This window comes from Natrix helvetica, assembly GCF_964273705.1.
Source record: "Natrix helvetica genome assembly, chromosome: 1".
Classification (NCBI taxonomy): Eukaryota; Metazoa; Chordata; class Lepidosauria; order Squamata; family Natricidae; genus Natrix; species Natrix helvetica.
The window spans coordinates 31,354,465-31,426,553 of NC_138548.1; the positions used below are offsets into that span (position 1 = coordinate 31,354,465).

The 72,089-nt window shown below is 43.9% G+C and overlaps 1 protein-coding gene across 1 annotated transcript; it reads left to right on the forward strand.

Annotated features, from left to right (window-relative positions):
- The first annotated feature begins 25,191 nt into the window (after positions 1-25,191).
- Positions 25,192-50,354, forward strand: DACT1 (dishevelled binding antagonist of beta catenin 1). Its single transcript, XM_081935852.1, has 4 exons — positions 25,192-25,761; positions 41,416-41,548; positions 42,276-42,431; positions 43,649-50,354. The coding sequence occupies exons 1-4, from the start codon at positions 25,381-25,383 to the stop codon at positions 45,484-45,486; spliced, it is 2,508 nt and encodes an 835-aa protein (XP_081791978.1). The 5' UTR covers positions 25,192-25,380; the 3' UTR covers positions 45,487-50,354.
- Positions 50,355-72,089: the final 21,735 nt, after the last annotated feature.

The window sequence follows — 72,089 nt, forward strand, 5'->3', positions numbered from 1 at the left end:
ACTTAGCAACTTTAAGATATTTCTGAATTCTCCTGGTAGTTGAAGTCCTCGCCAAGGTTGAGAAACAGGATCTAAGTCAATGATGGCAAACTTGTGGGCTCAACACGTCAAAAATTTGGAAAATGCCTACCTTGATTCTGCTGGAATCTCGCCCCCCTCAACAAAAAAGAAACAAGTCTCTGCCACCACTACATCTAGGCCAATCTGAGAAGCAGCACTTGGCAGCACTGAGACTGGGCCTAAAATAGAGGCCCGGTCCTTGACTTCAGTCCTAGTGCCAGCATTGCCACTCAAAAAGACTGCTTTGAGCTGTTGTTCCCCAGGATCTGCCCTGTGCCACATACCTTCAGGCATGGTGCTTTTCAGGTCTCATGAGACCTTTGTTCTTCAAATGGCTTCAGAGAATTCTCTGCAAACCATGCAAAAGCACGCCAAATTATTGCATAATTTTGGAGGCTCCAGACACTATGCGGGCACAATGTGCGATTTCTCTCTTGTGCAATTTGCAGAGGGTCTGGGGACTGCATGACAACACCCCTCACCTTTCTTGCATGGCTTTCGTAGTCTCCAAACATTACCTGACCACAGGGCATGCTTTTGAGAATAATTATCAGGTGTTGGTGAGCACTGGTGTGTCATTTTTGGCACATGTATCATAGGTTTGCCTAGCTAAGCCCTCCTCTATATGTTTTTCTTATACAGGTAGCCCTTGTAACTTACAACAGCTCATTTAGTGATTGTTCGAAGTTACAAAGTTACAAAGGCACTGAAAAGAGTGATTAATGAATGTTTTTCACATTTACGACCATTGCAGCATCCCCGCGGTCCAGAGTTAGGTTCCTACTGGTTCGGACCGGTTCAGTAGAACTGGTAGTAAAAACCGGGGCTGGCTCTCTGAACCGGTAGTACCAGCAGGCTGGCCATGCCCCCCCCAAACTGATCCCCTGGTTGCTGCTCACGTCCATAAGATGGCAAGCTGACTGGAGCTGGGAAGCAGCTGGCTGGCAAAGAAGCCTCTCAGCCACTTCTTTAAGTGCCAGAGGATCGGACGCTTCTTTTCCACCCAGCCACTGGTCGCAGAGCGCCAAAAGGTCCTCCATCCAGTGAGAAGAAAGCTGCACATGCACGAAGATTGCGCCAGGGGCTGGGTGGAAAAGAAGCCTCTTCCAAGTTCAGCAGCATGCTTGGTCCCTTCACAGGATTGCTTTTCTTCGTGCCCAAGAAAAATCAAAAGGCATGGAGCAGCAGCCTTTAAGGACAAAGCCGGTGTAGATGCCTACAGGTAAGAAAATGAACCACTGAGGGAAGGAGCCCCCGAAGCTGCCAGTGTTGCAGCCGCCCCCCCCTCCCCGCAGCTTGGAGCTCCAAGCGGAAGAGGTCCTCAGCTGTTGTGAAGAAGTGGCAGCTCTGGGTGCTTCATTGTCTCTGAGAGCCACTTTGCAAACAAAGGGGGGAAAACCCTGGCCCAGAGGGGGGGGACCCCAAAAGGCTTGAGAGAGGCAGTACGTCCCTGGCAGTATGTTCCCGGTTCTCCGGAGTGCAGTTGGAAAGAGTCCCAGAGAGATCCCAGAGATGGGCCGTTTTTTGCAAAAACAAAGGCATTTTTGCCTTCCCCTGGGCCCCAGAAGCACTCTGCAGGCTTCAGCAAGGCTGGGAGAAGGCAAAAATGCCCCCATTTTTGTGAAAAACAGCCCATTTTCCACCCATTTTTCTCAAAAATGGCATTTTTTGCCTTCCTCCAGCCTTGCTGAAGGCACCAGAGTGTTCCTTGGGGCCGGGGAGGACAAAAACATTTTTTGTTGCTGGGTAGTTTGCAGGCGTTCCCTTAGCTCTGGCGAGGCTGGAGGCCCTCCCCACTGCCAAAACGTTTTGCCACCATTTCAGTGGGCATGGCTTGGTGAGGGGGTCATGTGACTGAGTGTGCGTGAGTGATGTCAAGTTGTCCACGCCCACTCAGTCACGTGCCCCCCCATCTAGCCACCCCCACCAAACCGGTAGTAAAAAATTTTGAAACCCACCCCTGCCATGGTCACGTGACCAAAGTTCAGATACTTGCAACTGACTCCTATTTCTGTTGCAGTCATGTGATCGCCCTTTGCAACCTTTTGACAAACAAAGTCAACGGGGAAGCCAGATTCACTTAACATCCACGTTATTAACTTAACAAATGCAGTGATTCATTTAGCAACTGGGCAAAATAAGTTCATAAAACGGGGCAAAATTCACATCAACGGTCTCACTTAGCAACAGAAATTTTGGGTTCAATTGTGGCCGTACGTTGAGGACTACCTGTATGCGTTCAGCATACCCCATACGGATCTCAAGGCTGATTAAAGAATGCCTTCAACTAAATCCACGACTTAAAAAACTTGAATAAGAAGAAAGCAGCCTTTCAGAAAGAAAGCATTTTTTCCTCAGCTACAGTATCAAGACATGGGAAGCACTTGTGAGAAGCAGAACTGACAGCTGTGAAATGTACGGCAAAAGACAGTTTTCCTGTGGGCTGCTGCAATTTAGGCCTTTGCTATGCTGACACATCGCAACTGCTTTTTGTCTTCTCAAGCTTGGCAATGCCAGATGAAGTTCTCTGCACTTCACCTCACAGGGTTTTTTATCAGAAAGGGCTTATCCATGGAGACTATGGGCAATGAACACCTCCTCTAAGTCTGTTGACTTGCTGTTGGAAAGTGAGGTGGGTTTTCCCATGGCATGTTGCTAACAAGTATAATTTAACAGAGAGCACGTGAAGGACTCCATACAGCCACAACACTTGATTTAAAAAATACACCCGGGAAACAAGACAAGGCAGAGATCACTTCCTACAGGAATATGATGCTGGTGTTGAAAAGAACACCATTCACAGTTCTTGGAAAGGCATCGTAATAGTTTTAAGAATATCAGAAGCTTAGCTTTTCATAAGCATTTTGGTTTTGTGGTTTTTTTTTAAACATTAGAAGTGTTTAGATTACCACAAATTCATATTAACTTTCTCTAATTCAGGAGTGCAAAACTATTTTCCAACAGAGATACAATGTTAGGATTAAGTCTAGGGGAGCTGCTTAAAAATGGAAAGCAGCAAAATAGATATTCCAAAAGGCAAAAAGTAGGAAGAATCAGGAGAGATTAGGTCTGTTTTCTGTTTAAACATGATTAAAATTAACAGAACAGGTAAGCTATGAAGTAAATGATGAATAATAAATCTAACCGTAAGTTGATTCTTTCACATTTAGTTTATAATATTCCTGTTATGGGACGCGGTGGCTCAGTGGCTAACACGCTGAGCTTGTCGATCAGAAAGCTTAGCAGTTCAGTGGTTCAAACTCCTAGCACAGTGTAATGGAGTGAGCTCCTGTTACTTGTCCTAGCTTCTGCCAACCTAGCAGTTTGAAAGCATGTAAAAATGCAAGTAGAAAAATAGGGACCACCTTTGGTGGGAAAGTAACAGCGTTCCGTGCACCTTCGGCATTTAGTCATGCCGGCCATATGACCATAGAGACGTCTTCGGACAGTGCTGGCTCTTCAGTTTTGAAACGGAGATGAGCACCGCCCCCTAGAGTTGGGAAGGACTAGCACATATGTGCGAAGGGAACCTTTACCTTTATTCCTGTTATGTCACATTAAACTTACATTTAATGGCAAATTTTGAAAGGATTCCAGAGGCTATACTGAAAACTTTTAGGACTGAGTGTGATGAAGAGACTTAGGTCAATTTAGGTCTCTAAATTGAAGAGACTGGTAGAAGACTTGTTGGCCACAAACCATGCTTTAGTTTATTCACCCAGAGCAATGAGCCAATGATTCAAAAAGAGTTGAATTCAAAGGCTTCATTTTTGTGCAGGCACAAAGTGGACACCTTAAACTGATAACGTCAGTAAATTCCAGCTCAAAAGGAGATGAGGGTGCCCTGACGCAGGTATGCATTAAAGTTTTTATACTTCCTTACAAGATTTCAATTTTACTCATTGCTTATCTACTACAGGTAGTGCTCAACCTATGACCACAATTGAGCCTAACTTTTCCATTTCTAAGCAAGAGAATTGTTAAGTGAGTTTTGCCCCATTTTATTCCCTATCTTGCCTCATTTGGTAAGTGAATCACTGCAGAGAATAGAATAGAATAGTATAGAATAGGATGGCATGGGATGGGTTGGAATAGAATGGAATGGAATGGAATAGAATAGAATAGGATGGGATGGGATGAGATGGGATGGGATGGGTTGGAATGGAATGGAATAGATTGGAATGGAATAGATTAGAATGGAATGGAATGGAATAGAATAGGATAGGATGGGATGGGATGGAATGGGTTGGAATGGAATGGAATGGAATAGATTGGAATGGAATAGATTAGAATGGAATGGAAAAGAATAGAATGGAATGGGATGGGTTGGAATGGAATGGAATAGATTAGAATGGAATGGAATAGAATAGAATAGAATAGAATAGAATAGAAAAGCTTTATTGTCAGTTTGAATGTACATTAATTGGCATACATTTAAAATGAAATTTCATTGCATACAGCTCTCAAAGGGTCACCACCTTCAAAATATACACTACATAGACAAAATAAATAAATATAAAATTATGCATATAGCCACATATATTATATGACACAGAGAAACAACACAGTCTAGTTTGGTTAAGTTTGTAGTACTGTTGTTAAGTGAATCTGGCTTCCCCATTGACTTATCAAAAAGTTACAAAAGTCAATCATATAACCCCAGGACACAGCAACCGTCCATAAGCTAAATCATCCTGTAAGCTAAATGTCATGTTGCTTTTTATCAATACGTACACATGAACTTTTCTTAGAACTGTTTTCAAACAACCTCTTTCCATATGCCCCCACCCCCACCCCAATCTGTGACTTCTGTAGTTTCTAGCATACTCCAAAGCTAATTTTATCTGTGGCTCAGCATCTGCCCAGCAAGTTCCCATTTACCACACCTTAACTAGGTCATTGCCTCACTGTTTGCAAATAGCTTTTGTTTTACTTAAATCTTTATGAAGCATCTCAAAGCTTTTTTCTACTTAGAACCTCTTCTATGAGCTAATATTATATATTTGGTCTTTTCTGATCCAGGCTTGCCTGTACCAGGATAGAATACCAGGACTTCAGACTTACCTTGGCATGCACGAAATTCCAGAGTCAACCTATACATCTTTAAGTAGACCTTTGATATTCTGCCAGACATGGTCAATAAGACTGGACTTGGCGAATCAAGGAGCAAGTACACTAAAAGTCCTGTTGATGCCAGCCTCAAACTCAATAACAATAGGACAAGACCAACCCATATGGGCTAATGTTGACTTACATGTCTTCCCAGTTACCGTATATACTTGAGTATAAGCCGAATTTTTCAGCCCACTTTTTGGGCTGAAAAATCCACTTCGGCTTATACTCCAGTGAACAAAAAGAAAAAAAAGAACACCGAGGCTTCGGTGCTTCCGGGATCGCTCCCACCCCCTCCGCCACCTTCCTACTGGCTCCCACGGCCTCATGGCTCCTCAAAATCACGGCGAAGAAGGAGGGGGCAGGGGTAACACACCCTTCCCTCCACGCTGCTGGCGCCCTTGCTTTATTTGAGTGCATCGCTGCTGCTTTCCTTTCTCGCCCCCACTTATGCCATTCTGAGTCCTCGCTTTCCTTGCCCTGTGCGCGTTTTGTACTTTACGCCGGCCGCTGCAACGCCACCGCGTCTTCCCGCTCCGCCTGGAGCGCCCCAGGAAGCCGGCGGCACTGCGCTCCGTCTGCCCGCCGCTGCAACGCCACCGCGTCCTCCGGCTCCGCCTGGAGCGCCCCGGGAAGCCGGCGGCGCTGCGCTCCGTCTGCCCACCGCTGCAACGCCACCACGTCCTCCCGCTCCTCCCTGGCTTCCCGGGGTGCTCCAGGCGGAGCGGGAGGATGCGGTGGCGTTGCAGCGGTGGGCAGACGGAGCGCAGCGCCGCCGGCTTCCCGGGGCGCTCCAGGCGGAGCGGGAGGACACGGTGGCGTTGCAGCGGCCGGCGTAAAGTACAAAGCGATGCACTCAAATAAAGCAAGGGCACCAGCAGTGTGGAGGGAAGGGTGGGGGACACAATTGCCCGGTCTTATCGGTGCTCCTGGGGAAGAAGGAAAGATGGGGCAGGTGAAGAGGGATCTACCATGCCATGGTTTCCCAACAGCGCCCTTCAATACCTCCCGTCTATCTGCTAGCGGCCGTTATCCACGGCACTTTCCCGGCCCGAATTGGGCCGGGCGGCGGCCAATCCAAAAGCAAGCTCCTAGGCAAAGCGTTCTGGGAAATGTAGTCTCCCTCTCGTTATCCCTCAACACGCCGCCTTTCTCCCTTCAAGAGAGAAGAGCTTTTTATTTGATGATCTGTATTACGAGAGGATGCATGAATAGCACCCCCCACAGCCAGCACTGCCGTGAGAGAGAGTGAGTGAGCCTCTTTTCCACATGCCTCAATTAAAGCAATTTTATTGTTATCTACCTGTATTTTTATTTTTGAAATTTACCGTGAGCTGCTGCATTTCCCAGCCTCGGCTTATAGTCGAGTCAATAACTTTTTCCAGTTTTTTGGGGTAAAATTAGGGGTCTCGGCTTATACTCAAGTCGGCTTATACTCAAGTATATACGGTAGTTCTTTGTAACTTACTCAACTTTTTCTGAAGTGTTAGGAATGCACAAATATTTTAACTGAATATAGCAAAATTGAGGAGTAGTGAATATAAAATATATTTCTGTATCCACTTAAAGAAATATTTAATCAACAGCCAAAATAAGCTAAAGAAAATTCAGAGCCAACATTGTTGTAGCAGATTTGTGTCTCTTAGTACTAAATGTGTAGAAGTGATGTTCAACATTTAATAAAAAGAAAAAAAACACTTTAAAAATAACTTGGTGGGCAAAAAGTCCCAAATCCACAGTTGGGAATTCATTTGTTAAATTCACTCCAAAATTGTATAGAAGAGTATGCAAGATTTTGAGTTTCTGAACTCTTCATCAGGCAAAGTTACAAAAATCAAGAGAAGGAAAAAGCACAAATCAAAAAATATAAGGGACTTGTATCACCTTGGCTGTTTTCTCTTGGACATGTCCCAATATGTTAGTGTCTTTTCTGAAATGTAGTCCAGAACCTGGACACAATACATGCAATCTGACCAGTACAAAACAGAAAGAAACTATGATGTATAAGTCTAAAACATTAGGTCAAATATTTGATTTATGAGTTTTATAGCACAGTCTGAGACAGTGGAATCTAGGACAGGGAGAGAAAGGCAGGTATGATAAAAATAGCATTGTGCTGTCATGATGGAAGCCCGGCCTCTTTTGTACATATGTTATGATGTCACAGGCATGTATGAAAGGAGCGGAGTCAGCAGTACAGTGGTGTGCTGCTGTTTATATTGCTTTAATGAAGCTCTGCAGATGTCCATGATCTCAGAAATAGGTTTGCAATCAGGATACATTTGTAGATGCACATAAGCCATCTCTGAAACAGAGAAGTCATATCCCCCCAATATTATTCCGGAAAGTTTTAAAAACATCTATGAAGAAGGTAGTGGTGAACCATTTCTCTAACATGCCAAGAAAATTGCATGGAAATATCTAGTTTAAATCACTGTCATAACTGAATTCAAACTGATGGCAAATTCACTTTTAATTAAAAAAAGTTCCTGAGCTGAGGATTTTGGACATTTCCCCCCTGATTAGTTTGGTTTGGTTTGGTTAATTTGGATTTATATGCCGCCCTTCTCCAAAAGGACTCAGGGCGGCGTACAACATTAAAAAACACACATCCCAAAAGTTAAAAAAGATTAAATCCATATCCAAAAAAAACAAACCGAATTTTAAAAAAACAATACATTTAAAATAAGTTAAAATTAAAATTAACAGGCCAGGCCGGCTTGATGTATGAAGAAAAGTATGGTTCCTTTTTTTGTGAACAAAAAATAGTGGATAAGAATGTAGAAATAGTGGATAAGGAAAAGCAAAGACTTTTGCCATTTTTTCCTGATAGATGGTTATTGTGACATGACTGCAACTACCAACTTTTCTTGAGTAGATATTTCAAAATTAAGATATTTTATTTATATAAATAGACTACATTTGGATGATATGAATTCAGACTTGAGCACAGCTCTCAGGAAGAACCGCAAGCATATTTCAAAGAAAACCAAAGTCCCAGCAATAAGAATGGTCAAGGTTTCTTTTTGGAAACAACACAACATTGGACTTCTCTCAATAGGAAGATTTTGTTGTGAGCCGCTGTTTTCGTATCCATCTGGTATAGATCTACATTATGGAGGTTATGGGACATGCCTTGAGGGTCTCTTTTTGTTTGTTTGTTTTTAATGTATTTTACTGGCTTTTTCCTGCCGCAGGTCTTCCAAGTACTTCTTATCTTAGGTCATCACTGACTTTTCGCTTCTGGAAACAATTATCTCTTTCTGAATATTGCAGCTACATAAGTGTGTGCTCTGCTCCAAGCTATGCAGAGGTAGCATATGTGGCATTGTGGGGATGATCTCCAGGAATGGCATCTTTTGTGCCACCCAAGGGATGGTTTAAATCTCAGTTAAAATATGCAGAAACTATAAATTCCACCCAATTCTTTGAAAATGCGTGCATGTGTCCTTGGATCATGCATTTGGGACGTCTGGGAGCTGGTATACAAACAAATAATCAGGATGCTCCAATCGAAGGGCTCCTTTAAAGACTCCCCAAGTTTGCATTGTAGGACATTTGTTGGGAAGTTGAGATGGTCTTTTCCTCTTCCTATTTTTTTTAAAAAATGAAACAGGATATAACAGCTTTTGGGTCTCTGAAAGGGATGGAAATGAGCTTTTACTATCCTGCTTTTATGCCAGAATGGGATTCAAATCGCCATCTGTTTTTAACAGCTCAACTTCTAGAAAGACAGTCTGTCCAATTTAGCTAATCCCAATTGGGTTTATCTCTCTTTTGCTGGTATCTGAAATATGCACAAGGTTAGGCCAACTCACAGCAGGGGATAGCATGTTTGCATATGCATGAGGAAATTGAAATGGCCAACCCACAAACTAGCTTTTTTCATAGAGATTCATAGGAGTATAAGAGACAGCCTTATATGGAATCAGTCAGTCCCCCCCCCCCTCTTTTTTTATAGCTTCAGCATAGTGCCTTACAGGATCCTTTTCCAAGTTGGTGTTCTCCAGGTTAGATTATGCCATCTGGGTTGAAAATAAACATCTGTGATTTTTGAATGTGAATGCTTACGTAAGATATTTTTTCCTCACATACCATGCAAATGAATATATAATATCTGGCAGCAATTCATAAGATTTTTTAAATATATGTCATCTTTGTTTCATTTGTCTTTTATCTTTTTCATAAATCGTTCCAAAGTTATACTGTAGAAAAATGTATGAATAAAATGACAGTGTGTGTGTGTGTGTGTGTGTGTGTGTTGCATTAAAAAGCTTTTGCTAATTTCTGCATTGGGATGTTCTGATGTCACTCATAGATGGGCTCTTGCAATTATCTCTATATGAGGATGGCCTTGAACACCACCCAGAAACTACAGCTGGCCCAGAATGTGATGACAAAAGCTGTGATGGGCATTCTTTGGCACACCTATGTAACACCTCTGCTGTGTGAACTGCACTGGTTTCCATTAAGTTTCCAGGAACGACTCAAGCAGCTAGTTGTTATTTATAAAGTCTTACATGACAATGACTCTAGGTATTTGTGGAATCATCTGCCTTGAATGATGCATATCTGTTCAGTAAGATCTGGTAGAACTGATATGTTCTGAGTCCCTTCCATTAAATAGTGTCATCTTGTGGGATCCAGGAGGCCAATCAGAATAGAGCTGGAAGGGATCTTGGAACCCATCATCTCACTTTGTCAAATTGTTTTTACTGTAAAAGACTTTGCCTACATTGGCAAAACTGGTGATTGATTGATTCGTTATATGCCATCCAGTTATTTTTGATTCCTAACGATTACATAGCTAGCCAGCATTGCTTTGTGAAGAAACTGGGAGAACGAGAAGACTTGGATTAGAAGAAAATAGAATAGCAGAGTTGGAAGGGACCTTGGAGGTCTTCTAGTCCAACCCCCTGCCTAGGCAGGAAACCCTATACCGTTCCAGACAAATGGCTATCCAACGTCTTCTTAAAGACTTCCAGTGTTGGGGCATTCACAACTTCTGGAGGCAAGCTGTTCCACGGATTAATTGTTCTAACTGTCAGGAAATTTCTCCTCAGTTCTAAGTTGCTTCTCTCCTTGATTAGTTTCCACCCATTGCTTCTTGTTCTACCCTCAGGTGCTTTGGAGAATAGCTTGAACTCCCTCTTCTTTGTGGCAACCCCTGAGATATTGGAACACTGCTATCATGTCTCCCCTAGTCCTTCTTTCTCTTAAGCTAAACATACCCAGTTCCTGCAACTGTTCTTCATATGTTTTAGTCTCCAGTCCCTTAATCATTTTTGTTGCTCTTCTCTGCACTCTTTCTAGAGTCTCCACATCTTTTCTACATTGTGGAGACCAAAATTGGATGCAGTATTACAAGTGTGGATCGTCATTCTCAGGACTCATTTAGAAGTGGAAGTAGAAAATACCACACAGTCTCTTTCTAAGAGCACATGTTTCAGCATCTTTGCTGAAGAAACAGCAGTCTAGTTAATACCTAGAAGGATTTTTAAAATTTATTTATATTTATTTATTTTTATTAATAACTGAAGGCAACGAACATATCCAACAAACCCTCCTCTTCTTATTTTCCTCGCAATAAGTCACCCCCTGGCTTTCATGGCTAAGGTGGGAAGTCATGTTCACCTGCTTTTTAGACTGGTGCTCACCTATAAGTAAGGAGGAGAGGGATACAATGCTTGGATGTTAAGTTCAGAATAGCAGCTGTCATATCTGTGTGAAATTTTGAACCCACTCTGAGACATACATTTTAAAGACTTCACTGGAATTCAGCATTTTCATTAAGGATAGGCAAATGCATTTTTCAGATTCCCCTATGATATATTAACAAGGAGTTGAAAATTCCCAAACTTTCAGCATAATTTCTATAAAATAGTTGGTTGAGTTGATTTTTAAAAAGGGGTTTCCCCACTTATTTCCAAAAGTTACAGCTGTTTGCTCTTTGTGTTATTTCCTCAGTTTTGAATTTTCTGAATTTAGTTATCATGCAGCATAAATGAATGACTTTTTCTGGAGAGCAATGGGTATAAATATGTCATAATTGAGGTTGTCAGCTGTGGTTGGATTTATAAAGTTTTAAATCAGTCATACCAGTTTTCTTAAAATATATTAAAAGTATATTAAATTCAATTTAATTTAACCATAGAATTGCCTTCTGGTTTGGTACCATCAGATATGTTAAATGATAACTTTCATCATCCCAGCCAACCATCAGAGATGCTGTCATTAAAAATAAATATAGCTACTACACCTAGAACAGTTGAATAATTTTAATGAATTAAAATAGTTGTCTTATTGTAAGCAGAACAATTCGTTGTAGTGAATATTGAGGGTTTTTAAATTGCATTGGATGTTGGGCTCAATCCTGCTAGTGCATTTGATGAGCGATTGTATTTCTAATAAGGGTTGCTTATTTTTTCCCCATTAGTATTTGATGGTTGTGTATGCATCTTGGGTCCCCTCCCCTTGGCAGATGGCAGAATATGAATTTCTAGATTTATAATGCCAACCCTGGCCCAAGTTTTTCTTATAAGCTTCTGCCACTCTATTGCCTCCATTGGAGATGGGTCAGGGAGAGAAAAGAGTGTTTTCCAGTCTCACGGAATTGTTGGTTGAGTGTTTGTTTGGGATAATAAGCGAAAACTATCTTAGGAATGTCTTTTATGCATTTATTCCTTTTTTTAAAAAAATCTGCTCTAATCCATAGATACATGCTTTTTGCTGCCTTCCTTGACTTCAAATACTAAAGATGGCTGGATTCCATACAACTGGGATCATCAGAAGAGAGTTTTGGAAGACTCTGACCCCTTTGTTCCAAATAATTTGCCTCTGGCTCCTGCCACATAGTCTGTTTAATTCATTCTCTCAAGGCTTTCCACAAAAGCAAGACAATTACCAGTACACAGGCACCTTTGTAGCTGTGCCTTGGTGAAAGCCCAATTAATTGCGCTGCATTTTAAAGTAATGTATGCATTAGGAATGGCAGCTGACTGTGTAGCACATTGTTTTATACTTACTTGTTTAGAAAAGCTTGCCTCTGTCTTTTAATTAGAAGGAAGATTTTGCTTTGGGATTCTTTTTGGAGGAAAAGTTCCTTCAGAAAGCCAGCTCTGGTGCTCCACTGGTTGAAACCCTCATGGGTGCCCTACAGTGTCACTGGCACTGAGGGTGGTGGTGGGGGGAGGAGAAAAGCCATTGCACGTGATAATTAGCCTCCTCCCAAATTTATATTTCTAGTGCTAATTGCTGGGCTAAGTGAAGCTCTAGTTTAGCCACAGATGAATCAGCTAAACAAACACAGAGGCAACCGAAACACACAGATGTGCTTCTGTCTCCAAATCTGCATGCTAATTATTGTTTGCAGTCTTCAAAATCCCCCCCCTGCTCCCTTTCTCACTCCTTGATTACTTCAGTACAAAGAGATAGCAGCAATCAACACTTCACAGTGTTCAGAAACAGGTTGGTCAACAGCAAGGACAATACATAAACACCACCGATGAATGTTCTTTCTCAAGTTCCTCTCTTCTATATAACACGGAAGAATCTTCCTTTCTGGAGAAAATATCTTCCAGTTATTTCAACATGACTTGTGCATGGCAACGATTAGCCGCAGCTTCTATTGCCATGACCCCATCTTGCAATATGGCTTTAAGAAATGTTCCTTACTGTATTTATTCAAAATAAGGCAAAAAGGCAAGAGCATAATTAGATATGGACTGGGAGTAAGAGTTGGAAGAGTGATATTTCCCTGATGGCCACTGAAGGTTTTGCATTACTGAATTGTCAGGAAGCGTGTAAACAGTTACTGAACCACCACATATGACAAGGGAGGCATTTTGGGGAAACCAAATCCCAGCTTGAGGTAGGAGAGACCCTGGCTTTTTAGCAAGAACAGCCAAATAAATGAATGCATCTCGGAACAAGGTTCAAAGGCAGGTATTTATAATTATAGAACCCAAAATAAAGGCATGCATCATTAGAACTCAGGGCAGGAGCCTGAAGGGAACAACAGCTTCCATCATCAGACCATAGGGATATAACAAGAAATCTTTTGGAGGAAAAGTTTTATGTTAACCAAATTCTGCCCAATCACACATAACAGATGTGAAAAGGGGAAGGCTTGGCTATCACCTCAATTCTTTTTATCCAACTCATGGGCACTTGTGCCTGATGAATTCCAAATGGATGAAACTGACTTCATGATGTCTCCTGTTAGACATTGGGTCTTAGGATCAGCAACTAGCGGTATTTCAACAGGCTGGAACTAAATAATCAATACATTCTAGTCTTCCACAGATGCTATAATTCCCAGCCAGCTATAGCCCAGGAGGACGGAGGCATAAAGCCCAGAGGCACTGCTTTAGTAAATGTTACTTATTGTTTTGTTGTATGTTGTGAGTCACCAAGAGTCTGGTGGATGTAAATGTTATAGAAATAGATCAACAGAGTTGGAAGGGACCTTGGAGATCTTCTACTCCAACCCCCTCTTAGGCAGGAAACCCTACACCACATCAGACAAATGGTTATACAACATCTTCTTAAAAATTTCCAGTGTTGGAGCATTCACAACTTCTGGAGGCAAGCTGTTCCACTGATTAATTGTTCTAACTGTCAGGAAATCTCTCCTCAGTTCTAAGTTGCTTCTCTCCTTGATAAATTTCCACCCATTGCTTCTGGTCCTGCCCTCAGGTGCTTTGGAGAATAGTTTGACTCCCTCTTCTTTGTGGCAACCCCCGAGATATTGGAACACTGCTATCATGTCTCCCCTAGTCCTTCTTTTCATTAAACTAGACATACCCAGTTGCTGCAACCGTTCTTTATATGTTTTAGCCTCCAGTCCCTTAATCATCTTTGTTGCTCTTCTCTCCACTCTTTCTAGAGTCTCAACATATTTATGTGTTAAATAAATAAATAAATAAATAAATAAATAAATAAATAAATAAATGTGTGTGTCTGTGTATGTTGGTGTTTACGTAGGAATAACTAATGACTAATCTACCCTGCGATTTAGATGTTTCTGTGTAAGTTTCAAGACAATTTTTGCCTCTGTAAGAGATAAATTGTAAATCATTTGAGGATGTTTATGCAGAGATTTACTGGAATCAGAGCTGCCAGGATAAATCCTCACAGCACATTCACAGTACTTTAGGAAGACACTTCAGATTTTGTAGGCAGAGGAAGGAGCTGGGAGTTTGGCGGGAGGTCTATGAAGGAAGTCAAAAGAGGTCTATGAAGGAAGTCAAAAGACAGCCAGACCTTGCAATAAAATTTCACCCCAATGGTTTGACTCCATTCAATTCCATTCATCCAGCAGGGGTGGGCAATTAATTTTAATTTGGGAAGCTGGGAATGTTGTGGAGGGCCAAACTAATAGACTGAACTTAATTCTCTCAATCTTAATTATATTGCTTTATAAAAAGCAGTAAATTATATGGTTTGGATTACTGTGAAGGTGTGTAGGCACTCACACATGTACATATATACACTAAAAAATAACAATTGCTTTCAAAATAAAAGCAATGCAATTGTATGGTGTGCATGGCGTACATTTATTTACATTTGAGTTTTTAATTTCTGATTGACTTCTATGGACTGGACAGGGACAGCCAAAAAACTGGATGTGGTCTGAGGAGGACGGTGTGAAATGCACAGGTCTGTTTTTACACAGTAACCCATCATTATATTTCATGCACTATGAACTTTAACTCTCATTGAATCATGACAGTGCCTTCCTGAATTATGCCTAATCTGTTCCCCACATCTCCTGATTGTTTAAAAGGGCTCCTCCTGGAAAGAAACACCTGGAAAGTGTTATTTTGATTTTTTTCATGCCCCAGGTGGTAACCCCAACTCAAGATCATTGTGGAAAAATGTAAACAAAAGCTTCTAATATCTCCATTTATTACTATTGCCAAGGAATTTAAAAGAATCCTAGAAAGGATGGAGTCACCTAAGGACATTTTATCTTACCTTACAGAACGAAAGTTGGCCCTGAATTTATCTGCCATGAATTTGGTTAATCCTTTCAACATATCATATATATTGAAAGAATTTGATAATGTTTGAGAACTGCCCTTACAAAGTCTCTACAGGGGCTGTGAAAACTTAAGAGCCACTGTGATGTTGCAGGTAGAAGATTAGGATACGGTAGCAGCAAAGTGTCTTAGATTCAGCTCCTTAGCGATGAAAATTGCAGGCTCTGTCACTTACATTCACACTTTCCTTTCTTATAGAAAGTTTATCTAACATGTTCTCCTTCCTGAAATAGAGGGCAAAAAGGCCATGGATCAGTGGTGGGTTGCAGGTGGTATGCCCCGGTACTGGGGTACCGCAGCCTGCCCAGAGCACTGGATACCATTCCGGTACGGTGCTCCAGAGGGCCCACCCGCCCACCCACCCTCCCGTGCTCCTTACCTGTCTTTAAACTCTTCTGTGCTTCCGTGCACATGTACAGCGCGTACAGCCCCTGAGCAATGCTCTGCCGAGCAGCTGGAGCATTGTGGAGGCTCGTGGAGGCATCACTGGGTGGTAAGACCCCCATCTATTCTCTGCCTCCCGAGTCCTAGCTGATCGGGAGGGAATGGGGATTTTACAGTAACCTTCCCTTGCCATGACCACCAAGCCATGCCCACAGAACCAGTAGTAAAAAATTCTGAATCCCACCACTGATCCAGGACATCTAATGTTAGCATGCAAAGTGAGATAGCATTTGGAAATCATGTAGTATATACAATTCTGCCAGCATCACAGCTCTCTCATCTCCAGGATCTATTTTCCAAGGAGTCTTCCCCACTATGTTTAATAGCCAGACCAGCTTCGCTTCTCCAAACTGCTTAAAAGAATGGGAGAATAAAAACAGAAGGTAAAGCTATCCTGAATGGCTCGAGGTTGACTCAGCCTTCCATCCTTCTGAAGTTGGTAAAATGAGGACCAGGATTGTCAGGGGCAATAGGCTGACTTTGTAAACCACTCAAAGAGTGCTGGAAAGCACTGTGAAGTGGTATATAAGTCTAAGTGCTGTTGCTATGTAACCGAACCCAAGTACCGATGTAAAGATATGCATAAGCCATATACAGGGCACCCAAACACATAGGGCCCTTTTCTGTAGTTGGCGGTACAAGACGGTCTACAATGATTAGCTACGCAAGGTCTCCGGGCTATTCTTGAATTCTGAAATGAAATATATTTCATGCTATGTAACCATTGGAGCTTGGAAGGGGGTGGGGTGGGGGAAAGCAGAGATTGGTTTATGTGGAGAATTTCCCCTTTTTTCCACATCTGGTCCTCATAAAACAGCAACCAGCAAAATGCTTGAGATCCAATTTCTTCATCAGCTGCTTGGAGATGAGATTCGACCGGTGTGGGGTGGGGGAAAAATTGTTCTCTTGGAAAAAAGAGAGACACGGCCTCCACATTAAAATATTCTGATTCTTACTTTCTTCTTGAAAATCCTTGCTTCTTTTCTCTTCTTTGTCTGCTTTGCTGGTCTTATCTGCCAAATGTGGTCTAAGTTCTCCAGAAAAGAAATATTTTCCTGTGGCAATGGGTTGTCTTGTTAATAAAATGTCCTCATGCTACCGTCATCCTGGCCTAGTCAGCCCAATATTTGTGGTTTCTTGTCTGGTTATTTTTTTTAGAACCCTTAGACATCTGGCTTAGTAGTCATGGCATTCCTGCAGCTGTTCTAAAAAGATAAATTTCCATATATATTTGGGGCCTTTTGAGAGGATTTTGTCCATGGCTGCCTTTTCTCACACACACCCCCATTTCACTTCTGCAAAATTTTTGTCAAGCAAACAGCAATTAGATGCACAACCCATTGAAACTGTGTTTGGAAGTTGCAGAGCCAACAATGGTGGCTTCTGGGAGTTGTAGTTTAACCACATCTGAAAGATCACTGCAAGAAGGGCACGAGTATAATGCAAATATTTATATCTACATCTAGCTGACCATGTGGAGCAGAAACGTTAGGATGGTTACCACTCAGATTAACCCACTACTGCACAATTTGGAGTCCCACTCCCGCAGGGTTTCATAAAGATCTACCCCAGGACATGTAACGTTTAATCATGAGATCTATATTCTAACAATATGTGATGTGCCCAGGTCACATTGTCAATAGATTTGAGAAGCAGAACTATTTAATCTTAGGAGAATTTTCAAAGTGACAATGAGAAACAAAACAGAAAATCTGATAGGTATAAAAACAAAGGACTGATGGATACGGGACGAGACCATCTGGGAGAAGGGGTCAAATAAGGTGGGGGAGAAAACCCAAACATAAGAGATTTGGTTTTTTTTTGCGAGTTTGCTTAAGTGGTTGCTTCCTGCCGGAGAAGGAAGCCTGACAAAACCCAGAGACTTTGTGGAATATTTCATGCTCACTTGATAGCGTCCATTTGGTTGCAACAAAGAAGATGGTAACATTTTTGTCTGGATTTGCTTGACCTTTGAAGTCTAAAAGTTTGGCCCAATAATCCTGTGTCCATACCCATACCCATCTCCTCCAATGCTTTGACCCTGATATTATCCAAACCCAGAGAAACCAATCAAGAGAAACTGGACTTTGTAGCCTATGTTAAATTAGAAACATGCAAGCTTGTTATCTGGCTAAGTATGTCATGTGACCAAAACTTTCATCTGTCTGCTCAAAGAACAGCCCCATAGGAGGTCTTCATATTCAGATGTCTTGGATTCATAATCAGAATGGCTCTATATAGCCATGATGGTGAACCTATGGCATGCTTGCCAGAGGTGGCACACAGAGCCCTCTCTGTGGGCACATGCGCCATTGCCAGCTGGTTTTCTGTTTTTTGATGTGCACATGCATGCCAGACAGCTGATCTTCGTGCATGCTGGAGCACCAGAAATCCAAAGACTAAGTGGCCGGTGCGCATGCAAGTGCCAGAAACCAGAGGACCAGATGGCTGGCACACGCGTGTGCACTGGCTACCTGGTCTTTGGGTTTCTGGCACTCTGGCATGCACACGCATGCACACACACGTTAGGGTTTGGGCATTCGGTGCCGAAAGGGTTTGCCAGCTTCCTCTGTTCCTTTCCTTTCCCCTTTTCCACCACTTTCCCACCCTCTTTTTCTCTACTGAGTCCTGTTGGGATTCTTCAGATAATGACCATCTTGTGTCTCCCCCCTTTAATTATTAAATTTATATGCTGCCCATCTCACTATCCAAACAGATTCTGAGCAGTTTTTAATTGGATGCTTTCAACTGAAGTTTGTGCTTAAAAATGACTGGAATATTTTTTAAAAGACAGGCTTAAAAACTGCATTTTTGAGTCTGGGAATCCTGGTGGTTGATAGAAACAGCATCAGTATGGGATACAACCGGTACGCCCTAGTATGGGTATACTGGTGCCTGCTGGGAGCACCAGGTACCGTTCTGGTACGGTGCTTCGAAGGGCCCATCCACCCGCCCGCTCTCCTTACCTGTATTTGAGCTGTTCAGGGCCTCCGTGCACACGCACGGAGCATACGCTGCCTGCGTGATGCTCCGCCGAGCAGCTGGAGCATCACAGAGGCGTCACGGAGCATCACAGGCGGTAAGTACGCAGGTGTGCGCTGTGCGCATTCATGTGGTGGACGCCTGGCCCCGTTGCACCATACCAGTTGCAACAGGATCTGGAATCCACTCCTGTACAGCGTAGATATTCTGGCACCCTTGATCAAAAGGCAAAGTTCACGAAATCCATCTCAAGTTCTTGCAGAACCTTACACCCAGTCTTGAATATCCGAAGAAGTCACAGAGGAGAAAGATCCTTGAGTATCTGAAGGTCAGTGATGGGACCAACAGCTCCAAACTCTCTCCTTCCCCCACCCCCCCAATTGTTTTCTGCATACAAATGTAATGATAGGCATTAGTTGGTTTTGAAAAATCCCTATGCTGATCATAGCAAAGAAAAGGGATGGAGGAGAATTGGCATTTTCTCCTCCTCCAGGCCCCTCGCCATGTGGGGTTAACAGACAAAAAGCTAGCAGACTAGAAAGGACTGTGATGAGGGACACAAGTGCATATTTGAGTCTGCACTTAATGGTTTGAACCATTGTTTTTTTAAAAACCGGTGTGTGTTTAAAACAGAGCCCACAGTGATAACTTCAGATATTTAACCAAAGGGCAGAGATTTGTTATTAAACTATACATCAACTATCTATCCACTTGCAAAGTCTCAGCCAGGGTTGAATAATGGTTATAATCTATTCGGTATTTGCTATAGTTGCAAATAGACAAATGAAAGGATTCAGTTAAAAGAAGACTGCAAATATTTTCAGAAATATAAGAGTCTTCGCCAGCAAGGCCGGCATTTTTGGCAAAACATTTTCTTAAGAGGAGAAGAAGGACTGACTATGTTCACATAACATACGCACTGTACCAAACTATAAAAGAAGGATGTGGGTTGACTTTGCATCACACGTTAGCCTACAACTGGCATAGCTAGCTTAAAAGTACAGGCAGTCTTCAACTTACGACCACAGTTGGGTCCATTTGTTAAGCGAATCAGTGCCGTTGTTAAATTAGTAACAGAGTTGTTAAGAGAATCTGGTTTCCCCATTGACTTTGCTTGTCAGAAGGTTGCAGATCCTGGGACACTGCAACCGTCATAAATGTGAATCAGTTGTCAAGCATCTGAATATAAATCTCATGACCACGGGGATCCTGTGACAGTCATAAGCGTCAAATATGGTCCTAAGTCACTTTTTTCAGTGCCGTTGTAACTTCAAACGGTCATTAGGTGAACTGTTGTAAGTTGAGGACTACCTGTATTTGTGTGATCTCAGGCAGCATTGAGAAGATGACTACAATTTCCAAAACTCATCAAACATCAAGTTAGGAAAGAAAATCTGTGCTTCCTTGGTGATCTTCCCTATTCAATCTAGCATCATGAATGATCTTGGGATTCTATGTTTCTTTGACCCATTCCTGGGGAGCGACATAGACAAAGAGGGATGAAATTATGGACCATGTTCTTCTCACTTCCCATGTCTGTGGAAGTGTCTTCCTCTCCCATCATAGGTAAAGGTAAAGGTTCTCCTTGCAGATATGTGCTAGTCGTTCCCAACTCAAGGGGTCGGTGCTCATCTCTGTTTGAAAACCGAAGAGCCAGCGCTGTCCGAAGATGTCTCCATGGCCATGTGGCTGGCATGACTAAATGCCGAAGGTGCACGGAACGCTGTTATCTTCCCACCAAAGGTGGTTCCTATTTTTCTACTTACATTTTTTACATGCTTTCGAACTGCTAGGTTGGCAGAAGCTGGACCAAGTAACGGGAGCTCACTCTGTTATGTGGCGCTAGGGATTCGAACCCCTGAACTGCTGATCTTTCTGATTAACAAGCTCGGCATCTTAGCCATCATACATTGTCCCAAATTCAAAACCAAACATGATCATCTTAGTTTCCAATATTCCCTTATATCCCCTCCATCTGCTATTCCTTCTTTGTGGGGAGGGGAGGATAAAAATCAGTTGTTGAAAAAAAAAGAAAAAGAAAAGCCACAGGCTCTAATTAGTGTACAAAGCGTGTAACATTTGTTTCATTGCAATAACCTTGCCAGATTGATTTGGGTTGTTTTTAAAACAGCTGCCACATTGCGGCTTTGATCACAATCCTTTGCAATTTGGGACAGCCCTGTGTTCAAAGGACTCTTCTTTCTTCGCTCTCCTTCATCTCTTCAGCCCACTTGTCCCTTCTCCCCTGGGAAGCCACTTTCCCCAGCATTGCATCGGCAACTGGCTATAAAAACGGCATAGCCTTCCTGTCAGAGTGTGGAGCCCCAGAGCCACAAACATTACTGGAGGAGGCCTCTGGCATCCCTCAGCCTCCTTTCAAGGGCTACTGGGAATGGGAGAATAGGTTCCTGTTATACAGTTCTGCCTTAAGATATACTGTAACTAATTACCTAATCACTAAGACAAACTGCATTTTGCAACTTATATGTTTGATTAAAATAAGCATATATTGCATTTCTTTCCTCCCTCCCTCCCTCTCTCCCTCTTTCTTTCCTTTTCTTTTTTTAACTTCCTTCTCCCTCCCTCCTTCCCTTCCTCCCTCTTCCTTCCTTTCTCCTTCCCTCTTCTTTCCTGCCTTCTCCCTCCCTCCTTCCCTCTTTCTCCCTTCCTCCCTCCCACTTCTTTCCTGCCTTCTCTATCCCTCCTTTCCTCCCTCCCTCCCTCTTTTCTCCCTCCCTCCTCTGCTTCCTCCCTTCTGTTTTCTTTCCTGCCTTCTCCTTCCCTTCCTCCCTCCCTCCCTTTCCTGCCTTCTCCCTCCCTCCTCTCTCCCTCCCTTTTCTTTCCTGCCTTTCCCCCTCCTTCCCTTCCTCCCTTCCTCCCTCTTGTTTTCTGCCTTCTCCCTCCCTCCTCTTCTCCCTCCCTCCCTTTTCTTTCTTGCCTTCTTCCCTTCCTCCCTCCTTCCCTCTTGTTTTCTGCCTTCTCCCTCCCTCCTCTCCTCCCTCCCTCCCTTTTCTTTCCTGCCTTTCCCTTCCTCCTTTCCTTCTTCACTCTTCCTCCCTTCCTCCTTCCCTCTTGTTTTCTGCCTTCTCCCTCCCTCCTCTGCTTCCTCCCTCCCTTTTCCCTCCTACCTTCTCCTTTCTCCTCTTCTCCCTCCCTCCCTCATAAATGCATTAAGTATCTATGCTTGTCTTCTGCGACATTAATGCTATTTCAATCTAATGACTCTAAGCAGAGCAAGCATTTGGTGGTGACATCCCCTGTTTGGAAGTGCTTTGTCTGACATTGATTTTAATGTCCTTTTTGTCAGCAGGTTCATTCAATTCCCCAGAACCATAGAATTCCCCCCAATTTTACATGCATTTTCTGCCACAGCTAATTGGTCTGATTTACCTGCTCTTCAATTCAATTCAATCTTTATTGTGGTCATGGACCAGCACATTTACTTGCTCTTTAAAGGGTACCGTACTGGTTTACTGTTGTTATTATATTTTAATCATCATCCTGCATTTTGTTATTTCCTGTACATTCATACTTGCTGGGAAAAATACAGCCTGGGATCTTAGATCACATTATCAGACTAAACATATCAGTTCCACTGTTCACTGGCAAGAGTGAAGAAGCTACATATTACTTCGTAGGTGACATTTAATTGTAGCCATAATTCTGTTTCATATAAATGTATGCATGTGGGTGGCCATATAAAAGTGACTGATCAATAAATAAAAATCATGTCAGATTCATGACAATGAAATTGGAGGTTCTGATAGGGAGGGGGGAGTTATGAATTCCAGTTGTTACTGAATAGCATCTTACTAATAAGGGAGAATAGCAAAGTAATAATAAGAGGGAATCTATCTGAACTCTTCTGGTGAGTTTCCATAAAGCATCTGCTTCTTCCATTGTGGAACACCAGAAGCTGGATTAGGGGTCTACAATCTGAGAGTTGGAAAGAGATGTTAGGTTATAGACTAGTGATAGGGCTAACCTTTTTGTCATCGTGTGCCAAAAGCGTACACATGCGCCTAATAGTGTGCACTTGCACCAGTGGTGGGTTGCAGGCGGTATGCCCCGGTACGGGCATACCGCAGCCTGCCTGGAGCACCGGGTACCGTTCCGGTACAGTGCTCTGGAGGGCCCACCCACCCGCCTGAGCTTTTTACCATGTTTTAAAGCTTTTGGCGCTTCCGTGCACGCGCATGGCGCATACAGCACCTGCACGATGCCCCGCCGAGCAGCTGGAGCGTTGCAGAGGCTTGCGGAAGCGTTGTTTGCAGCTACAATGCATGTCCATACCAGTTGGAACGGGATCCGGAACCCACCACTGACTTGCACCCATAATACATTGCATGTACGACATTCCCTGCGCCTCTCCCCACTGCACATGCACACACAAACCCCCGTGCGCCCAGCACATGCGCTTGCGACCCCTGGTGCCCCATTTTGGGCCTAGTAGGACTCCCTGCAGCCTCCTGGGACAAAAAACTGGCCATGGGGGGTGCGGCAACCCCGTGTGCTCACCCCCCCCATGCATGCGTGCATGTCTCACGCATCCACCCAAGCTCTCAGCACATGCACTGCAGAGACCCAAAAAAGAGCTGGCCAGTGGGAGGCGCATGCGCGTGCACAGTGGAGCTGAGCTGGGGCGATGGCTGACATGCCCGCAGAGAGGGCTCTGCCTGACACCTGTGGCACACATGCCATAGGTTCGCCATCACAGTTATAGACTATAAATCCTCATCTTTGTTTAACATTGAAATCCAAATTAAAACACCCTTGAAAGATGGCTGTTTAACCTCCATGTGAACTCCGTGCTATCAATGAAGGAGACCCGCCACGTTCTGAATGCTCGGTTCGTCTGTCAAAGTCTTCTGTAGTAACAATAACAACAACAAAATCAGGTTGTCTTGATGTCATTCCTTGTGACTTTGATGGATCGAGACATGTAGATAAGGAAATGCTGTGTCATTGTTTCTCCCTTCCCCACTCCTGGCTGATCTCCCATCACAATACTAACCCTAGTTGACCTTGCTTAGCTTTTTACCACTTACTAATAGTTCAAAATTCAGTTCTGGTTGCCACGATGTAAAAAAGATGTGGAGACTCTAGAAGGAGTGGAGAGAAGAGCAACAAAGATGATTAGGGGACTGGAGACTAAAACATATGAAGAACGGTTGCAGGAACTGGGTATGTCTAGCTTAAGAGAAAGAAGGACTAGGGGAGACATGATAGCTGTGTTCCAATATCTCAGGGGTTGCCACAAAGAAGAGGGAGTCAAGCTATTCTCCAAGGCACCTGAGGGTAGAACAAGAAGTAATGGGTGGAAACTAATCAAGGAGAGAAGCAACTTAGAACTAAGGAGAAATTTCCTGACAGTTAGAACAATTAATCAGTGGAACAGCTTGCCTCCAGAAGTTGTGAATGCCCCAACACTGGAAGTCTTTAAGAAGATGTTGGATAACCATTTGTCTGATGTGGTATAGGGTTTCCTGCCTAGGCAGGGGGTTGGACTAGAAGACCTCCAAGGTCCCTTCCAACTCTACTATTGTATTGTATTGTAAAAGCTGCTACTGCCTTCTTTTCCATTTGTGGCTCCCAGTGTGCTCCCTATCAAATGACCAAACTGATCCAAAAGATATTAGATGCTTGGACTTCCATAAAATCAGAGATGATAAAGACTCTTGACAATCAGGTTTCCTTCTCTCCTGGCCTTCTATTCCCCCCCCCCTTATCAGATAACAAGGGAGTGTTCTCTATTGTGTTGAACATTGTGGCATTGATCTGAATTAATCATCACACTCCTCAACTGCATAATGGCATATACAATCCAGCAAAGTCAATGTTTAAAAAACCCTAAAAAGGATATTTTAAAAATCCCTCGAGTGAGTGAGAAATAAAAAGAAACATACAGATAGAAGACATTCGGAATAAATAAGGCAATGCATGTGGGGAAAATGTATAAAAGATGAATTAAATGCAGAAAGGCAGAAAAGCAGGCAGAAAGAAAGAAAGAAGGAAGGAAGGAAGGAAGGAAATAAGGAAAGAAACAAAGAAAAAGAAAGAAAGAAAGAAAGAAAGAAAGAAAGAAAGAAAGAAAGAAAGAAAGAAAGAAAGAAAAAGAAAGCTTGCTTTCATACAGAAACAGATGAGACTAACTAGGAATTGGGATTCTGATTATCACTAACCCTTTTTTGAAAGGACGAATTTGTGTTTCTGAAATATCTGAGGTGCAATCCCACCATCTAAAGGGAAAATCCATCGAGGACAGAAACGCGAGGCGGCCAAACGGTCATTTGAAGCCGGCGAATAGATGCGCGCGATCCTAAGGAGAGCCGCTCCTCGGGCCGCCTCTGGGCCGGCTGGTCTGAGAGGCGGAGAAGACGGAGGGGGCGAGGAAATGCAGAACAGCCAAGAGAGAGAGAGAGAGAGAGAGAGAAGAGAGAGAGAGAGACAGAGAGAGAAAGAGGGGAGGAGCCGGGGAGGGGATAGGGGGATTGGAAGAAGGGCGCCGAGGGATAGAGAGCCAGGCGGCGACGGCGGTGGCGGAGGGGAAGCGGGAGCAGCAGGGACAGAGACGTCGCGGGCGGGGCAGCGGGGATGCTGCGGCCAGTAGGCTGCAAACGCCGCACGGTTCCAGAGCGGCTGGGCTTGCCGTCCGCGGCGCGCAACTGAGGATCGGCGGTTCGGTGCCCCTGCAGTGCCCTCCGTGCAGGATTCGGCCTGCGCTGAGCGGGACTCGGGCATGAAGGCGAGTCCGGAGCCAGGGAAGCAGCAGCCGGAGCAGCAGCAGCAGCAGCAGGGCCAGGTGGCTGCGGCTGCGGCGGGTAAAGAGCCCGATCCGCGCTGGGCAAGGGACGGCGCCAGGAGCGAGGCGACGGAGGCAGAACGGCTGCGCACCCGGGAGCGGCTGGAGGCCACACTCGCCGGGCTGGCCGAATTGGAATTCCTGCGCCAGCGCCAGGAGCTGCGCGTCAAGCGGTTACTGGTCGCCGCGCCCTCGGCTTCTCTGGCCGGGATCTGCTCCGGGGAAACGACCAGAGCCCCCGCAGGAGCCGGGATCCCGCCGCGTAGCTTAGAAGAGAAGTTCCTGGAGGAGAACATCCTGCTTCTGCGGAGGCAGCTGGTGAGCCGGACCAGCCAGCCAGCCAAGGCGGTGGGCGCGATGCAGGGGCGCAGCCAGACCAAACGGGGGAGGCGGGGAGGCTGTGGCGGCTCCTGGACCTCATCAGCTGCGGAAGGACGGTGGTGGTGGTGGTGGTGGTGATGGTGGTGGGAGGGCGGGAACCCGGCTCTGGGTTTTATTTTATTTTTTAACCCAATTCCATACTGCTTGGAACACGTGTCTCTGAGCGTGTACAAAGTGCCTATGTAGGATGCATTCAGGAGGGAATCAATTACACCGTCTGCATGGAAATTCGGCTTCTTCTTCTTCAAGGAATTTCCCATTTCTCTCAGGGGGAAAAGGTTTCTTTTTTAGTTGCGCCAGGTGGTTTTACCGTGCAGATGAGCAACATGGCAGGGTCGGTAGGAAGAAGAGGCTTTGAAAAATGAGGGTCACTCCCATTGCGTGGGTGGAGGCGGAGGCTTTAAGATCTGCCAGGACCCTCCTAAGGTAAAGATACTCCGACAGTGGATCTTCCTCCCTGCCCCTTCATACCGCACAGTTTTGAGTTTGGGGGCTTGGCGAAGCAAGAGGGCTGCTGGGGGAAGAGCCCTCCTATGATGATGAGCCCTGGAAGCACGGCTTTCTCATTCCCCCTTTCCTTGAAGAAGGACCTGTGCAGAAATGAGGATGCCGGGGTGTCAGATGGGAGGAATGGTGAGGCAGAGGCCAACCTTCTGCATGAGGTGCTGAAGGTACCTCCAGGGTCCCCTTAAGACTCAAAGTCTGTGGCAGGCAGGCTGTGTGGGGAGGGAGGGTCTCCAATGCTCCAATGGAGCATTAAGAGGTCAGAGAGGGACCCCTGAAGCCTCCACCCTTGGAAATATGGGAGCCGCCTCTTGTATATTTCGATGGGAGCCCAGAAGGGAAAAGCTGGGAACTTTTAAGCAGTATATTGAAGGGTTATTTCTCTGTGTTCCTAAAACATCACAGTTCCAGGGCTGGGTGTACGTAGTATTAAGGAGAACTAGATTCTGTCTTTCATTACTCTTAACGATGGTCTCTTTGGAGCAGGACAGCTGGCCTCCGCCTTCCAGTCTTCTGCATCAGTGCCTGCCCTTGGCCCATCCTTCTTTTGGCTAACAATAGCTGCCATACCTGTAGTACATGGTGATTAATTACTGCAGCTCCAAATGAGGGGCTTTTTGTCATCCCACTGCACGGAATGGGACCGGCGGGAATAACCTCCTTGCCCTTCCCATAAATCCAGCACGCTTAGGCTTTGGTGCTGCAGCTAGCTCCGTTTTCCCATTCGGCTTACAGATGCGGGCGTGTGCATGTGTAAAGGTTTAGGAGGAGCCTTGCAGGAGCCTGGTTGGGCATCAAGTTGCATATTAGATTGGCTGCTGAAGGGAATCAATTCACCTCCTGCAGATGCTGTTAATGTTGTTGATGTTGGCAGTCGACAAAAGCTGGGGCTGGACTGGGAAGAAAGCATTTATCTTATTGAGTTCCTGTCAGTGCTGCGGGAGCATATGTGGGATGCTTGCATTAATACTGTAGTGCAGCGGGAGGAAAGGACTTAAATGAATCCAGCCATCAGCTGAGTTTCATTGCTACTCTGCAAAAGGGGTGCAAATGTGCTTGAATTTAGTCACTGGAGATAATGGAGGCTGCCCCCCCCCTGAAACACTATTGCTGCAAAAATCCTATAGGAATGAATAGGTGAGGTGCCAAAAGTCAATAGAGAGTGCTCTCTGCAGCATATTTAACACAGAGATTGCAAAGAGCTTGGGGGGGGGGGAGGGATTATAACTGAGTGCTGCTTTGCTCAACTGGAATCTCATCCCATTTCCCAGTCCCTAGAATGGACCTGTAGGAAAAGAACAGGCTGAGCTGGAAGGCGGGGTTAAACATGTCATCAGTTGGAGCCGTTGTGGTGCCACAAGAGACCCAAGTCCAGCTCCCTATGAGTTCCATTGATCCTTATCTTGCACTGTTAGTTGACTAGTTTCTTGTACAGAAGTAGCAATAATAAACTCTTCTGTGCTTTGAACTTCACGAATGCGCATGGTTATTTGTGCTGACCGGAAGATGTGAATGCAGTTTTCTAGAGAGGAAGTGAACCTTTTGGAGCATGAAGATCCCTGCTGGATGACCACCAGCAGTGAATCTGGAGATGTTGCTCTCCATCATTTTAATAGAGGTTTGGACTTTGTCGCTTTTCAGGAAGGCTGTTAATTTAGTCAAAATCAAAAGGAAGGATTGTTAGAACGACAGTCTTGGGGCTGCTGCTTAAGCAGCCAATAAAAAGTGGTTGTGCTTGTGATTTGTGTGCCAGCAAAATTCTTGTCTGCAGAGTCAGTGAGTGAAGCAAAAACCAGAAAATAGAGGACATGTTGCAGACGATACAAAGCTGACTTTGAACCTGATATTAAGGGTTGAGAGAATATGCAAAATGTAACACTTCCAAGAAACTTCAGTGAAAAGGAGAAAAGACAGAACGTGGAAGCTTGACACAAGCCCCAAAGTGTATGATTTATGAAATTCAGACTTCAATATTCACCCTTGTCTTTTTTTTGGTCCTCATATCTCTCCCAGTGGCAATTCCCTTGAGTCTTCTTATCAAGGAGACCCTGGATGTGTCCATGGTGTCACCATAGAAATCAAGCTCAATGTGAAAGAAATTTTATCCCCTCAAGCACAATTACCAATTTGCAATCCTACAGACATCATCATTTGCATACCAGTCCTTTTTAGAGATAAGAAGAGCCTAATTTTACGCTTTAGGATTTTGGTGGATTTGGTGCCAGTTAACTCCATAGCTTTTCCCTTCCCATACAAAAGTCGCAGATCTGTTCTTGGGGCATTGGGGACTTCAGAAATATTCCATCTTTTCTTACAACCGTTACCAGTTGGTATCCAAGGAATGGAATTAGAATTCAGAAACCAGATGAGGCTTGATTTGTGTGTCAAAGAGAGCAGGCATGAATGTGATTCAACTTATGTTTTACTGTCTGAGCCAGGAGGGGGAATACAAAAAGATCATTTGCATGTTAATCGTTCCAGCCATTCTCACCTATTAATATCCTCAGGAAAGAGATCAAAACAGGGAAGTAATTTGTTATAGTAAGAGGGTATTGGCTTGGAAATAGGAAGATAATTCTTCCCCCCTCTTCTTGCTTTGAGACCAATAGCTGTGGGATTTGCATATAAAGCTGGACCATAGCTGATTCAATATTGCAAGTCAGAGACTATGATTTGTAAATGACAGTATCAGTGGCAAACATGTTGCTTAATTAAAAACTGAAGTGAATCCAGCTATAATGCAAGTTGTTTCTTTGTTTTAAGGAATGCAAAAGCTCTTTTTCATTCCATGGTCCATATTTAGTCTCTAGATAGCATGTTGAAGACCTACTCCAGGAACTGAATGTGGGATTTGATTTAATAGCAATGTAATTAATATTAAATAATGAAAAAAGTGATTACAGTTAATGAAAGCACATGGTTACTATCAATTCTCATCTGCAATATTATAAACTCTTATGGAGCCTCTACTTCAAGGACAGTGTAGCAAACTGGAAAATGTCCAGAAGAAGTCACCAAAGGTGAGGGGTACCTAGGAGAAGGGCTTTTTTTCAGGAGCTGAGTATATTAAGCCAGGAAATCTGATTATTTGGAAATCTGTTAGTATACGAATGAAACAAAACTACTGCACAGAAGATAGGAAACCAATTAGTGCTTCCAAGCAAAATTACAAAAACATAATAGTTGTAGTTGTTCAGCAGAGGAACAGATTTGCTCAGAAAAATAGCAAATTCCCTTTTCACAAATTTTCATTCAAAGTTTGAGTAGTCATCTATCAAAAAGGCAGCCATAACAAAAGACTTTAGGAAAATCTCTACTATGCAATCTAGTTTGCTGCCAAGCCCTGTCTTACTTTAATAATTGTTTACTGAATTAACTGTAACTGAGTTCTGGCCAGATACAATTCAGTTGCTAGTTTTGACCCAGAAGTTCCTACACAGTTTGGCCCCTAAGTATCTTAAATAACATTTATTTCAACCAATGCTGAGGCCTGATTGAGAACATGCCTGGAGACTGAAACCAGATTTTATTACTTAACTAATTAGTTTGTTGGTATTGTGTATTATTTAGCTTAGTTTTATTTTGATCTTTCTGATTTTGTATTGGTTGTATTGGGTTTATCGTGTGAAAGCTTTGTAACTCAATAGCAATTCAATAGTACGGTAAAGGTAAAGGTTCCCCTCGCACATACGTCCTAGTCGTTCCCGACTTTAGGGGACGGTGCTCATCTCCATTTCAAAGCTGAAGAGTCAGTGTTGTTTGAAGATGTCTCCGTGGTCATGTGGCTGGCATGACTAAACGCCGAAGGCGCACGGAACCCTGTAAAATAGCTTTAGACTTTAGTTCTTAATGAGACTGCATCAGTATAACAAAATAATAGAGTTGGGAGGGACCTTGGAGGTCTTCTAATTCAAGCGGGAGTCCCTATATCATTCCAAACAAATGGTTGTCCAGTTTCTCCTTGAAAACCTCCAGAGATGGAGCACCCACATATTCTGAAGGGAAGCCATTCCACTGATTAATTGTTCTAACTGTCAGGAAAGTTCTCCTTATTTCTAGGTTAGTTCTCTCCTTGATTAGTTTCCCTCCATTACTTCTTGTTCTGCCTTAAGGGGCTTTGGAGAATAGGTTGGCCCCTTCTTCTTTGTGGCAGTCCCTCAGCTTTTGGAACATTGCTATCATGTCGCTCTAGTCCTTCTTTTAATTAAACTAGATGTACGCCAATTCCTGCAAGCGTTCTTCATATGTTTTAACCTCCAATTTCTAATCATCTTTGTTGCCCTTCTCTGCACTCTTTCTAAAGTTTCAATCTGTGTAATATAAAGATCAGTCGTTATCATCAAGGCTGACATTCCAAATCAGAAATACAGGAGTTCTTGGCTTCATCTTTCCCCCAACAACGACAATTGCACTTTGTCCCATCTTAACGTGTATTTTTTAACCTCATTCCAAGTCTCAACTGCCATCCCTGCCTCTTCAGAGACATCTAGGTTGCCATGAAGTTTGCTATGTATCTTCATTGGAAGATCTTTTCCAGGCAATAATGTGTGTGTGCGTGGGGGGGTTGCTTTATTGCAGAGGTGTCACATGCATTTTCATTGAGGGCCACATCAGGGTTGTGTTTGACCTTGGGCTGGGTGGGCGTGGCCAGAGTGGGTGTGGCCAGGTCAATGTCACTTGTGTTGGGGGTGCTTGTGGTGGCCCGAGCACTCACGCAGCCCTCCCAAGCTCCGTTTTTTCTGGCAGAGGCACTGCAAGGCGGTCACTGTTTCGCCCGGCCCCATGGACCAGATCTAACTCCCCCGTAAGCCTGGAATTTGACACCCCTGCTTTATTGTTTTGTTACCATTGGGTGCTAAGCCATCCAGAGTCTCTAAAATCAACAAATAAATGAATAAAATAAGCGGCAACTACTCCCAGCGTTCCCAATTTGTTAAGGCAATTTGTTGTCATTCTTCAAGATTTGATCCTAGCCCTGAATTCAATTTGAAACAGTGCAGAAGAAAAGAAAGAAAAAGAGTTGTGTGTCAAGATACTTGCACAGATATCGAGGCCAACAGATTCACAGATGGCATCACTTGAAACTACTTTCTTTTCAGACTCCTAAATTCTCAAGAGCTATCAGATTGCAACTCCCACAGTTTCCAGTCAGCTAGGTTATGGGAGTTATATTCCAACATATTTGAGGACATTAGATGGGGGAAGCTAATGTGATTTTGTTTAATTAGCATATTTCTACTCTGATTTTCCTCCATCAGGGAACTGGAAACATCGTATATGGTGTTTCTAGATTATTTCCAGTCCCAGGACTGATCAAAGCTGACATGACTTAGCTTCAGTAAAACATCTGCTTCAAGCAATGTTTTGAAATGAAAACATTGTTGTAAAGTTCTACTTTAAGTAAATCAATTCTGCCCAAATAAATTTACAGACCAGTTTCTTGAAACAAATAGTGAATATTGGAATGGAAATGAGGGACAGTTGAGCATAAGTGGAATTAACTATCCTTGCCACTAAAGGAGAAATCATGGTAAAGGTAAAGGGTCCCCTCGCATATATGTGCTAGTCGTTCCCGACTCTAGGGGGCGGTGCTCATCTCCATTTCAAAGCCGAAGAATCAGCACTGTCTAAAGATGTCTCCATGGTCATGTGCCTGGCATGACTGGGCACCGAAGGCACACGGAATGCTGTTACCTTCCCACCAAGAGTAGTTCTTATTTTTCTACTTGCATTTTACATGCTTTCAAATAGCTAGGTTGGCAAAAGCTGGGACAAGTAATGGGAGTTCACTCCGTTATGCGGCACTAGGGATTCGAACCGCCGAACTGCTGACCTTTCTGATTGACAAGCTCAGCGTCTTAGCCACTGAGCTACCGCATCCCATATAAATCATGAGGTTTATCTTATTTGCCAAAAATAGTATTGAGGTGCTTTAACACTAATAGTGAAATATGTCAGTTGAGGAATTTTAGATGGCATGAAGTAGTTTACAGTCATCCCAGGTGCAGACATTAAATCTGAAACAGACTTTGGGAAATATATGGGAAAGGCCTTGGTTGAAGAGGTAGGGTAAGGAGATGCTCTCTGGGAAATAGATAAGAGACAGCATAATACGCAGCTGAACGTCGAGCAGGGCAAGAGGCTCAGAAAGGACTCTCACCTAGTTTCTTGGGCTGTTAAAAACATGGTGGAAGAAGTGTATTTTCAGGCTTCTAAGATTCTATTAATATAGCTTCTTAACAAAGTAGAATGGGCTTATATGGCTTTTTCCTTTTGGTCCAGCTGCTGATACCCACATCCTCCTAAACCAGGGTACTTTCTACTTCTAATTCCACTGATGGAAAATAGTTATGTGGCAATAGACAAGGATTGCATTCTTGAAGGCTTGAAGGCTTTAAATTCCAGTAACACCATGTAAGATCACCATCTATCAACTTGCTGCATATTTGGGAATATAAATTTCAAAGACTGTGCCACAAGAATTTTTGGATATACATCGAAGCTGTTTTAAGTATACCCCGAAATAGATGTGAAATGTAGATTGCGCAGTTATATTGATGCCAGGCTTGGCTTCAGTTGTCACTGAGTGCAGATTCCAGCAAGATTTAATTTGTCTCCAAAGTGTGTGGGCTGGGATGCCAGCCATTCTGCTGCCATTAATTATATAAAGCAATTATATTTTCCAGAACGGAGAGAAACTTGTGAACAACCAGTAACCCTCATGTTCCTCTTCATGGTTGCTCCTTATAAGTCTCTGCCGCTGTTGCTGCAAAAATTCAGTGGTTCAGTTTGTTGTCCAAATGTATTTATTTATTCAACAATGTTATATACTGCTTCACTCATTCACTTTGGCAGTTTACAATACTAAGCAAAAAGCAAAAATAGGCAAACCCATCCATATTAAAAAAACAAAACAAAAATATAGCAGTCATTTATCAAATGCCCAATTACAAATATGATCTAAATTGCCTTGTGGCGTATCATCAGGGAGGGTGCAAGACATAACTGTAGAGGCAGAGAATTATTATGGAGAAGGATTGTCTTTACTCCCACATTCCCTGAGCTGATGTAGGGATGGGATCTTATGTATCTCTATGCACACATGTGTAAGCCAGGTGGATTCCCACTGGAGGAGATGGCCCATGTCTTGGAGCCAACCTATAAAGAGCTTTATAAGTTAAAAACAACAACAACAGCATCTTGAATTGGACTGTGAGATCTATTGGTAGCCAATGAAGCAATCAGGCAATCAGAAAATAACTGTTATATCAAAGTTGTCCTAGTGGGCAACCATTTAACTATGAGCCAGCAGTGTGCAGCAGCTGCCGATAAAGCCCACACAGTTCTACGCTGCATAAACAGAGGGATAGAATCAAGATCACGTGAAGTGTTAATATAACTTTATAATGCCTTGGTGTAAGGCCACACTTGGAATACTGCATCCAGTTTTGGTCGCCACAATGTGAAAAAGATGTAGAGAATCTAGAAAGAATGCAGAGAAGAGCAACAAAGATAGGGGAGACATGGTAGCAGTGTCTGTAGAAATTTCCTGACAGTTAGAACAATTCATCAGTGGAGCAACTTGCCTCCAGAAGTTTTTGAATGCTACAACACTGGAAGTTTTTAAGAAGATGTTGGATAACCATTTGTCTCAAGTGATGTAGGGTTTCCTGCCTAGGCAGGGGGATAGACTAGAAGACCTCCAACGTCCCTTCAAACTCTGTTTTTCTATCCTAAAATAATGGTTTGCTCCTACTAGCTTCCTACTCACTGTGCTTTGTAACAATTGTTCTTGGATTGATATGAAAGATAGCTCTATCTACAGCATGTTACAATAAGCTAATTGCATGGTGGGTTAGGCATGGCCAAGGCTTCATGGGCCATATAGGACTGCAATAGCCACAACTGGCTGAAGATCCCCAGTTGCAGCTTCTGCCTACTTTCCCAGCAGGAATCAAGGACCCAAGAATTCCCAATTATGAAACTGCTCCTTCTATGGGAGAGCAACTCTGTTTGCAACAACTGCTGGGGTTATATCTGCACCTGGTGTTCCTGAATGAACAGTCATTCCGTAGAATTAAGTGTGGTGGTTGTCCTTTACAGCTGGGCTGAGATATGGCTTCTTCAAAAGAGGTCAGACCCCCGATTCCTTCAAGGCTGATAGCAGGTTGCCATCCTTCCAAAAGATTCACCACTTCATGAACCCAGCTTGGTATCCCCTCCCTCCATTCCTGTTGCCTGAAGAAATGGGGAGGAGGGAGGATTCAATCTATTGTTGGATGGGCAAATCCTAATCACTTAATTGGTTTTCAAGCATCGGATGAATTCCAGATAACATTGCAAGATAGCAATGTTAACAAAGATGCAACACTTTCAGGTTTGCAGTGCTAAAAAAACCCCTCCTTTTCAGCTGTTTGCATTTGCTTAATTTTGTTTTATAGAATTCATATTTTGTTCCCCCCAACTCATCACATAACAGAGTGCAGCCTTCAGCTCATGGGAAAATGAAGAATAACCAAGGGCTGCTTTGAATTTGTTGAGGTATTTGCTGATTTTAAAGACGTGTGAGCAACTTTTTGTTGCTGTTGCCATTCCATTGTTACTTGCAGCATCAGGTGAGGCAAAGTTCGATGGATGCATGGGACAGCCTTAGTATGCATATGGCTGGGGTGGGGGGGAAAACAGCTTGTTTCTAGACAATTTTTGCATTCCAGGCCTTGAGTCCAAAGAGGTGGAAATGAAAATGTGCAACCTGTCAAACTAAGATTTGGGAATTCAAGAGACGTTTGCAGCAGAGCAAAGAAGGCAAGGATGCCTTAGTCCAATCCAGGTTTAATATAGCAGGGATAAACAATCTTGTCTCCTTCTATGATCGGGGCCTGATGAGGTAAAGGATGTTTTGTGGGTAAATAAAACCGTTAGCTATTTCATTGGATGTGTATATACCAGTGGTGGGTTCTGGACCCCGGCGCAGCCGGTACGCTGGGCACATGGCCGGACATTCCAGATGGGCACACGCGCATGCACACACCACCGCCCTGCGACATCCAGCTGCCCGCTGGACGTCGTGTGGGCATCACACGCTGTGCGCGCATGCGCAATGGGCCGGTTGTGGTATTAAACACGCATAGAATGCAGGCAGGCGGGTGGGCCAAACGGGCCACCGTACCGGTATGGTGGCCGCATCTCCCTGCTACTCCCGGTACGGTACTGGTATATACACCCAGAAGGGTCTCCCAAGGCAAACAGGCCATGAAGATGATGAAATATCCGTAAATCTAGTGAAGCAGCCATAGAGCAGAGTCAAGCAGAGTTCAGAAGACCATGTGAGCAAACTGAGGAAGAGTCCTGCCAAGAAAGATTGAACAAAAGACTGTACAAAGAGTTGAGGCTGGATTTCCGTTTTCCCAAGGGTTTTATATACAGCATTTCAAGCTGAACTCTGTTCCTGAACCCTTAAAAGAAGAATCATCTCTTGCATAAAATCCTGAGCCCATCCTTCCATGGAGCGCTTTTCAAAGCCTCATATTCTCCAACATCCTGTTCATTGTCCCATCATTCAGCTCAGGGCTGCTTTGGAGCACGTGAGAGTTGTGTGTTTTCAGCACCAGTAGCTTGTGTTGCAAGTTGCAAATGAGAGAAATTGGTTGTATCCCTTGGCTGGCTGTGAGACAAAGAAGGCTCCCCTCATCCCCATGCTCCTCTTCTGATACGGATCTCTGTCTACCTTTAGAAGTTTAGAAGAAGGAGCCTTTCAGTCTCAGCCAGCAACTATTGATGGGTTGGGAGAATCACATTGGACCTAGGATGAGATTGCCTGGGGACAGGAAATAGTGTCTCTTCTAGCGATCCCAGATTAGTCTTTTCCCTGTGTAATTCCGGATTGCAATAGAAGAGATTAAAACTCAGATGCGGTAGAAGCTACCCTCCCCCAGCTCTGCAATTTCCCATGTTGTGCTCATTAAACAATAGGTATCCATTTTAATTTAAAATTGCTGCAGTGTAACATTTAACATTTAAAAAAAGATGGATTGCATAATGATGAGCAAATCTTGCTCAAGATACACGGAAGCAGCCCCATTTTGGGATGCTTCTAAAAGAATGAATAAAGTGAGGTAAAGGTTTTATTAGCAGTTATCATTTTGTACTGAGGGGGATGTTGGTTAATCTCAGAAAGGTGAGCTGAGATACACATGGTTAGTCCTTGAACAGAGGCCTCAAATCCTTGCTAGAACTATAGAATAAACCAGAAAATCAGGGACAGTGAACACCCCAGAAAAAGACAGTGCCAATCCATTTCCACACAGCCTCTGAGAAAACAACATGCAAACCAGTGGTGGGATTCAATTTTTTTTACTACCGGTTTTGGCTTGGTGGGTGTGCCTTAGTGGGCGTGGTAGGGGAAGGACACTGTAAAATCTTCACTCCCACCCCACTCCAAGGAAAGGTTACCGCAAAATCCCCATTTCATCCCTATCAACTGGGACTCGGGAGGCAGAGAATAGATGGGGATGGGTCCAGTCAGAGGTGGTATTTACCGGTTCTATGAACTACTCAAAACTTCCACTACTGGATCTCCTGAACTGGTCAGAACCTGCTGAATACCACCTCTGATCAGTGGTGGATTTCTAATTTTTTTAGAACCTCTTCTGTTGAGTGGCTTGCAGGCCATATGACCGGGTGGGAGTGGCTTGGCAGCCATGTGACTGGGTGGGAGTGGCTTGGCAGCCATGTGACCGGGTGGGAGTGGCTTGGCAGTCATGTGATTGGGTGGGCGTGGTCAACTTGTAAAATGTGGTGAAACTCACTTAACAACGCTCTTGCTTAGCAACCAAAATGTTGGCTCAGAAAATCTGGCATTTGAAGCACGCAAGTCTTAAAACTGTCAAGTTACAAGACCCTTGCACCCCTAATCCTTTAGAAAAAATACCCTAGGGGTGTTCAAACTTGATAGCTTTAAGACTTGTGGACTTCAACTCCCAGAATTCCTCTTCTCGCTCTTCGTCTTGATGATATGCGGACGGGCGGGGGGAGGCAGCTGGAACCGGTTCTAAACGGCACTGTAGATTTGTGGAACCTCTTCTATAGAAGAGGTTAGAACTGGCAGGAACCCACTCCTGCCTCTGATGCAAATTTAGTTGAACTTGACTAGAAGAAGGCTTTACTTGTTCTTTACTCTGCTTTTGTGATCAGAAATGTTGAGTATTTCGACATACAGATTTAGAACTGGACTGGCACTGACAAGGCCAAGCTTATGACACATGTGTCCTCTATCCATGTCAGTTTGTCAGAATGGGATCTAGAGCTGTTGGGGGTTATAGAGGCTCATAGTATTTGTGGCTTTCTGTTGTTGCTTTTAAGGATGTTAAGATATGCTATGCATACACAGTGCTTTTTATCTTCTTACTGAATTTACTCATTTTCTGGATTCTCAAAATACACCAAATCATAAATTAATCAAATGGGTTCAGTTTGCATAACTCCCTAAGCTACGAAAAAACGAACCCATGGTCATGCATCATAGCATGTTGTATGAATGAACTTGCAATTTAATTGTCTTGGTGTACAGTTTGGTGATAAAGGTTGGTTAAAAGGTCAAGAGGGTAGTGCTTTGGGTTAAAATTTGAATGCATGGTCCTTGCCATCATCTGAAGTTTTGTCACCCACACCCACAGCCACACCCTCCTTGCAGATACTCTGGGGGCATTCAACTAATCAGGGAAAAAGTAGACTGGAAAATAGATTTGAATTGACATGGGGAATTTAATGGCGGTGTGCACTGCTAGAGTTGCCCTTTATTTGTGACTAGCCACATATTTTGTATGCATATGTATATATACTGCTATAACATGGTTACCCTTAAAGGTGTAAATAATCACCAAATATACTTGCTTTGTAACTCTCCTTATCCTGCCAAAAGGGTGAGAGGAGAGAGAGATAACAGAAACCTTTGTGAATGGGGTTTGGGTAACACAGGGAAATATTTTCTCTCTTCTTCAGGCAAATGGAGAAAAAAATTACACTCCACTGAATGGAGGAAGAAGTCCTATGGCCAATAAGGACTTCTTTCAATAGGAAAAGTTTTTTACTTTACTCATTTGTTAGATTTTTATCCTGCCTTTATTATTTTGTACGTAATTCAAGTGGTGAATATACCTATTAATCCAGGGGTGTCCAAACTTGAGAACTTTAAGACTTGTGGACTTCAACTCCCAGAATTCCCCAGCCAGGCTGGATTAATCCTTCCTCCTCCTATTTTCCAAACAACAACGTTCTTAAGCGGATGGCCTGAGAAAGAGTGACAGTGGCTCAGTCACCTAGCCAGCTTTTCTGCCTTAGGTGGGACTTGAACTCACGGTGTCCTGGTTTCTAGGCCAGCACCTTAACCACTACACCAAATTGGTTCGCTTCTCCTTTTGCATTGCACGGCAATGGATGAACGTGTTCCATTGGATTATGTACCAAAGATCCTATTCTCTGCTTCCAAGCTTTTTCATAGTGGCTTTGGAGAAAAAAATGAAAAATGGGTGGATTTTCTCCCCCCCCAGCTGGTCAAAAATTGTTCCATAAACCTGTATGTTGTAACAGGACAATCAGAGCCTGCAAAAACCTTGAGCATCTGCCCCTTAAGTGGGACTTCAAAAAGGGCTTCCACATTCACAAATGACCTTGGACCATTAAGTGATTCGTGTTGCACAAAGCTGTCCTTGAATGACAGCCTGCCAAGAACCAGAAGGGTTGACACATTTAGCCTGCCAGATGGACCCCTACAAGGTAGTGAATCCCCCATTTTTCTTTTTCTGAAAACCATCCTTTTTCAGAGAAATGAAATGCTAGAAGGTGCAGAGTATATACCGTACGTAAAATAAGAGCGTTGTGCAACAGTGTTATTGAGGGAAAGGCATAATTATAAGATTCAGCATGAAAACTGATTGCTCTGACCTGAAGTTAATGAGCTTATTTTAAACTCATTTTCTAACACCATGCATGAAGAATATCTTTTACTTAAATGCTCTTATGGCTTCAAGCAACCAATCCTTTCCTCTAACTGAGGATGAAGAAGGGGATTACCACTTGGGCTTCAGCCTTATAGATCTCGTTCTAATCATGACGACATCACTTAACAAGGATATACAATCTTAATTTGCCATTCAAGGAGTAATATCTAGCCTCAACTATTCAGCCAAGATACCTGTCTTGGGTTGTTTATTTTGCAGAAGAGCAAGAGCTGGGAATTCTGCCAGTTGTAACCCAGCACATCTGGAGGGCGCCAGACTCGGGAAAGCTGTATTATAACAGTAAGCCTGTAATTCTATGCAAGTTCAGGAAAAGGTCAACAAGGGTTCAGGGTTTAGCTACCTTGAATGAAACTCAGTTTCTTGCCTCATTTTTAAAGGTTATCATTTCCATTGCAAAAATACACCCTTCCGTCAATTTATAATAAACATTTGCAATTATAACCTTTCTTAAGTCTAAAACTTAACCCATAGGCTAAAGATAAAGCATCATTGCATAAATATTGTGTGCATTAACCTTCCCCCCCATAATTAAAATGGTTTCCATTAATCAAGAGCTTGGTTGACCAAGACAGAGTTAATTTGGCCACCTACATGACTCCAGTGCCACAACTGGGGGAATTGTTCTAGTTTCCAAAGCTGGAGTGCCACTCAGGGGTGGGTTGCTCCCAGCTCTACTGCTGGCTCAGTGCGCACAAAAATTTTGCACTCGCACGCTCACTTCACTCATGCGCATGCATTTCCCAAAAAAAATAGGTCTGTGCATGCGCAAAACGTTAAAAAAGAAAAAAAATTACATTTGTGCAATTACGATTGTTCTGCGCATGCGCAGAACCAGAAATCAAGATGGCCCTGTAGGAGAACCAGTTCGGGGGCTTGGCAGGCTAAACCGGTCCGAACCAGTAGGAACCCACCTCTGGTGCCACTGTGCAAAGACTTTCATCTCAGAGTTCAGTCACAGTGTTTCTGATGGCAGGAAGAGTCTAGAAAAGAGCTCCAGAAAATGACCCAATCCCTGGCTGGGTTCACACATAGCGTGCTTGAAACTCATGTTGTTTCTTTGCCTGTTTGCTTCTTTGTTTGCTTATTCATTGATTGGGGGTCTTAAAGAAAGGATAAATGACTGAACACAAATATAGGGAATTTGTGAGCTTCAGAAAGAAGCAGAACCAAGCCATTTTAGAGTGGGGCTGCTTGAAGGCAGAATGTTAATTTTGGGAGTGTGGGTCGATGAGAATTCAGCCATTTGATAAGATGATACAAGAGAATGAAATAGTCATAGATGCCTAAACATAAGTGTTACTGGTTCTCAGAAATAAAGTTCTGGTAACAATTGGAGAAGATGCTTCAATATTACTTAAAAGGTAAAGGTTTCCCTCGCAGATATGTGCTAGTTGTTCCCGACTCTAGGGGGCCGTGCTCATCTCCGTTTCAAAGCCAAAGAGCGCTGTCCGAAGACGTCTCTGTGGTCGTGTGGCTGGCATGACTAAACACCGAAGGTGCATGGAACACTGTTACCTTCCCACCAAAGGTGGTCCCTATTTTTCTACTTGCATTTTTACACGCTTTCGAACTGCTAGGTTGGCAGAAGCTGGGACAAGTAATGGGAGCTCACTCCCTTGCTTGGGATTCGAACTGCCAAACTGCCAACCTTTCTGATCGACAAGCTGAGCGTCTTAGCCACTGAGCCACCGCATCCCATTCAATATTACTTACTCTAAGACTAATCTCCCTTTCTTAATAACAGAAAGAGTCTTAGGTCTATGTATGGAAACCAAAAGTATCTCTTACATAATAGACCTATGGATCCGGTTTTGTGTCTGGCAGCGTTCCAGACTTAAGTCTTTTCTTCTTTGTTGTTTCTGCGTGCAATAGCAAAGTGGAATAGAGGGGAAAAACTTTGCCTTTGGGACAGGAAGTAAAAAAAAAAAGCCATACTAAAAACCAGTAGAAATAATATTTGTTCAACAGCATCTGGGAACAATGGACTGGTTTATGTTGTTGCGATATATGCGTTCTTCCTTAACCTATCATACACTGAAATCGGTTTTCACTCCGGCTATTATTTCAGAACTGCTTAAGAAGAAGAGATGCTGGCTTGTTAAACCAATTGCAAGAACTGGACAAGCAGATCAGTGATTTGAGGCTGGATGTTGAAAAGACAACAGATGAACACCTTGACACGGATAGCCGTCCCAGTTCAGGTAAGCATTTTATATTGCTAAGCTACGATGATCAGCAGACTTTAGGTCTTGTAAAAGGGGGCTTAGCAACCCAGCATTCTGTGGGGGCCCAGGCATCAAGACATCCCTAGGTACGGCCCAGTACAGAACTCCAGTATTAAATAAAAATGTCAAATGCCTTCCATCTTGCATGAAAAAGGCAAGGAATTATATGCCACAGGGAACAGTTATGCTATAAGGAACAGGCTGAGAAGCTTCAGCCAAAATTCTGCTTGCTCAGATGACATGAATTATAGCTACAGCTTCTTAATTTAGGTTCGGTTATAGTTGGAGGTTCAGCTATTTATATGGAAACTGTAAGATGTCTATGCTGTATCAGATGAAGCCTCCTCTTACTTTTACTGGTCTTTATATCTGACAGCAATTGCATCTCCAGTCCTATATTTCAGTAGGTCTGCCAAAGAAAAAGCCACCGATAGCCACTCTTCAGATGTTGCGGTTGACATTTATTTACCAAAAGAAACAGGAGATTACTAGGTGTATTGTTTCATTAAGAGGTAGATGTGGGATCGAGACTCAGATCTATCAAGTTGCTACATTCCCTCTATTCCACCTCATTTTCTTAAACAAACTCTCCTTTTATATGGAATGGGGTTTTAGGCTCAGGAGGAATATGCTAGATCCCTATTCCTTCCTCGCGCTACTAACGGCAAGCAGCTTTAATGGATTCTTTTGTTTTTTTAAATAGGGTTTTATGAGCTGAGTGATGGGGCTTCTGGATCTCTCTCCAATTCGTCCAACTCTGTTTTCAGTGAATGTTTATCCAGTTGTCACTCCAGTACTTGCTTCTGCAGCTCTTTGGATGCATCCTTGAGTGGCTCTGATGGACGGCCCAAGTCTGCAGGTATAGCAAGAATTTCTAATACCCAGGCATGTTTGAGGTTATTTTCCTTTGCAGCATACACCAGGGTAAGTAAGTTAGCCATTGGGGCTATTCTGGGTCCCGATCAGCCTTGTCCCTATTTGTTCCTGGTCAATAGATACTGGGATAGACAGCAAAGATAGAAAACAATAGCATTTACTACATGAGCTTCTACTGAGATGATGGCTGTTGGATAAAAGCACTGGATCTAATGATCCAATTGATCAGTTGCTACAGTATATTTGTATACTAAACCAGAGGTGTCAAATTCAAGATGCTTACATCTAGCCCATGGGGCCACCCTGGAAACAGTGAAGAATTGGTCTGCAGCACCACTGCCAATCAAAACGGAGCTTGGGAGGGCTGCGGGTGGCCCTCCCGAGCTCTGTTTTCACTCGCAGAGGGTTGCAGGAGGCTGTCACAGCCAAAAATGGAGCTTGGGAGCCCATTTTCACTGGCAGAGTGCTCAGACCACCACAGACAACCCCGACACGAGTGACATCGAGCTGGCCATCCCCACCCGAGCCACACCCACCTCAGCACACCCACCCTGGCCTCCCAAGGTCAAACACAACCCTGGTGCAGCCCTCAATAAGATTGAGTTTGACACCCCTGCACTAAACTAAACAACATTTTGAACTATTGTATGAAACCAGACACACTATAGCTTGTGAATAATATTTTCTGCGGGCCAATCATAGTTTACTTGATGATTAAACAAAATATGACTCAGCCCTGATTCCATATTCTCTTTCCCCCATCCCCCCAAGTGTAGCTGATAGGGGATAAAGAAATAGTCTGTAGCCACAGGTTGGTAGCTGAGGCTAGAGAGAACTGGGACATGTCTGTAGCCCCACTTTTATATCCTTCCTTTTTTAATCGAAATAAAGAAATCCGGTAGGACCTGAATATTATAAGAATAATATGCAAGTAAAGCTGTGCATTTGTACTGTATTTTTATTTGCAACCTGTCTCCAATCTGTGGGCTAAGGGGCTCATCCTCAGTATGGAACTCTTCATAAATATGTTGATATAGGAATTGCTAATCTGAATTTTATAGAAAGCTGTATCCCGAACTACTGCACACATGTACTATGATTAATCCAAATGACGATAATTGCAATGGGAAGTTACCAGTTCCACATTCATCTCCAAATGTTATTCCTTACTTATTTCATCTCCACTTTGTTGAATTTCAGATTTCATAAGCTGGCTGGAGCAAAACAAAGGTGTGCAGCAAAATGAGCAAGCAGGGATGGCCTCTCCATCAATGCCACAGGCAGATTCTTTGGACATCGTTGCAGATGTACATCCAAAATACCAGTGTGATCTGGTGTCTAAAACCGGAAATGATGTGTACCGTTATCCCAGCCCTTTACATGCTGTTGCAGTGCAGAGCCCCATGTTTCTTCTACCGGTGACCAGTTCCCCCCCACGAGAAGAAGGCGAGAGAACCAGTGACAGTGCTGTTGATGTTGGACCAGAACTCAACTCCGAAAAAACGGTGGATTCTTGCCTTTCACACGCTTCTCGTTCTCCATCCTGTCCTTTGCCCAGCAGAAAGATGGATGGATATATTTTAAGCCTTGTGCAAAAAAAGGCTCCTTCGGTGAGGACTAATAAACCAAGAACGAATCTGAATGCAGACCTGGCCAAGGGGATTTTGAGACATGGAAGCTTGTGTCTTCGGCAGATGGCTACTGCCACGTCTAGCAATACCACTAACACTAAGAATCTCATCCAGCCACTTTCACATTCCAGTGGAACCATTCTCACCCTAGAAAACAGTGCCTTTTCTCCCATGAAGCCGAATTCAAAGGAAGTAGAGCATACGGAGCTAAAAAAGATACCCTCACCTCCTGTTTTCCCACCGAATGCTGATAATGATCAAAGCAAGCCCTCAGCGAAGAATGTCAAAACTCAAGAAGTGATGCGATCCCCTGTGACTAAGAGTGATGCTCCCAAGGAAAGTGGCCAATTCTATTTGATCTGTCCTAAAGAAAGCCCAGAACAGCACATAACACCCTTGAAAGAAAAGAAAGCCGTCCAGCTTCCCAAAAAGCTATCGTTTAAAAGTAGTAGTGGGATGCAGTCGGCTTGCTCTGTTTTATCAGGCCAGGAGAGCAGACCACTGGTGGAACTTAAGAGTGAGGGGTCATCATCCCAGAGTCTGGAGGAGGGATTCCTCGTGAATGCCCAGTTCATTCCTGCTCAGCCACAAACAGTCAGACTTCACAAAGGCACCAGGAGTGTCAAAATTCTCAAAGGTTCTATGGTGAAGCACAGATCTCATCTTGTCACAGTGCTGGAAAATGGGCCTCAGGTTGGACGGGAGAAGGCCAAACCCATGGGCAAAAAGTGTCACTTCCTGGATGAATTGGATCCAAACAAGAAGCCAAGAAAGACCACTTTGAGAGGGAAGAAAACTCTCCACATTCAGCCAGATGCCAACCATCCGAGTCGGCAGCCAGGCGTACTCAAGTCTGTGCTGAGGCCCCATGGACATAGCAGAGAACCAGTAGTTGCCAAGCCCAAGCACAAGCGAGCGGATTACCGGCGCTGGAAACTCTCTACAGAGGTATCTTATGAAGATGCCCTTAGGCGGGCCAGGAGGAACAGGAGAGAAGCTATAGGAGTCTATTCTGAGATTCCACACCCTTATATTAGCCCCTATGCCTACGTTGCTAGTGACTCAGAATATTCGGCTGAATGTGAATCCCTCTTCCACTCCACTGTAGTGGACACCAGCGAGGATGAAAGGAGCAACTATACCACCAACTGCTTTGGGGACAGCGAGTCCAGCTTAAGTGGGGTGGAGTTTGTTGGTGAAAGCACAACCACCAGTGACTCAGAGGAAAGCGGGGGCCTCCTTTGGTCCCAGTTTGTTCAGACACTTCCCATCCAGGCAGTGGCTGCTGCTTCGGAGCTCCATGAAAATGCAGCCAAGGCCTTTGTTAAGATTAAAGCATCCCATAACCTTAAGAAGAAAATCCTTCGCTTTCGGTCCGGCTCTCTCAAACTGATGACTACTGTCTAAACGCATAGGAAAAGCAAATGATAGCAGCAATGATAATATCCCTGCCTCTTGGCGAGATCTATACAGTATGTGTAAGGGAAGTGAGTGTCAGGATTCTGACGGGTCTTGGGGACAATTTTTCAGGACTTGGGAGCTGGGCAGCTACGCTGGTTCCAAAAGGGCCCTTCACCGGCTGTCATTAGAACTGCCTGCCTTAACACCTCGAAGAGCAGAGCAAGCAACTTTTCGGTGATGGAGTGCACATGTTTGTGTATGTCTACTTTTGGGGCTGAGGACTATAGGAGGGATCGAGCAAGTAAGGCAGGGCACCTCCTGCAAGGTGATAATGTTGTGCCATTTCAAGGTTTCCTAATCTTTTCCAGCTTCCGAGGTTGGGTAACCACTCTAAGGTTATGTAAGGTGAAGGAATGGGAAAATTTGGGGGACAGGGCCAAACATGGGAAGCTTGGTTTTTTGGGGTGTATGTGTGGAATTCAAGATTTTGGGGGGAATTTTAAGAGGCAAAATTAGGTGGAGATTAGCTGACTTTAAAAATCCTCCAAACAATAACATAGAATGAAATTGTCTGTTTAGTTCATTCGGGGGGGGGGGGATCTCGGGGACAACATAAAATGTGTTGGGGGACTCCGTTTGAGCCCGGGTGTCTACCTCTGACAAACTTTGAAATAATCCCTTATAATAACATAACGTTGGGCAAATTTAATCTCCTCCTTCTGATGCACCATTTTTAGCGTGACAAGGGCTTGCTTTGGAGAAGAAAAGACTCACCTCTTTTAAGTTTGCAGCCTTCCCATTCTCACTTGCCTTGAGCAATCAGGCAAGTGGCTGATTACAAGACTGGTATAAGCAGAGAACAGAAAGAAGAATCTATGGCAACCTTTACTAACCGGATACCTTTAGTGTGGGGACTGCAATTCCCAGAACTCACAGCCACCAGGAAAGGCAGCAATTCAGTCCATCAGGGAAGGCTGCCTTAAGTAGACCTTTTGGGGATCTCTGGTGCTGCTGCTCTTGGTAATCTGCCAAAAAGGTCTTATGAAGATGTGACCATCACACATCTTCCTGTGTAAACAAAACAAGGTGCTTCTTGTAAATAATTTTTCTAGTATGCTTTTTGTAGGGCAGATATTTAAGTCTTAATGGACTGCTTAGTTAATGTCACTTGAACCTCCATATTTTTGAGTCAACACTAGTGCCTTTTAAGTGGTAAGAACAAAAGCCACCGTGCTAGTTTTTAAACAAAGAATTAAGACACCAGTTTACTGTTGAGCTGATTGAGATGCAGACATAGAGACCAAATGTTGATTTAAAAACAGTGTTAGAAACATCAGTGTGAAGATGGTTAAATGAAATGCAGGATCCACATTTTTTAAATAAGCAAACTCGGTAAGCATTGTGTTGATTTATGCGGCATCACTGATTAACACAGAAACTCTCTGCTTCAGATTATCTCTCTCATCCACAGGCATTTTATATTTAGCAAAAAAAGAGAGACTATTTTCAAGATTTCGCTTGACGCCTCCTTTTACGCAGATTAGATTAGTTGTTCGTGTTGTTCAGCATTGTCTGTTCTGAATTAAAACTACACCTTCAGAGTCTTGAGCAAAGGTTTTCCCCATTATTTTCTCCTGGATGATTTTTAAATGTAAAAGCAGGGATTGAACTGCCTTCAAAAGGAGAAACCTCAGTACTGAGCCATAGCCACCTAAAGCTGCCTTGAATTTAGATAAATGATCCATCCAGCCCACTGCTCTATGGCAAATTTTTCCCATGTTACTTTCTGAGATCCTTTAGAAGTTGGGAATTTGGAGCAGTTGCTCTACCTCTTGAATTACTGCATTCATCTCTTACCAACGTGCACAGGTTTTAGTAGTATTGAATACTACATTGGATTAGGAGGCAGCAACACAAATAGTGAGATGAGGGAAACAAATGACATAAATTTACAAAATCCTTTAGGTTTTAGATGTGTTGGGGAGATCTGCCTTCTGCCATTTAAGCCTGCTTTGTTAATCTTGTATAAGGTCAAGCACTTTGAAAAAGCATCTTTAAGGAGGGACCTTGAAATACATTGTGTACAGGTAGTCATTGACTTTTGACCACAATTGAGCCCAAAATTATGACCATCAGTGAGACATTTGTTAAGGGAGCTTGGTCCCGTTTTATGATTTTTCTTGCCTCAGTTGTTAAGTGAATCACTGAAGTTGCCAAATTAGCAACAGTCGTTAAGTGAATCTGGCTTCCCCATTGATTTTGTCAGAAGGTCGCACAAGTTGATGACACAACCCTGGGAAATTTCAGCCGTTGTAAATACAAGCCAATTGTCAAGCATCCGAATTTTGATCATGTGACCATGGGGACACTGCAAAGGTCATAAAGTGTGAAAAACAGTCACAAGTCACTTTTTTTCAGTGCCATTGTAACTTCCAACAGTCACTAAATGAACTGTTGTGTACACCTTATTTTGCATTCTTGATGGGAAAGAGAGTGACAGGCAGATTGCAGTCTTCCATTCCCAATTGAATCTGCTGGTTGCTTTGAAATTACTTGGTGATCATAAGAACATTTCCTATACATTTTTAATTTTAAGAATAAGTTCTAGCGTTCACAACCAAGATTTAAATCTGAAAAAAGTGTTCAAAATGAAACGCCAACTCTGAAGGACCACTGAATCAGAATATTGGTAACTACTTGGAAGTTTAGCAACATTTCTGAATTTTGAGTTCATTGATTCCAGTTGCAGCCATGCTCAAGTGCTTGAACTTCTAAAATTGAGACTTTTTTTTAGAGGAAATGCAAATCTTGCCAAATATCTCAGATGCTATTTGTATGTCAAGCTTTCCTACTCCCATCGCTGGATATATTAAAATGTCAAAGAAATGTGTTCAGTATTTTGTATTGTTTTGTAGTTCTGTACATAAGTGAGGATTTTAAAACAATACTTCAAATAAGAGTAAGTATTGCAAGTGGAGAGGTGATTGAAATGGTAATGATGATTTAATAGCTGACCAGCTGCTGTAAGGGTGTAAACTAAGATAATGCAAGTTTATCATCTGTTTGAAAGACAAAACCTCTGTGTACTGTATTTTGCTCTGGGGTTGTCTCAAAATGGTAGTCACACTGCGTACACTTTGACATAGTTTAGGGCTACTTTTCCATAGTTTGCTTTGTCCTAAACCAAACTACCTGACAGCTGAGACAAAAGTGCTTTTAGGACTGAGATTTCTGCAGAAGATATGAACCTTGAACCTTTAGATGCTTGGTGCCCTGATGAATTATTATAATTAAACTGTGGGAATGATAGTGAATAGCAATATATAGCCCAATAATTTCACTGTTGAAAATCTTGTAGATCTTGCTAATTCTTTTTCCTCCTTTAAGAATCTTTGTTTAAGAATAAAGAGTTAAAGTAAATAAAGACAATGCTAGAGGTCGATGTTTAGTTTTGCAAGATTTCAGTTTCTGGTTTATTTTTAATTTGAAAAAAAAAATCTTAAAACAAGCTGGGACAAAGAGGTTGGATGATAAAACTATAACATCTTCTTCTCTTGAATATATGCATTGAGGTCAAGATGGGGAATTTGCCTGCATATCCTACTCAGTTCCATTCCATTTCCTTTCTAATGTTATATAAGAATGTTGCTGGTCGGAACTAAAGGGTTAACTTTTCTAGGATCCTGGTTTCCCACAGAAACCCACCTGATAATTCTGGAAAGCTTACTAGAATAGCAATTGTCAGCATTCCAAATAGCATCCAAAAGTAAATCAGAATCCAAGGCAAAGTATTGCTCAAAGTTCCAATTTATTAAGAGAACCACATTGGCACATCTGGGAAAACCCGAATCTGAAAGCTTCCCAGTTTTCCCCACCTAGTTGAAAGGTCAAGATCTTGCCCCTACACCCACAAGTCTATCACATGGTCCAATATCCCACTGCGATGCTGACAGTTCTACCCATCCAATTCCGGTCAGGTACAGAGGTACAGAGACAAAGGATGACCTTGGTTTTCTAGAAAGAATTTTGTTATGGCTACATAATATGTAACTCCTTACAATCCCCCCTCCCATTTTCCCACAATAGAAAATGCATAGTAGAATAATAGAAAATGTGGCAGGCCAAAGATCCAAAAGAAAAGATGGCTGCAGGCCTGGCAGCAGTAGGATTCTCCCATGTTTGCCAGCAATGGAATTAAAAGGCCAGTTTACTCTGACTTGGAGGTGATAGATAGACATCATGACTGATAGCTTTGTCCATGAGAGATTTACCCAGCACTTTTGTAAAACCAATCCCATTTTATCTGGTTAAATCCCATTTCATCTGGTTAAACTAATCCCATTTCATCTGGTTTCCCCCCCTGAATCTCCCACTTTTCAGTTTCTCGGGAAGATCCTACATTCCAGCAGTTTAATTTTAGATGTCTCTCTTTTCTCATACGAGTTTCCGAAGCTACAGATCCCAACTATTAAACCTTTTCTTTGTATGGGAGCACTTCCTACCCCTGGATCATTTTGGTGGCCTTTTCTGCATCATTTCCAGCTCACTAATACCATTTTTGAGGTGCAATAACCAGAATTCAGTATTCTAAATGAACAATACAATGGCAATTGTCTGACACGTCTTTCTTTGGACTTTGGGGAAAATCCAAAAAGTCTCTTTGAAAGTACATTGTATATTTTTTCCCTTACAGTTTACACAAATATGCATGTTAAAAGCATGAGTGTCCGTTGTGTCAGTTTTTCTGTCTTGTGTCCAATAATTATACATCATTAAGCAACGGTATTTTATATCTCTATAATGAATCCTATTGCTTTATAAATTAATATAATGCATTGATATGCTGTAATAAACATTTCCTTTTTTTAATCCCTTGTCATGTGTGGTGCATTGATTGTAGCTAAGATGGACAACATTTGTGGCCCCTTTTAAAAAATTAGACTTTTAAGGGCCGAAGTACATTTTGCTATTTTTTGTCGTTATATTGAGAAATATTACTTCCTTTGAAAAACAAAATAACATACATTCTTCTGGGAATTGCATGATTGGTGACTAAAAAAAAAATCACCCACATTTGTCCACTTCCAATTTTTGTAGTCAAAGCTTGGCACTCACTTTGAGATGTTCTTGTCCACATCACAGAGAAACAGGAGCCATCTGCCAATCGCCAAAAAAAAAAAAAAAAAAAAAAAGGAAAACCCCAGCTGTTGCAACATTCTTCCAAGCACTTTTGTGAGATGTCTGGATCTTCACTGTTCTTTAATTGTATTGGATACTTTTCAATTTAGAGAAGGAATGCTCTCTAAAGAGCCAGAATGAAGAGCACTAGAGAAAAGGCCAAGGAGAAGTTGCTTTGTTTGCAAGCAGATGGCAAAGATGAGGTCCATAGAAAGACTGTGTTCTTGAAATGATGGCTAAATGTTTTCACAGCTTCTGGGGTTTGAAAGCCTTGCCCATCAACAAAACACACATTATTCAAAAAGGAAATAATAATAGGAGAGCACAACAAGATCGATTAAAGTGCACGTAATATATTATTTCCCTACTTGTAAAAGAACTCATGCATAAATTGCCAGATAACCCAACATGGGTATAATCTGAATTAAGTCTTTTACTGAATGGAATTTACACCCAGTTTGTTACAACTAGCAATGTAAGAACTTTATATGTGTGCATATTCATTAATTCCATTTATATGCTGCCTTAAGGGTAATAATTGTAGCTTGCTTTCAGAGACCTTCTACTCCCATACAATCTCCCCCCCCCCTTACAATCCCCCTGCAGTTTAAAATGTTGGCCAAGACCTTTCCAGCCATGATCTGATGTCAACAGTTACCGGGTAGGGGCGGTGGGGTAGTGATAATCATCCGGGAAGATTTGACTCCGAGAGAATTCACTGTGTCGCAGACATCCGGTTGTGAGTCTCTGGGCGTGAAATGGGGCCCAGGGAGACAGTTGGGTCTGTTGATAGTATACCTGGCTCCCCGCCATACATCAACGGCCCTGCCCGGACTCCTCGAGCTGATCGCGGAGATGGCGGTTGAGACCCCCAAGCTACTAGTGATGGGGGACTTCAACCTGCCGTTGACGGGAGAGGCATCCGAGGTAGCCCAGGAATTCATGGCTTCCATGACAGCCATGGATCTGACTCAAGTAGTTCGGGACCCCACACACGAAAGAGGCCACATACTGGATCTTGTGTTTGTCTCCGACCAGTGGACGAGTGATCTGGGTATAGGGAATTTAGTCATCACGCCCCTGTCATGGTCAGATCACTCACTTCTCCAACTGGACTTCCCTGGCGCTACTCCCCGCTGTGGGGAGGCGGAACCAGATTGTCCCAGATGGTTCCGCCCCAGGCGTCTGATGGAACCAGATAAGTTCCAGGCGGAGCTTGGGCCACCTCCTGCAGACCTGTCTTGCTCCCGGGCAGAGGACCTGGTGGCCGCGTGGAATAGAGGCCGCCGGAGCCTTGGACCGGGTTGCGCCTTTGCGGCCTCTCCGATGGCAACGATCGACCCGGGCCCCCTGGTTTAATGGGGAGCTAAGGGCGATGAAACGCCATAGGAGACGCCTAGAGAGCAAGTGGAGATCCTCCCGCTCCGAATCCGATCGAACACAGGTAAGAGCCTACTTAAGGACCTACCTTGTGGCAATAAGGGTGGCCAAGCGTCAGTATTGTGCCACCCTTATAGCGTCCGCAGAGAACCGCCCTGCCGCCCTGTTTTGGGTGACCCGCTCCATGCTGTCACAGGGACAGCGGGATCCCCCGTTGCAGGGCAGGGCAGAGGAGTTTGGGGCATACCTGCAGGATAAAATTGATCGGATCCGGAGGGAGTGGACCCACCCCAGTGTTCCAGAGGGGGCGTCCGAGGCTAGTCTTGAGATTCCACGCTGGGAGGAGTTTGACCCTGTTGTCACCGAAGATTTGGACAGGTTGCGCGGGCGACTGCGAGCCACCACATGTTTATTGGACCCGTGTCCCTCCTGGTTGGTACTGGCTTCCTGGGAGGGTACACGAGGCTGGCTACTGGGGCTGGTGAACGCTTCGTTGGGTGAGGGCCTTTTACCAACCGCCTTGAAAGAGGCAGTGGTGAGACCCCTGCTCAAGAAGCCTTCCCTGGACCCAGAGGAGCTAGCAAATTATCGTCCTGTCTCCAACCTTCCTTTTCTAGCGAAGGTTGTTGAGAGTGTGGTGGCTCAACAGTTCCTGCGTCACCTGGAGGAAGATGATTATCTAGACCCGTGCCAGTCCGGCTTCCGGCCCGGTCACAGTACTGAGACGGCCTTGGTCGCGTTGGTGGATGATCTCTGGAGGGCAAAGGATGGGGGTTGTTCCTCCATCCTTGTCCTATTAGATCTCTCGGCGGCTTTCGATACCATCGACCATGGTATCCTATTGCGCCGTCTGGAGGGGTTGGGGATCGGAGGCACCGTATTGCGGTGGTTCCGCTCCTACCTCTCTGGCCGGATGCAATGTGTGTTGGCAGGGGAGCAGAGGTCGACCCCGAGGCCCCTTACTTGTGGGGTCCCTCAGGGGTCGATCCTCTCACCTCTCCTGTTCAACACATATATGAAACCGCTGGGCGAGATCATCCGTGGTTTTGGGGTGGGATACCACCTGTACGCTGATGATACCCAGCTGTACATTTCCACCCCAAACCACCCCAACGAGGCCGTCGAAGGGATGTCCCGTTGTCTGGAAGCAGTGCGGGTCTGGATGGGTGACAACAGGCTCAGGCTCAACCCCTCCAAGACAGAGTGGCTGTGGCTCCCGGCTCCCCGATACAACCAGCACATTCCATCGCTGGCCATCGGGGATGAACAATTAGCCCCGGTGGAACGGGCACGCAATTTGGGCGTCCTCCTTGATGCCCGGCTGACTATAGAAGATCATGTGGCAGCCGTGGCGAGGGGGACGTTCCACCAGGTTCGCCTGGTGCGCCAATTGCGTCCCCTTTTGGACCGGGGGGCCCTGCGCACAGTCACTCACGCACTGGTGACGTCTCGTCTGGACTACTGTAATGCTCTCTACATGGGGCTCCCCTTGAGGTGCACCCGGAGACTGCAGTTGGTCCAGAATGCAGCCGCGCGGGTAATCATGGGGAGATCGAGGTTCTCCCATATAACACCTCTCCTGCGCGAGCTGCACTGGCTTCCTGTGGCCTACCGGGTGCGCTTCAAGGTGTTAGTCACCATCTTTAAAGCGCTCCATGGCATAGGGCCTAGTTATCTGCGGGATCATGTCCTGCCCCATACATCCCTGCGGCCCATTCGCTCACACAGAGAGGGCCTTCTCCGGGTGCCGTCCTCTAGAGACTGTCAGAGGGCGGTGCCCAGGAGTAGGTCCTTCTCTGTGGCGGGTCCCACCCTTTGGAACGACCTCCCCCCAGACATCAGGACAACAACCGATCTCCGCTCCTTCCGCAGTAAACTGAAGACCCACCTGTTTCGGCTAGCCGGCCTGGCATAATCTCGACAACTGTTCCACCCCTTGGTTAATTTTAATTGTCAATGTTAGCTTTTAAACTTTTATTCTTATTGGGGTTTTAACTTCTCTGATTATTGTATTTATTTATTTTTACCTCCTCCTTTGTAGTCCGTAGACCGTTGCTTGTGTACGTCGCCCCGAGTCCCTGTGGGGAGAGGGGGCGACTAATAAGTCTGATAAAATAAAATAAAATAAATAAATAAATAAATAAATTCTGTGGCCTTGATGGGCGAACAGCTTCCCTAAGATTTCAGAAGTTGTCTATTTCTGCTAAAGCAGGGGTGTCCAAACTTGGGAACTTTAAGACTTGTGGACTTCAACTCCCAGAATTCCCCAGCCAGCCATGCTGGCTGGGGAATTCTGGGAGTTGAAGTCCACAAGTCTTAAAGTTCCCAAGTTTGGACACCCCTGTGCTAAAGATTGAAGCTGTCAGATTCTTTCTCTACCTTACCTACTGTAGTTTCTAGAATATTTTTATGGTCCTGGCATCTTTCTATGCTTCCTCTACTTTAAAATGTGCATGATACAATATATGTATTATGTTAAAATAACTTTGCTTCTATATAATTTCTTACTGCTACAGTAATTTTTTTCTAACAGCAACCTGAAATTATTGGATTTTTCCCATTCAGAGGAGGGAATGACAGCTCAATAGGCTTAGCGTCTTTCACAATATTACAGCCCTCTCAGAATCTTCTGACTCTTTTCTGGCAGAATCAAACAGTCCAGCGTCAAAGACCAACAAAGACAACTTAAGAAAAAAATCAATAGAGAAAAACTGGTCAAGGTCCGATTAGGGAGTCAACACAAGGCATTCAATAGCAGCAATCAAAGTTCAGAAGATTTGCCTGGTACTAACATGCCCGGGCAAAAATCAGTATTTCCAGGAACTCAGGACAGACTTGGGGACAAGGTGCACCCACATTTTTCATAGTACTGTGCAGAACAGAATTCAAATGTTTTTTGGAGCACAGGTAGTCCTCGAGTTATGACCACAATTGAGCTGAATATTTATGTTGCTAAGTGAAACATTTAGGTGTTAAGTAAGTTTTGTCCCATTTTACGACTTTTCTTGCCACCGTTGTTCACAGTTGTGAATCATTGCATCTGTTGTGAATCTGGATTTCCCATTGATTTTGCTCGTCAGAAGGTGGCAAAAGCTGATCACATGACCTTAGGACACTGCAGCCATTATAAATATAGAACATGTGATCATGGGGATGCTGCAATGGTCGTCAGTGTGAAAAACGGTCATAATTCACTTTTTTTCAGTGCTGTTGTAACTTCGAATGGTTACTAAATGAACTGTTCTAAGTCGAGGACTAACTGTATATCATGCTCCACATTTTGAGAAATGTGGCTGAAAATTGCATGAAAATAATAGAACACTGAGGAAAGTTGTATTTATGCATGAAGGGAAATGGCATGTAGAATGTATTCATTAAAACACGGAAATTCAAAAACACCTCCATATACACCTCCAATTAATGGATGAGAAAAGTGGCTGGAACATATTTAGGATTGAATACGTGCAAAATTGACATGAACTACTTATACATTGATTCATTTAATCATAGGGATAATGAATAATACGATGAAACTGGCTTAATGTAGGATTGTTGAATTTGGTCTGCAAAATTCAAGAGAACCACTAGATTACAGTAAAAAGAAATTTCCATATCTGTGTGTTGCCCTTTATTGATTGTCTGGATTATTTGCAGCCAAAATATGATAGTCCAAGATTTTCTCTTGTAACGATTTGTTTCATGGAAGAACAAGCAAACCTTTTACTTTGAGAATAATGCAGAGGATGGCAACATTTTACGCTCCGGATGCAATGAAAAAAATGACTGAAATCTCATGAGGTAATTATATTTAAAGTCTTTTGTTCTAAGAACTCATGAAAGCATAGACAGTGGTGGCAAAATCTGACACCAGCCTGTTGAAGTCTCCTGAGACATGGACCTTTTTTTAAAAAAAAAATTAAAACATGGATTGAATCTGGGCACGTTGTGCCATTTTAAGAGGCAGAGAAGTTCTTGCACCTTCAAGTGACTCGTTTGTCAAGAATAAAAGTTTTTCATCTTCTCCACCTTTTGTTGTTGTTAGTTGCAAAGTAGTGTCTGACCCATTGTGACCCCGTGGACAATGTTCTTCCAGGCCTTCCTGTCCTCTGCCATCTTCTGGAGTCCATTTAAGCTCACACCTACTGCTTCGGTGACTCCATCCAGCCACCTCATTCTCTGTCATCCCCTTCTTCTTTTGCCCTCAATCTTTCCCACTTCAGAATCTGACCTTCTAAAGAGCAGTCAAGGTTGATCTCCTTTAGGACTGACAAGTTTGATCGCCTTGAAGTCCAAGAGACTCACAAGGAGTCTTCTCCAGCACCATAGCTCAAAGGTGTCAATTCTTTGGCATTCAGCCTTTCTTATGGTCCAACTTCCACAGCCATACATTGCAACTGGAAAAACCATAGCCTTGGTTATATGCACTTTGGTGGCAGTCATCCCCACCTTTGCAGATTACTAAATGTACTTATTTAGAGGGCATCTTTGCTTTTGGGGATGCCTGAGATAATAACATAAATTATAATTTATGTTAACAATAACAAATATTATAAATTATAATATCTGATACAGTGAAAATGGATACAGACCTTGCCATTTATTTTTAATTTTATTTATTATTTAATGAATAAGGAATGGTTCTAAAATGCTGTTAAGCTTATGGAAAGTTTCAAATACTCAAAAGCAGAAAAATCTGTTTGGCAAATATTGGAAGCTTGAGCAGCTACAAGAAGTAGTAGAAGGCTTTGCGTAAAGGTCATAGGGATAAAGTTGCCACAAATCTGCGAGGGTAAATCTAATACTTGAGCAACTGGCTAGATCTTTGCTTTGTTTGCCGAAAGGGGAGAGAATATGGTTGACTGCTGCCATGAAAGTCTCCACATCAAAGCTTCTCATCGGAGAAACCATCTCTGTCGTTCAGCCTCTGGCACTTTAAGGAAAACTTGATTGACAGCCAGTAGATTGTGTTTTGTTTTTCTGGGCAGATGGCAGTTGAGTAGCTCCCTGCTGTTCAAAGACATAGTGGCTGCACCTTTAATCCCTGTCCTTTGCTGTGGATTTGAGTGAAACCAAAGTTGCTATCTTTTGGGCATATTGCAAAGAATGGCTAACCTTTTCAAACTTGAATCTAGAGGCTGAGGGAGAATAAGGGTTGACAGGAGGAGATTGTGGAGGTTTTCTTTGGGGAAATGACACCTTGAATTTGTTGTTTGTTACTTTTTAATGCCGCTCATCTCCCCTATTGGGTGACACTTATTTCTTGGTGCAAAACATTCTGTTTGCTAAGCCATTGAAATAATACAGTACAGGGCTGTCAAACTCGTGGCCCACTGCTCTGATGGGTCATGTGCTGGCCACGCCCAGACTCGGTTTAGCAAAGGGGGAAAAAGTCCTGGTACATCATGTGACGATGCTGTGGCGATGAGAGTTTGACACCCCTGATATAGTACAATATCCAGCCTTCAAATATCTTCTCAAGATGGCCCTTGTTCCTGTAGACGTGAGTTTCATTGTCTGCTATCACACTTTAGCTTTTTACACAATGATGGAATGCATGAAGTTCTTGGCTCGGGTCTCCCATTCCAGACCTCAGACACTAGAGAAAAAACAATCACAAATAATGAAAGAAGAGAATATTTTCAGCTCAGGTTGGACTGTGGGATCCTTGGTGGCTTATGAGCTTGGTTGTTTTCTTGCAGTTGTTTTATTATCTAATTAGGTAACATCATCAGGGCTAGAAGGGAGTTGATTCTAGCACTGATGATATTACCTAGTTGAAATGTCTGCAAGAATATAACAAAGCTCAGAAAGCACCAAAGACTCCACAATCATCAACAATCCAGCTATTCTCTTGGGCTTGGTAATAAGTAGACACCATCACATTCTAGGGTAACCGTCTTTAATCTAAATCTTCCAATGTGTTGAGGCTACAACTACTTGAGTTCCTCTGAGCAATGGAATTGTTTGCCCGTACCCTCTGCCCTAACGTTCTCTATATCAACACAAAATGTTGACCTTGGCTTTTGAATTAATTATTTTCTTAGTCGAGAAAATTCAGTGAATGTCAATCAGGCTGGATGTATGCAATATGTTAAGCCACAAGGAAATGAACTCAGGATTGATATTAATCTAGCTTTGTATATTATGGAAATGTAGTTACTAAGTTGTTAATTGCCTTGGTTCAACATATTGTACAAGCTCAGTTTCTTTTTTTAATTTGAGACTAGTCCTGATTGCATTACTGATATGATATCAGTTATCCTCAGGAGAAATGCAGATTCAAGACCTAATACCTTGTCAGCATCTGCTCTTTCAGCTGATAGGTTACGTGTGTGTGTGTGTGTTTGTGTGTGTGTGTGTGTGTGTTGTACTTGGTCTCTTGATCCTAGCATATGTCCATCAGAATTACCAGGTGTCCTGAGGATGGCGAAGGCACAGTGGGTTAAATATTTTTTGTTTTATCACCAACATTATAGACCATATATAAAAGCCTTATAAGCAGTGATCCCTGGGCCATGTCTATGAATCAGTTGTTAAAAAGAAAAACAAAGTAATGATAAAACAGCTGCAACTATTCTTAGTTCAACTCAAAAGGTTCAGTTCAGTGGAAAGGGGAGAGCAGTCTTTGGCTCTGAATTTTATGAATGATCTTTGAAAGGGGAAGAAATGGGGAAAGAAGTAAATCAATTTAGAGCTCTCTAGAAGATGAAGAAATCTACTTTGCTATTGTACTTCCATAATGAACTAACTGTATGAACTTTGAAAACAAAGGCAAGGACTTGTAAATGGTGGAGAAAATTGGAGATCAGAAAAGCACGCTAAAAATGATCCCAATAGAAGCTCATGACTGAGATTTAAAAAATAGGACTGTATTGGATCTTATCGCAGAAAGACTGCCCTCCAAGAACAGAAGACTATTTCACAATGTCTAAAACTTGATGACCTAAATGGAGCACTTTAGTAAGAAAAAAAAAGAGATTTTTCAGGTTTGCAGAAAACACAAAGAAAAGCAAATTGTCGCAAATTCTACACAGCTGTATCGTGCAGATGGCGTGTGAATAGAGAATGAACAAGGATTCTCAGCCCACAGCAAACCTCTTGTGTGGAACATGTTTAGTAATACAGTCACAAGGGATGCTGCCTTGTAACCTGGTCCTTTCCAGATGTGCTGGTCATCTGGAATTCCAAGTCTTAATTCCTAGACAACCTAGCCACAATAAGAAAGATTCATTATTTACAATTGTGTACTAACACTTAGCCTGATTATGCTTTCAAAAAAAGTCACAGAGCTGCACTTTCTCATGTTTCTCCACCACTACAACACTATTATCCTTGAAGTCTTCAGTAACTAGGAAGCTCTGGGGAGGTGGGAATCTGCTTTTCATCAGCATAATCCCTTCTCTGCTATTTAATAACACATCAGTGTAGTATTGAATGACAAGAGGAAAATGTGCTTACGCTTTTAAAATTGTCCAGAAAGAATGATTCATTTCGAAGCTGCTTGAAGTGCGGACCCCATGCAATGAAATAGGCCCACAAAAACAGTGGACATGTGAGGGTTGTGTGGGAGATGAGAACAGACATATTCCTCTCATATCTCTGTCATCTGGCAACACGCACATTTTGCTCACGTTATAGTAATGGCACGACTTGCCCAGCAAAGGAGATAACTAGTTTCCCAGGGAAATCTGTAGGCTTTTTAGGAAAGCTCCAAAGTGATTAGTACATCGTTCACAACCTGTGATCTCTAGCGTGTGAGAGAGGAAGAATGTTTCTATAGTGCTATATTACATTAGTCAAAAGAGTGATAGCTTTGTAATTTGTTCATAAGGATCCCTCTCTCTGTCTCTGTCTTAAACACACATTAATCTTCTGAATTAGCCATTCTAGAGGTAGATCAGTACAGGCAGAGTAGTTGCAGTAGCATATTATGTCCTCTCAAAGAATGTTGAGAAATGGGACAATATACAATCAGAGGTGGGTTACTCCCGGTCCAGACCAAATCGGCCAAAATGGTAGTAGCAGTGACAGGAGGCTCCACCCACCTGCCTGGACGCTTCTACGCATGTGCAGAAGCATCATGCGCATGTGGGGGGAGTGTGCCCGAACCAGTAATAAAAAAATTGGCAACCCACCACTGTATACAATAGTAGTTTAAGACACTGGATTGGCACTAAGGAGAACAAGGATTTGTTTATTTATTGAAAGCCTCAATAAACTTTATCCTTCCACCAACTCTGGGAGGCTCTCAATCAAAACTTGAAAGACATACAAAACATTTCAAAACTATATAATTGAATCATTTAAAAAGCTTTTAAAAACTCCTACCAAAATCTGATACCAATTAGTACTAATATACTGTATGATCATCTAATCTTCTCCCAGCTCTTGGAGAGAAAGCCAGGTCTTTAAGTCCACAGAAAAAGGTACACTTCCTAGCTCCCATCTAGTGACAATATTTAGGGGAGAGGACTAGAAGCGTGCCCACCCCATCTGACCTGCTAGGATAGGAAGATGCCTTTGGAGAAGGACAGTACAACAGATAGTCTGGCCCTGTGCCATATAAGGCTTTAAAGGTGATGACCCCAAGCACCTTGAATTGCACCTGGGAAAAAATTGCAAGGCAGTGCAACTTGCACAAAAGAGGTGTTACATGGGCAAACTTAGGAGCCTCCATTACTGTGTGCACTGCACCATTCTGGACCAGTTAAAGTTTCCAGTTATTCTTCAAAGGCATCCTCAAGTAGAGCACTTTGCAGTAATCCAGATAGGTGGTGACCAAGCCATGAGTGACTATGAACAAGGGTTTCTGGATCTGGTTGACCCTTTGCTGTGGAAACCCACTGGGACTTGGGCCAAGCTCTTTCAGCCCAACATACTTCATAGGTTGTTGTGGGAGAAAATCGAGGGAAGCAGCGCTGTGCATGCTATCTAGACCTCCTGAACAAGAGGAATCACCACTGTCTCAAATTAGACGGAAGAGTTCTTGTTATCTAATAGTAGCTATCCCCATCCTGCTGTTTAACTGGGGATAATGAGAATTGTCATGTGACACATATGGAGACATTAAGTTAGGTAAGGCGATCTTAAAGATAAAGAGATATAAATAAAATGGTAAAAATAAAATAATATGGATTATCCATCCTTTTTTTGTTTTTGTTTTAAAGATCTACCTGATAACTTCTAGAGGAAAACATCCCTCAAAAAATAAATAAAGGCAAATTTTAAAACTTCCTAATTAATCCAACTGTGTTGGCATGGAACATAGGATTCCCCCCCCCCCATCCCACAGGTATTGTACAATCTGGAATTCTAACATGCCAAATGTGGTTTGGCAAGTGCAATTAAAAACAGTCTCTCTATACAGCCATGGCTACATTCTTCTTTCAGTGCTTTATCACTGTGGAGAAGTGGAGAGGCAAACAAGAATAAACTGAGGATGCAATAGAGTGTTGTTATTTATAGGGGGCTTCTGGCTAATCTCTGTAAGGTTTAACTTTGTCTTTTAAACTCTACAACCCTGAAACGATGGAAAAGACCCAGGGGTGTGTTGCTGCTGGCATTACTGCTGGTTTGGAGCGCAAACCTTTATGCAATTTCTACAATGAAAATAAAGATGGCATCGCCATAGGAGAACTGGTTCAGAGGCGTAGCAGGCCTGGGTCACTATTGGTTCCAGTGACTCAGGCTGCCAAATTACTACCAGTAGGAACCCACCTCTGAAAGGACCCCTAAATGGGAGGGGGGAGGAATCCAGGTAAGGCATGAATGAGGCCCTGCTGAAAGGTTTGGAAGATTTTAAAGCTAAATCTGGTAAGCCATATAGATTGTCACTGTTCCCTTTCCTACAAAAATGCTACTTCTCAAGATGCTAAAAGGAGGAGCTGCAGGAAGTAGGAAGAGGCTACGGCTCAGGGATAGAGCAAGTGCTTTCAAGCAAAAGGTTCAAATCTTTTGCTTTAAATCCCCGGCATAATAACGTGTCAGTTGAAGGAACACATTACTTATCAGTGTTGACAATATTACTGTAATTGATTCAAACCGTTTAGGAACCGCTGGTGTAGCGGGTGTTGACAGAGATAATTTTTCTGTTACACGATGTTAGATGCCCCTATCAGACATCAAAACTAAATGGATGGTAATTCAATACCAATAAAAAGAAATGCTCCTTTGCTCCACACTTAATTAAATTGCAGAATTTAGTGCTATCTATTGTGATGGTCAATGTGGATAGTTTTCAAACAGAAATTCGTAGAGCAATGGACTATTAATGACTAGTAGACTTGACAGCTGTTAATTACCTGCTTGACCAATAGCAGCATATATTTAAGATCAGCTACTAAACATGAATAGCTAAATTCAAATCCTTATTTCATTCATAACCCCAGAAGGGTATAACCTAAATACAGTAAGATTTACAAACATTCCAGTAATAATTAAATTTCTGAAGCATAAAGTAGGAAAGTCACCTAAAAGCTAACCTTATTAATAGAAAGTTGCAACAATATAGGATCTATATACAAAAATTTACAACACTGGGATCTATTTACAAAAAATTTTGACTTGCATACAGCTAAAAATATAAAAACTTGTGAAGTAAAAATACAGTGTAGTACTCTCAAGATAACGCTATAACAAATGACTAAAGTTAAACCATCTAAATATCCAAGAGTATAGGAATAGCCTTGTCTGAGCTATTGGGTCTTGTTAATGGAAAATTAAGATTTTATGTATTATGGAGAGATTATAGTACAAGAATAATATGCATAGGTTTGTCCTGTATGGCTTTCCAATTTGTGAGTAATGAGGAAGAGCATTTTGAATACAAAACGGACAGTGATAGGCTCAATTAGTTCTGATTCACAAAAGCTTAATTGTTCTAAGTATGAGATTTTCCCTAACTCTTCCCTCCAAAATATTACAGCCCACTAAAATGAAAACTGTTTTTGTGGCTAGAGACTTTGTGTAAAGTACTCCACAGAGTTTACTATATGTCACCTCTTCATTGAACCTGCAAACCGAGTAGAAACTTCATCTGGTAGAGAATGCAATTGACCAATCATTTAATCACCTGTTAAAATCCTATCACTCCTGTGCTGTGTGACCTGCACTGGTTTGTGTTTTGTTTCTGTGTGCTTAGGATTTGCCCATTTAATACATGCTAATAGAAAAAGCATATAGAGAATCTATACCTGCTGAGAAGTTTAATGAGGGGACTCTGAAACAATCCCTGACTATGGATAGAAACCCCTCCTATGGATGAACTAAACTTTGGAGGTGAAGTTGGCCTCTTACTGGATGGTGTTTAGAAAGTTGGTAGCAATGTGGCTGTTTCAAAGGGCTTTAAAAGAACCAATGGGCTGGTTTCCTGAAAGTTGAGAAGTTCTGAATAATTGTTTGATTCTACTGGTCCATGTTGTGTTAGGAACCAGGCCACACAAAAACTGTGCATTTGGGGGATCCAGCTTGTGTGCTCCTCTTCCCCTCCTGGTCCCTGAAAAATTGTCATCCCCAAAGTTGGTCCCTGGTACCAAAAATTGTGGGGACCACTGTTCTATAGGATTGCTGTCTTGTTTGTTATTGCACTGGTATAGAACTGGTAGACTGCTTAAGATCACTTTGAATGAAGAACCAGAGAAGTTACTATAGTGAAAAAATACATAAAGAAATGAATGTATATGTATATGTCACTGTACTTTCATTCACCGGTGAATGTCGACATTCACCAGATTTCGGACTTTCACAGTAACATACACACACACACACACACACACACACTCCTGCACAAGAGTAGTGAGAAGGCCATTTTATCTTTGCTTGTGATTTTCCTTGGCTCCATCCAGTTGGCCATTGCTGACAGAATTTTATTTATTTGCTCAATTTGCTTAACAACCCATCACACTTTTACATGACTCTGGCTAGGTTTGTCAGCTAGCAAGGTGACAGCCGGGGGTTCAAGGCTCGAGAGCTGCACAATGGGGTGAAATTTCGTTACTCACCCCAGCTCCTGCCAACCTAGCAGTTTGAAAGCATGCAAATACAAATAGATAATTCGGTACCACTTCAATTGGAAGGTAGCAATGTTCCATGCACCTCAACATATAATCACACTGGTCACATGACTATGGAAGTATCTTTCAATATTGCTGGCTCCCTTGACAAAGAAATAGAGATGAGCACTGTTGCCGCTCTGGAGTCGAATAAAACTGGATTGGAGAATCATTTACCTTTATCTTTTACTCTTACCCAGAGGTGGTATTCTGCCAGTTCAGGCAAACCAGTAGCTCTGACTATCAGCTGGGAGCAAACCAGTTTGCTCCAACTTTGAAGTGGGCCCACCCACCCACCTCTGCTCTATACGCACCTATATTTCCTTTTCTGAAGCCCAGCTGATCGGCATGGCAGAGTGGATTGCTGCACCTCACTGTTTTCCTTGCCAGCAGTAATGTGAAAGGTGTGTAAACTGCGCGAAGTATGCACTCAGCGAATCAGTTGTTAAGCCGGTAGGATCCCGCCCCTGCCCTTACCTTTAAGTAACTTACAATAAAATAAATGAATTCTCAGTTAGATTGACAAAATCTAGCATTGTTCTTCTTATGTTGCTAACCACTCTGCATCCAAACCAGAGCAAATAACATGAAGGTTCAAACTCCGTGAGAAAAATGCTTTTCAGAAGGTATGGAGAGGCAAAAACTTCAGAAGGAAACAACAAATAACCTTTCATCAATACCACACTGAAATCTAGCAGGACTAGAGAGGTCATTAATCAGAGCCATCTTCTTTCTGCCAGCCTTCTCTGATAGAGCCATAATTAAGGGCAACTCCCGGTGTAACAAACCAAAGGTGCTTATTTTCTATATCACTATATTTAACTCTCAATTGAGTTCACATATCGCTCGCAAGGAGGTATAGAGAGTCACCTTGCAGTGAGATGGGCAACAACCAAATTTAATAAAACAAAAGTTCTGTGTCCAAAAATTCTTAATTTTGCAACACTAGAAAAATGAATATGGTACAGGAAATAAAATCAGATTAAATTCCAACATCCTTCGTCTGATACATATTTTGGGGAAAACATTCATCCAAATTGTTTCTCTAATGCAGTTCTCAAACTCACAGGGCCGCCTTGGAAACAGCAAAGGACCGGCCCGTGGTGCTTCTGCCAATGAAAACAGGCTCCCGAGCTTCATTTTCGGCTGCAACCCTCTGCCAGTGAAAATGGGGCTCTATTTTCACTATTTTCATTGGCAGAGGGTTGCAGGAGACCGTGGCAGCTGAAAACGGAGCTCGGGAGCCTGTTTTTGCTGGCGGAGAGCTTGGGCCACCACAGGAGCCCCTGACAGGAGTGACGTTTGTTAGATATTAACACTAGCTACTATGGTTTCCACTCCGGTCCTCTGTTCCGGCTGGAACAGAGGTTTAATCTGATTGGTTAATAGTTCTGACAGCTCCCTATAAAAGGAGAGCTGTCAGACCGAACTGTTGCTGGATTGTACATACTTGACTGTTACAATAAAGAGCTGTTGTTGCGTTAAGCCAGAGTCTGCCTTCTCATTGCCCTATCTAACACTGGCGATGAGGATGGGATTGAGAGGCAGATAGGCAAAGAACGAACAACGAGACATCCAGCAAATAAATCCAGCCCGGAGCATCGGCGCGGCATTTCGAGTGGCAAATTCGAATCGCCTCAGACAAGAATGGCCATGCACGCCCCACCAACTCCGTATGACCCGGTAGCCGAACACTGGGAATCGTACATGCTGAGGTTCGAATGCTTCCTCGAGGCAAACAACCTTATGGGGGTTCCCGACTCCCACAAGAAGAACCTCTTCCTGGGCTACTGTGGCCGAGAGGTCTTCGAAACAGCGAAGGATTTATTGGAGCCAACTCCGATCCAAGTGGTTCCTTGGCGGCGTTACAACAGACTCTAAAAACTCACTACGTGCTCAAACTTTCGAGGCACGTTCGCCGCCATGAATTCAACGTGCGGAACCAAAAAGGAGAGTCCATTAACTAATATGTTGCAGCCCTGCGAAAGCTGTGACTTCTGTGACCTGGACAACCAAATATTAGACCGCTTAATCTGCTGAGTGTGGGACATTAACCTGCAGAGACGTCTGCTAGCCAGATCGAATATGTCTCTGCAGATCGCACTCGATGAAGCCAGGGCATCCAAATCTGCCAACAAGTCCACAGAAGCCTTGCAGCGCCAGCACAATGCGCCATAAACTGCTCAGAAGCAAACACGCGTAGATCACGAAGCCGCTGAACAAGAACCCTCCGACAGCGAAGACGATGACAGCTAACACATGCGCAGTAGCCACACAAAACCAGCACAAAGATTCAACTCGCACCTGCTGCCCTGCGCAAGCTGTGGAGGGGACCATGCCCGGTCTACCTGCCAGTTCCGGGACTCAACCTGTCAGCGTTGCGATAAGAAGGGGCACATTGCCAAAGTGTGCAGGAGCGAATTCCCTGCCACCGCTTGGCAGCCAAAACCAACCCGCCAACAGAGGCCCAACCCAGGGGCCTGGCGGAAAACCCAAGGGCGCCCAGAGGGAGAACCCAAAGTGACCTATCAAACCACGATAGGGCAAGCCCGCACAAGGCGGCCAAAAAAGCTGAAAGTCACAGTCCTCATTGAGGATGCTCCCTGCGAGCTTGAAGTCGACACTGGATCGTCCCTAATGATCATCTCCTGGTCTACCCTGAAGCAAGCCATCCCGAGCCTGAAAAAAATGGCACCTTCGCACTCCAGACATCATGCTGCATGACTACCAGGGGAACCGAGTCCCCATCATGGGCTAAGGCACCTTCCGGGTGCAATTTAAAGACATCTGCGCCAAGCTTCCCGTTACCATGGCCAGCGCACTGCTACAGAGCCTCCTGGAGCTAGACAGGTTCGAAGCCCTGGGGTTGGAAGTCACCGGAATCAACGCCATAAAGGACGGCGCCGCCGAGGAGATTTTTAAGGAGTTCAAGGACATCTTCAGCTCCGGTCTCGGTAAGTATGTGGGGACACCAATTTCTTTTAACTTGGACCCCAACATCACTCCTATCAGGCTTAAACCCAAGAGAGTGCCTTTCGCTCTCCGCCCTAAAATCGATAGGGAAATTGACAAACTGGTGAGCCAGGGGATCCTAGAGCCAGTCGACCATGCCACGCTGGGAGACCCCTATAGTGACCTCAGTCAAGCTGGATGGGTCAGTCCACATCGGCGCGGACTATAAATGTACAATAAACAACGCGCTGCAACAAAGCGCCTACCCTGTGCCCATTGTACAGCACCTACTACATTCGCTAGGGCCAGGAAAATTTTTCGCTAAATTAGATATGGTGCAGGCATACCAGCAGTAGATGGCGCCACAGCGGAGGCTCAAACCATCGTGACGCAGAGGGGTGCATTCAAATGCCACCGCCTGCAATTTGGAGTTAGTATCGCCCCTGGACTGTTCCAAAGCGTCATGGAACGGCTTTTGCAGGGGATACCAGGAGTCATCCCCTATTTCGACGACATATTGGTATCGGTTGCAAACGAGGCACAACTTTTAAAAAGAGTTAGGGCTGGTTTGATCAGAATTCATGAAAAAGGCCTCCGGCTCAAAAAAGAAAAATGCAAAATTAATGTGCCCAGGGTAGAATTTCTAGGGTACATGATTGATGGCTCTGGGATCCACCCGACATCCCAAAAAGTAAAAGCTATCCAGGAAGCCCCCATACCTCACAATCAGGCAGAGCTGCAGGCATTCCTTGGACTCCTTAACTTCTACAGCGTCTTTCTCAAACAGAAAGTAACCGTCGCTGAGCCCTTGCATTGCCTCCTGTCCAAGAACGCCAAATGGTCCTGGGGCTGAGCCGAGGCCACCGCATTTGCCGTGGTAAATCGCCTGCTAACTGCTGACTCCCTGCTGGTCCAGTACAGCCAGACCTTGTCGCTGGTGTTAACGTGCGACACATCCCCTTTTGGCGTCGGCACTGTCCTCAGCCACTGAATGCCCAATGGCATGGAACCCCCTATTGCTTTCTACTCATGAACCTTATCTCCCGCTGAAAGGAACTATAGCCAAATGGACCGAGAGGCTTTGGCTGCTGTAGTGGGAGTCAAGAGGTTCCACAAGTACCTTTACAGCCGAGACTTCGAACTTGTGACGGACCACAAACCTTTGCTGGGGCTACTGGCTGGGAACCGACCTACCCCGGTTTCCTTGTCTCACCGCATGACCAGGTGGACTGTTTTCCTGGCTGCTTACTCCTACAAACTGATTCACTGCCCTGGTGCCACGTTGGGACATGCTGACGCTTTAAGCCGCTGTCCCCTACCCAAACTGCTGGCAGACACCACTCCGGAGACACCGGTCCTACTTATTGACTACCTGGACTCTGGACCAGTCTCATCCAATGATGTTGCCCGTTTTTCTGCTAAAGACTCTACTATTAAACAGATTCTGAACTGGGTGTGGAGGGGGTGGCCCAAGGGGCCTGTTGGGACCGAATTTAAAATGTTTTTTACTAAACGAGATGAGTTGTCAGTAATCAAGGACTGTTTACTGTGGGGGGACCGGGTGGTTGTTCCAAGCAAACTGCAAAAGGCAGTATTGGAGGCATTACATGTGGGGCATCCAGGCATTGTCAGGATGAAATCCTTGGCTAGGGGCTACGTCTGGTGGCCTAACATGGACAGGGAGATAGAAGAGTGGGTGGCTATCTGCACTCTGTGTCAGGAATCCAGACCAGCTCCCCCAGAGGCGCCCGCTAAGGAGTGGGAGCGCCCTCAGGCACCCTGGTCTAGGGTGCACATCGACTTTGCAGGCCCTGTTCATGGCCAAACGTTCCTCATAGTTGTGGATGCATATTCGAAATAGTTAGAGGTAGCCCTGATGACCTCTACCATGGCAGAGGTGGTCATCAAGGTGCTACGGAGACTTTTCTCCCTGCACAGCCTGCCCGATGTCTTGGTCTCAGACAATGGGCCCCAATTCACAGCCATGCGATTTGAGACCTACTTAGCTAGCCAGGGAATTCGGCATGCCCTGGTTGCGCCATTCCACCGGGCTTCCAATGGGCAGGCGGAGAGAATGGTGTGATCAGCTAAAGAGGCCCTCGCCAGAATGGGCCTGGGTGATTGGCAAACACGGGTTGATCACTATTTACTAATCCAACACATTACGGCAAGCGCCAACATGGGGAGAAGCCCCTCCGAGCTTCTCATGGTCGCCATCTAAGGTCCCACTTAGACCGGCTACACCCAAACTACTCTGCCACATCGCCCCCAGGCTCCACAAGCAAGATTTGGAACTTTAGCATAGGGGATTCAATATACATCCACAACTATGCCGGGGGAACTCTGTGGATTCCTGCTATGGTGATAGGCATCACTGAGCCTCGCTCTTACTTATTAGAGCTAGAGGATGGTAGAAATTGGAGGAGGCATATTGACCAACTCTGTGGTCGCCTCTCCCACTCCAATCTTAGGGCACCAGACAAAATTCCGGAATGAAGCAGCCAAGGCCCGACTCAAAAGGAGCAAACATTCACTCCTTCCACAGACAGCTCAAACCCGCAAAGTCAGGAAAACTTATCTGAATTTGTTGCAGGCCCACAGTGAGCTCCATGCGAGCAAAGCCAGGGAACTCCAGCCGCGGCATGGGGTAAGTTCCAGCAGGTTCTACAGAGCGGAGCTGGAGAACAGACAGGTCCGTCCGACCTGCCTGAAGAACCGGTTCCAAATAAACTGCGCAGGTCTGGTAGAGCGAAACAAAGACCCGCCTACTCAAAGACTATGTGACCAATAGGAACATCCCGACCAAGAGGGGAGGGAGGTTAGATATTAACACTAGGTACTATGGTATCCACTCCGGTCCTCTGTTCCGGCGGGAACAGAGGTTTAATCTGATTGGTTAATAGGTCTGACAGCTCCCTATAAAAGGAGAGCTGTCAGACTGAACTGTTGCTGGATTGTACATACTTGATTGTTACAATAAAGAGCTGTTATTTATTTATTTATTTATTTCTTAGATTTTTAGACCGCCCCCTCTCCCAAAAAGGGACTCGGGGCGGTGTACAGTCAATGCAAATAAAATACAGTCATAACAATAAAATGCATTTAAAATACATTTAGAGGGGGAGATAGACTGTACAAGAAATAAATACCTAAAAACATCCCAATTAAAACCCCAAACCCAATTAAAATAAATCCCCGGGAGGTAAAACTAAGAAAGTGCCAGGCCAGCTGATTGAAATAGGTGAGTCTTTAACTTTTGACGGAAGGAACAGAGGTCGGTGGTAGTTCGAATGTCAGGGGGGAGGTCGTTCCAGAGGGTTGGGCCCATCACAGAGAAGGACCTACTCCTAGGTGTCGCCCGCTGGCATTGCCTAGCGGACGGCACCAGGAGGAGCCCCTCCCTGTGTGAGCGGATAGGTCGCAGGGACGAGTGTGGTAGGATGCGATCCTGCAGATAACTAGGTCCTGTGCCATGGAGCGCTTTAAAGTTGGTGATCAATACCTTGAAACGCACCCGAAAGGCCACAGGTAGCCAGTGCAGCTCGCGCAGGAGAGGTGTTACGTGGGAGTAACGTGTACTCCCCATAATAACCCGCGCGGCTGCGTTCTGAACTAGCTGCAGTCTCCGGATGCGTCCCAAGGGAAGCCCCATGTAGAGAGCATTGCAGTAGTCCAGGCGAGACGTCACCAGCGCATGAGTGACCGTGCGCAGGGCACTCCGGTCCAGTAGGGGGCGCAATTGGCGCACCAGGCGAACCTGGTGGAACGCCCCCCTTGCCACGGCTGCCACATGGTCCTCCATTGACAGCCGGGCATCAAGGAGGACGCCCAAATTGCGCGCCCGCTCCACAGGGGACAGTTGTTCGCCCCCTATAGCCAGCGATGGAGTCAGCTGGCTGAACCGAGGTGCTGGTACCCACAGCCACTCTGTCTTGGAGGGGTTGAGTTTGAGTCTGTTGTCCCCCATCCAGACCCCGACGGCTTCCAAACACCGGTACATCACTTCGACAGCCTCGTTGGGGTGGTTTGGGGTTGAAATGTACAGCTGAGTATCATCAGCGTACAGGTGGTACTCAACCCCAAAACCACGGATGATCTCACCCAGCGGCTTCATATATGCGTTGAACAGGAGGGGCGAGAGGACCGACCCCTGTGGCACCCCACAAGTGAGTGGCCTCAGGGACGACCTCTGCCCCCCTGTCAACACACATTGCTTCTGGTCGGAGAGGTAGGAGCCGAACCACCGCAAAACGGTGCCTCCGACTCCCATCCCCTCCAACCGGCGCAATAGGATACCATGGTCGATGGTATCAAAAGCATTGTTGTTGTTGCATTAAGCCAGAGTCTGCCTTCTCATTGCCCTATCTAACAATGTTGAACTGGCCAAGCCCACCCCGGGCCCTTGAGGTCAAACACAACCCTGATGTGGCCCTCAATATAACTGACTTTGACACCGCTCCAATACTTATTAGTATACTAGACAAAGCTGAAGTCAAGTTTTTTTTCTTTGCAGATACATACCAGTACACAATGGGAATTGATGGTGTTTTCAGAGCCACAAAAGAAATTGTACTATACTGTAACCCACTACATATCTCTACAGGGTTGACCTTCCTGTTAAGCAGCTGGCTCCATATGCTGAACACTTACTGTAGCCTGAATAGTTTTAATAAGATTAAATTGCAGTTCTGGGCAGCTTCTCAATATGAAACGGTAGGAGGGTGTCATTTTGTCTTGTGGCTCTAAATCAGTCATGCTTTTAGGGGAAGGTGGTAGTGAGGGGTCCCAAAAATGGGGCTTCAAAACTTTGTGTAAAATATGTTTGTCACAACTGATGATGATCTGATTTTTAATCTGATTTTATCTCTTATGTAATCTAAAAACACTATTATGCCTTTAAAAAAAGCTTTTAAATGTTGTTAGGGTTAAAATAGTTCAGCTGTTTAGGGTAAATATTAATGAATGAATACAATACAATACAATAGCAGAGTTGGAAGGGACCATGGAGGTCTTCTAATCCAACCCCCTGCCTAGGCAGGAAACCCAATA

What these genes read in the sequence shown, in the direction of transcription:
- DACT1 (XM_081935852.1), top strand. Translation starts at nt 25,381, where the DNA reads ATGAAGGCGAGTCCGGAGCCAGGGAAGCAGCAGCCGGAGCAGCAGCAG. An exon ending in TGCTTCTGCGGAGGCAGCTG is followed by an intron (nt 25,762 to 41,415) that starts GTGAGCCGGACC and finishes CTATTATTTCAG; the next exon opens with AACTGCTTAAGAAGAAGAGA. An exon ending in TGGACGGCCCAAGTCTGCAG is followed by an intron (nt 42,432 to 43,648) that starts GTATAGCAAGAA and finishes GTTGAATTTCAG; the next exon opens with ATTTCATAAGCTGGCTGGAG.